This window comes from Leuresthes tenuis, unplaced genomic scaffold (assembly GCF_036924035.1).
Source record: "Leuresthes tenuis unplaced genomic scaffold, fLeuTen1.0.hap1 SCAF_18, whole genome shotgun sequence".
NCBI classification, from domain to species: domain Eukaryota; kingdom Metazoa; phylum Chordata; class Actinopteri; order Atheriniformes; family Atherinopsidae; genus Leuresthes; species Leuresthes tenuis.
Window position 1 is genome coordinate 6,485,328 of NW_027325372.1, and position 60,948 is coordinate 6,546,275.

At 39.5% G+C, this 60,948-nt stretch overlaps 3 protein-coding genes across 6 annotated transcripts; all 3 read right to left on the minus strand.

Annotated features, from left to right (window-relative positions):
- Positions 1–12,452: 12,452 nt before the first annotated feature.
- On the minus strand, positions 12,453–27,118 carry LOC140274623 (zinc fingers and homeoboxes protein 1-like). The gene is made up of 8 exons (XM_072369979.1): positions 26,799–27,118; positions 24,533–25,005; positions 23,615–24,253; positions 22,224–22,350; positions 18,406–19,620; positions 18,086–18,217; positions 16,897–17,327; positions 12,453–15,215 (listed from the first exon to the last, which is right to left on the minus strand). The coding sequence occupies exons 2-7, from the start codon at positions 24,892–24,894 to the stop codon at positions 16,905–16,907; spliced, it is 2,898 nt and encodes a 965-aa protein (XP_072226080.1). The 5' UTR covers positions 24,895–25,005; positions 26,799–27,118; the 3' UTR covers positions 12,453–15,215; positions 16,897–16,904.
- A 1,152-nt stretch (positions 27,119–28,270) lies between these two features.
- On the minus strand, positions 28,271–48,387 carry LOC140275456 (ATPase family AAA domain-containing protein 2-like). Of its 3 annotated transcripts, XM_072370925.1 has the most exons (29): positions 48,280–48,385; positions 48,015–48,199; positions 45,537–45,625; positions 44,871–44,899; positions 44,524–44,617; positions 43,545–43,617; positions 41,595–41,667; positions 41,392–41,514; positions 40,983–41,049; positions 40,128–40,202; positions 39,242–39,332; positions 38,956–39,071; positions 38,492–38,666; positions 37,830–37,918; positions 37,161–37,320; positions 36,801–36,891; positions 36,404–36,718; positions 36,200–36,317; positions 35,846–36,032; positions 34,660–34,845; positions 34,350–34,485; positions 34,038–34,234; positions 33,483–33,642; positions 32,875–32,997; positions 32,633–32,713; positions 31,417–31,860; positions 30,614–30,741; positions 28,848–28,976; positions 28,271–28,539 (listed from the first exon to the last, which is right to left on the minus strand). In XM_072370925.1, exons 2-29 carry the CDS (start codon positions 48,177–48,179, stop codon positions 28,507–28,509), a joined length of 3,747 nt encoding a protein of 1,248 aa, XP_072227026.1. In that variant the 5' UTR covers positions 48,180–48,199; positions 48,280–48,385; the 3' UTR covers positions 28,271–28,506. The 3 variants fall into 3 exon arrangements, with proteins under 3 accessions (XP_072227026.1, XP_072227027.1, XP_072227028.1); XM_072370926.1 differs by having other exon boundaries at positions 41,604–41,667; positions 48,015–48,387; XM_072370927.1 differs by lacking the exons at positions 48,015–48,199; positions 48,280–48,385 and adding an exon at positions 46,282–46,286.
- A 658-nt stretch (positions 48,388–49,045) lies between these two features.
- LOC140274577 (class I histocompatibility antigen, F10 alpha chain-like) lies at positions 49,046–60,410 on the minus strand. Of its 2 annotated transcripts, XM_072369902.1 has the most exons (17): positions 60,226–60,410; positions 58,418–58,690; positions 57,954–58,244; positions 56,968–57,252; positions 56,152–56,265; positions 55,920–55,952; positions 55,359–55,388; positions 54,973–55,011; positions 54,846–54,878; positions 54,700–54,747; positions 53,425–53,466; positions 52,474–52,503; positions 52,088–52,126; positions 51,961–51,993; positions 51,815–51,862; positions 50,540–50,581; positions 49,046–50,272 (listed from the first exon to the last, which is right to left on the minus strand). In XM_072369902.1, the coding sequence occupies exons 1-17, from the start codon at positions 60,278–60,280 to the stop codon at positions 50,214–50,216; spliced, it is 1,494 nt and encodes a 497-aa protein (XP_072226003.1). In that variant the 5' UTR covers positions 60,281–60,410; the 3' UTR covers positions 49,046–50,213. The 2 variants fall into 2 exon arrangements, with proteins under 2 accessions (XP_072226003.1, XP_072226004.1); XM_072369903.1 differs by lacking the exons at positions 54,846–54,878; positions 54,973–55,011; positions 55,359–55,388.
- Positions 60,411–60,948: the final 538 nt, after the last annotated feature.

Below are 60,948 nucleotides of genomic sequence, written 5' to 3' on the forward strand. Positions count from 1 at the left end.
TTGCAAAAAAATTAATTCCTCTGTTAATATTTTTATGGACCACCTTTAGCTTTGATCACGACATGTATTTGTTGTTTCAACAATCTTATGCAATGTCATGACATTAATTGATAAGGATTTTCCATGGTCTTTGAAGCACTCTTTCACAGTTTGAGCCTGATAAATGCTGCTATTGTAATCTTGGAATATGCCTGTGCCATCAGGGAAGACAAAAAACTATTAATGAAAGAACCTGGTCATTCAGTATATCTACATAGTCAACTTACTTTTTTTTTTGGGGGGGGGGGGGGTCACATGTACCAAATGAAGCAGCTGTTAATCTTACATCAAACACCTTGAAACACTACTGTGCAGAAATAACTTTGCAGAATACTGTGTGCATTAACAAAAAGGCTGTACTTTTTTTTTTTTTTCATCGGTGCTCAACAAACACTTTCCCCAAAGCACATAAATAAGCACTCCAAGTAAATTTTGTAAACATACAGGAGGTTATGGCTGAAATCACACCAACAGAGAATATGTTTCAGGCAAAACACAGATATGAGGGAATTGTTTTGTGTTTATATATTTTGACAAAGCAGAGGCATTTCAGTTTCCACAGCAGTACATCACAGTTGGACAGACTAAATGTTGATCTCAATTTGCAGAAGACAAAGAGAAACAGCAGATTAGGCAGCTAACATGGAACTGCAATTAAGCACACCCTATTTGTAAATACAAGCATGACAAAGACAGATGTACTGAAAGAGCCAATAAGACTTCAATTATCTCTTGTGGCAATGAGAGCAGACAAACTAAACATCTTGTCTGGTTTTTAGGATTCAGACTCGATCAGTTTGAGTAGCAGTATTATTTTTTCTTTACTGTTGCACATTATTTCATATAGTCAACAGGCACAATTCAGTTGGTTGGTGGTTGGAGTTTATGAGTTTCTACCCAAATTGCTAATGGTGAAGATTTGAGATTGGGAAATATGAAACAAAAATGTGCCATTGTATGACTTCAGAACAGATAACCCCACATAACAAAGCTCTTGGACTTTAGATGAGGTTACATTGTAATATATCGTATGTGGTCCTTTAAATATCTTTCCAAACTTTAGGAACATTTAATTCACTTTCACATTCAGATTAATAAGAAGGCTTTTTTTTTTTTAAAAAAAAAGCTTCTTGGTTGCCAGGTTGTGGAAAATATTCCTCTAATTTATACTTGCTTTATATTTATGTCTGCTCTTTGTTTAATCAGGAACTGCCTCCAAATGCAAAATGTTCTCTAAGATTACAAGACTAAAGTCCCACTGTTTAAAAATTAAATTACTTAATCATCTTATTTGCACTTATGAGAGGATAAGGAGCATTAAAGTTAATTTGAAGAAAGTTGCTGATGAATTAATTAGCTCAGACTTCAAGCTGGAGTGTTTTATTTTTAACTCGCTATTTTTTTTTTTAAATAACCTGGCGACTCAGAAATTGTCCCTAGTGATGGCTGAAGCACTTTAGTTAAAAAGTCAGCAGCCATGATGGCATGGAGGTACATCTGCACACATGTCATTGCTAACCTACATGTCCCTAAAAAACGGATCAGTGAACAATATACAGGTTTTGAATCAACATATGACATCATCCAGATGTTTTGAACAGAGACTGTCTTGACAAAAAAGGCCATGCCGAACCATAGTGACTCCTTAGATGAATGAGTTGCCTGTCGGCAGTCAGTTACATCACTTTGAAACCTATGGGATTTGGTTTCAGGTACTAAAACAATCATTAGATTCTGTTTTTATTCCTATTTCACACTGTATGCTGACATGAGAATAAAAAGGATATACTATAATATACAATACAATTTTTATACAGCGTCTGGATTGTAGCTTATTTAGCTCCAAGAATTGTGTATATTGGTAAACATTAATGGTGCCTTCACACATGCTTTTGAACTACATTTAAACTTTTTAAAATATATATATATATACATATATACATACAAACATACATATACTAGATATAGCTATATAGATGGTGTTTAGCTTTTTAAATTTTTAACTAAACTAATGTTTCAGCTTCAAAAAAATGGTACAGAAGTGAAGAACTGATCAACCATTGAAGTTAAAAATTTCATTCAGTGTACTGTGTTTCTAGAAGTATGGTCATAAGTGTGAATGCCACCTGTCAGGGTTCTTCTGAGGACACAGCAGTCCAGCCATGCGATCCGTCAGAGTTGAGGCATCCAAGACAGGCGGTCATTCAGGGACGGGTGAGTGGGGGCCGCTGGTTGGCTGGACTGACACAGCAAATGTTCTCATGTTATCACAGAACACGGGCTGTCATTTCGTTCCGTGGAAAGACCATATCTCACTGCAGAGGAATATGAACAATTCTCACTGTTTTTTATAGATTAATTGGTTAATCGAGTAATTTCTTCCGTCTAGAAGGCCATTTTCAGTTTAAATCACCTGAACTCAGTAATTATAGTAAACCTTTTATGTTGCAGCTGTTGATCTTTTTCTTCCTAATTAAAAAAAATCAGTTCAGAGTTTGCATGTAAAGGCACAGCCCTTTTCTAGTCCAGTAAGAGTACTGCAGTACATGCCACTCTAACTTATAAAGACACATTAATCCATTCATCATTCATTCATACACTCAGAGGCCTCTTTGCACCTGGGGTGGAGCCTCTATTGCTTTTGTGCTCAGGGTCAGTTCTTGAGCTGCCCTGATTAGTCCCTCTGTGCTGTCTGTCAGACCAGCCTTTTGTAGTCACTGACAGGACTTCTCGATATCAGCCACTTCCTCAGTTTGTCAGTGGTACATGCGATGCAGAGGCTTATCCTTCCATGATGGTTCCTCCTCTGCTTCCTCCCCATACCTGAAACCTGGGTTTCAGCTGCCTGAGACACTCACTTAGCAGTTCATCACTGGGTGTCATGGTTCTGATGTATTCCTGGATATTTGTTGTTTCATCCAGGATAGTGGCTCTGACGCTCATTAGGCCTTGACCTCTCTTCTTCCTCTTAGCGTACAATCTCAGGGTGCTGGACTTGAGGGGAAACTGTGAGGAGCTTTTGTGTCTTCATAGCAGTGACTTCCATCTCCTCCTTTGGCCAGGTTATCATTCCAGCAGGGTATCTGATGACTGGCAGGGCGTAGGTGTTGATGGCTCGGACTTTTTTCTTCCCATTCAGCTGACTCTTCAGGACAGGCCTTACTCTTAGCAGATACTTGGTTGTGGCTGACTTCCTTGCGGCCTCCTCATAGTTGCCATTTGCCTGTAAGGATCCCAAGGTATTTGAAGCTGTCCTCAACGTCTGTTATGGTGCCCTCTGGTAGTACAACCCCTTCGGTTATGATCACCTTTGATATCATTTCCCACACTTGTCTTGTCCAAATGATATCCTGATGTCCTTGCTGTTTATCCTAGTGAGGTGTATCAGTGAGTTGATGTTTCGATCAGTCCTGGCATACAGTTTGATGTCGACTATGTAGAAGAGGTGGCTGATGCTTGTTCCACTTCGGAACCAGTATCCATAGCCTTGTGATGATGGGGCTGAGGGGGACTCTCACTCATACTCTCACCCTATGCAGAACAGTAGTGGGGAAAGAAAATCTCCTTGGTAAATACACGGTTGATGTTAACTTGTGCAATTCAGCTTGAAATTGGCCTCCAGGGTTGTCTTCCACAGTACCATTGAATTCTTGATGAAGGCTCTTAGTGTTCTGTTGATGTTATAGAGTTCCAAGCATTCCAGTATCCATGTGTGTAGCGAGGAGTTGTAGGCTTTCTCATGTCGGAGGCATTATCAACAAAGAGCCCTGTGACAGGAGAACTGAATATCTGGACTGGGAAAAGACAAATTGGTTAGGTATATTTGTTTCCTTTATTTTAAACTGAATAAATAGCAGCACTGTGATGACTGTCAGCTGATTGTCTGCCAGTGAGTTACCATAAATGATGGCTTCACCATTAATGAGGTATCTGGTGCCTTAGAAAAGAAAAGGTAAAACTGACAGCATGAAGTGGAAAATAAATAAAGACATCTTCCACCCATTGCTGCAGATTGATAAGCAAAAAAAAGTAGAAAGGATTTGATCTGACACATTCAATCAAATAAGTGCTCATGTATGAGGGTTAACATTGGTCCTGACATACATTATGAGATATTTCATTACATAATGAGGTTAGTATATTACAGCAACAACGGAGACAGATAATGCTACACAAATGTAAGAACCTCAGGGCTTTTTAATCAGTGGCGAATATCAAAGCTTGGCAATGGGGGCAAACAGCAAATTCACAGATGCTGCTCATCCCTTCTCTTTGGCATAAGAGTGGGCTACAAGTTGAGAGTAGTGGGATTTCACTGACACAAAGACCTTTCTTGATTATGTTTCTGTGAAGTGACTGATCAGCCGAAAAGATCTCTAATTTTCTTTCCTTTTTTACACGCCAGCTCAGAGTTGGTAAATTGGACTTGGTGATGGGGTTTACTACTAGTCACCGTCTTTTATGACATTATATTAACATAACATTAACTTTCAACATGCAGTCTGAGGCAGCAGCTGCTCCTCTGAGCTGTGGATAACTGTATCCCCAATTGAGAAGTTTGTTCAAATAAAGCTTGCAAATTTAAATAGGAAAAATATCCAAATCTTCACTTCATCTGTTTTTTTTCTCAAAAAGGAGATTGTTTATAGGTTCGTTATATGATATTTTGGAACCTGAGACAGCAGAAAAAAGCTCTTTGTTCTGTGAAGCTATGATGATATTCCTACCAGAAAAGAGCAGTTTCTCTACATCTGTGAGAGCTGTTATTCCTGCGCACGAGTTCTGTGTTGTGGCAGCCTGTCCCCCATGAAATAAACCATTTTCTCTGATTAAAAAGGTTCTCAAAAAAGAATGGGAAAACCACAGTCTAACTTTCTAACACACAAATCTATCACTAAAGTTCTGACTGAAGTTTCCTTATTGTGCTCGAGGCAAAGTCCAGACCAGAAGAAAAAGGAAGGTGGAGTTTTACAAACCTCACAAACATGCATCGAGCCACAGGGAAACGAAATGTAGGCTTTGTTACATAAATGTTTACTTTGGTATTGCATTAATTTTTGTGAGGCATGCAAGAAAATACAATTCTTTAAAAACGCTTCAATGCAGCCAACACACGACTTCAGCCTGAAGTCAAATCAAATGCTTGGAAGTGCACTTCATTGTAACATAAACAAAGTATTTCACCTCCAAAAAGGATGCCACAAACCCGGAAATGTGGCTGTTTTTTTCAGTAGCAGTGTAATTCCACTACTCCTGTGACAAAGCTGAATACTAAATGTAATAAATTAATGTCTTTTGACAGATTGACAGTTATGAAGTATGCTATTAGTGTTCGGAGCTGCAGCCAGATCATGTGAGTCATCCCATGCTCAGAGTAAATAAGCGAAAGTTAGCCTTTCTGAATATGATCACTGCGTGCTCCATTGACATCCTTCCATTCAGTATGCTGCTTTTGTCCTGTATCTTGAAGAAACAAGTAGTCACATTTTCTGAAATTTGGCATTGACTCGGCACCAAAGTATGTGTCCTTGAGATGTCTCTTAAGAAGACTGAGGATTAAAAAAATGTCTCCAGAGCTGTAAAACCTTGCAGTCAGTGCAGTGTTTTCTGTGTGCTCAGCCTTTAAACTCTGTTATATCTACGACTCTTGAACCACATTTCATCATCTCACTGGTACCTGGAGCAACTATTAAATAAATCCATTAGTTGATAAGATGTTATAAAATAGTAAATGTCAGCAAGTCCATCACAGTTAAGAGTCGAAACGTATTTGATTTACTGTCTAAAGTTGAAGAAAGCAAGCTAGAACACAAAGAAAATACTCACATTTGAGAAGGGATTTTACATTGATTTTCTGTCAAGCTGTAAATTATTTTATTTTCTTGTCCTCCCTGTAACTATATGTAAAGTTTCTCTTTGAATTTACCGACTAGTAAATTTACCAACCTACTTACACTCTCCTGTGGTAATATTATATAGTCATAGGCTTGTTTCTGCCTACAGGAACTGTTATTCATGCCAATCTTTCTACATTTTTCTGAGAGTAAAATGTGTCTCTTTAGTTTAACTGATATGTTCTGACTATATGGATCTGCAGTGAGCAGCTTCATTATTCATTTGGGAATTCATCTTTTAAAATATTGCTATGATATCCACGCACAGACAGTTTTTCTGCCACAGATGCATAGATTAAATCCATCTCTCTCTTTCACATGATGAATAAGAGAGAGCATTAATAAATAAGTGGATGACTAAGCTTCCACTTTCAGAACTGCAGAAAAAAAAGCTATGCGTTGATGCCGCAGTGGGCTTTGCATGCGGCCAGTCACCCAGGCGTTTAGATATGTAGGGCAACGCACCAAGCTGGCAGAGACTGTGGCATGAGCTGCAAATGTGTGGAGGGGGGAGGTGAAGATATGAGGAACAGTATAGGAAGAGAGATGAGAGGGAGGGTATAAGCAGATGATGACGAGAACCGCAAAGATGGAGTGAAGGGATGAGGTGAAGCGAGGAGAGATGTCCTTTGAATGACCCATGCCTGCACCAGACGGCCTCGGCCTACCCCCCCCCCCCAGTCCTCGGCTCTCTTACTCTGTGTTTCCTCATGCTTGCTCTCCCTTTGCTGCGTAATCGACTGGATAAAAAAAAAAAAAAAGAAAAGCTTGGCTGGGATGCCTGCACTCTTAAAAAGCCTCTCATAAAAACGTTCAGTAAGGAACCTGACGTTCAGCCTCACAAATCAAACACATTCAAACTTTGCCCTTTCTTGTGTTCCAAACGAATTCACACAGAACTACTGCAGCTGGAGCTCAGGAGGAAGAGCAGTTGTCCATCAATCAGAAGGTCAGTGGTTCAACTCTGGCTTCCCCAGGCTACATGTCTAAGCATCCTTGGGCAAGACACTGAACCCCACGTTGCCTACTGATGTATGAATGGTTAAGACGTGCTGTATGAGTGGGTGTGAATGTGGCATGTAGTGTTAGAAGCGCTTTAAGTGGTTAGTTAGATTAGAAAAGCGCTATACAAGTACAGTCCATTTACTGGCAAAAGTGTATTTTGATTGCATTTACAGAATAATTTTGACAGCTCTTAACCAAAAATTGCTACCTTACATACTACGATATTAATTGTGATTTTTGCATTAAAGTTGCAGTCCAGCCAGTATCACATTGCTGTATCTCAATTTTGTTTTTTGTCAATACGCACTTGTTTCAGACCTTTTTTATTGGCCGCTGCCAATCAGTTTTAGGTTTTAAGTCAACAATGGCGACTCCTCAAGATGTCTGTGCAGGTGCTGCTATAGTGTCAGTAATATAAGAACTGAAGACTATTTCTTCATTGGAATAAGAGCGAAGTATGACAGCAAATGCTGAGGAGATGATTCCGCTCTTCTCCTGATTGTGTTCAAGAGATTGATTTGATTTGCTGCAAATGGGCAACTGCACTGTTGATACAGTGAAAACTTGGATTTAATTCCAATCTTTTTTTTAATGAATTTTCCATTTTGTTTCCAGTTTTAATTACTGTAGCCTAATATTCAAATTACTATTTAAGACCCAAATGTGTGGTCTGAGATGCCTTCCAAACACAGAAACTATGTTGCATTAGTTCCAAATTGAATCCAGGAAAAAGATAAATTAATTGTTAAAAAATGAACTTACTAAGGTGTCAGTGCACGCAGGTCAGAGGAGGTGATATGTTAGCAGATGAACTCAGACTGGACTTCCTAACAAGCGAGCTAAATGTAAAAAAAAGAAAGAAAACATAAAACCTCAAACAGAGGCTGAAAACTGAGCAATCAGCCTTGCTATTGTTGAACGCTTCTAACTACTTCCTGAACTGCAGCCACCACTTAGTCAAACAGTGATTCCTGGTTACCTCTGGAGCATCAGTTGTTTCCTTACAATGTAAGAAACAATTACAGCAGAGGTTCCACTGATCCAGTATAGCAAAGACAGTCCACATTGTCAGTGCTGCATCAGAAAGAGGAACACAGCGGGAGGGCTCGTCCACATCTCCAGGGGGCTTCACTTTCACTGATACTGAGCACAAAGCAGCGTCTCCACAGTGAGAGAGTCTTCGTTCATCATACCGTCATGTCTGTTTAATCAGTTTTAAAAACTGAAACTGCGCTTTGCATATCCTCCAGATGCTTGGTTCAAGAGTCCCATCACTACCAGTCATCTGTCATGCATTCCTGCAGGTGCTTGCCTTGACTTCCGATGGTTCTGTGTAACAATTCACAAGGTGGATCACGCTGCAGAACAGTTAGTAGAAAAAGCAGCAGCGGTGGTGGTTAAATGGTATTAAACTGTGAACTAGCACCATCCACTGTGTATCTTCAACCAACATGTCATATTCACATAACAGTAGTGGACTGACACAAGCATTAAATAGCTTTTTTTTTTCTTTCTTCCAGTCTGAGCCATAACAATTCAGACTGACCTGATCTAAATATTTAGTCTGTCTTTTTAAGAATGAGCGACTGGAATGGAATCAAGTTAATAACTCTGATTATCTCATTACAATGCAATGCAGCGGCCACCCCCAGCAGGACAGTGTTACATGATACACAACAGGATCTGCTCATGAACTGACCCCAGTCCATTGATCTGATTGCTCAAATGTGTGTGATGTGAGGGACAGATCCCATCACTAGTGACAGTCAGATGCAGCATCTTGAAGCGATGCTCTGTGAACAGATATATTTCCTGGAATGCAACTGTTCAAGAAGCGTTTGCATGTTTTAAAACGGTTATGTATCTACTTACTTTTTCCAAGTTACATTTGCACATTAATTCAATTGCATAGCTTTAAAAGACAATGGCAAAAAAGTTAAGAAATGTTGATGACAGTAAATTACTGAACGCCAAACATCAGAAAAGTGATTCATTATTTATCCCTCTGTCTTTGACGTGCAACTCAGGGAAGACAACAAGGTGCAGTCTAATCCGTTTTGCCCAATAACTGCAATTTGCATGAAAAATAAGGCTTAATTTCTGTCAGAATTCAATCAAATTTACAGAGTGGCATTAATCACATCTTTCTGACGTACTCTAAAGGGATGTTGCCTTGCAAGAAAATGCAGAGATCCTCTTGAAAATATGCTCTTTAAGTGCAACAGTTGCCCAAGAATCATCACAGTTTGAAGTTTTCTGCAGTGTTACAGTAATCGAGCCGGCTGCTCATACATAAGCAGGCAGATTCCCCCCGCCCCCAAAAAAAAGGCTTTTGGATGTTTCCTGCTATGAACCCTGTGAACTGTGTCTGTATTAAAACATTTATGAATGCTTATAAGTACATATGTGATGCAGAACCTACAAAGGTTCAAAACAGAGCCACTTGTTCTAAGGGTGTGCTCCCAAGATGGAGAGTGTGTGTTTTTTGGAGTGAATTAAACAAGAGGTTTAGTGCTCATCAGCCAGCTCTATAGATACAGTCACGTGTGTTTGTGTGCTTGTGGAAGTAGGTCAGTAGTAAAAGGGTTCTCGGCTGTCCTCTAACAGCCTCTGCTCGGCCTGTCTCACAGCTCGTGTCGACTCTAATTTTCTCCTCCTCATGCCTCCTCCCTCTTTGACCCTCCGTCTCCTCCTTCATCCCTTTCTCTCTGCTCTGATTAGGAGGGGAGCAGGTCCCACCCCTGGATCAGATGGGTCTTGTGCAGGTTAACTCTTCAGTCGCCACCTCTCTTTTTGCCCTCTCGTCCTTTTCTTAATCCCTAAAAAATGCAAACTTTCATCTCCTGCGAGGCTTTTCAAAGAGGCCCCTGCCAGACCATTTGCGGCATATAACTGGTGTTTTTGAGGGAGACGCGATGCCACAAAATGGGGCATAGCTCGATGTGGTGAGGAAGGACACGAATCAGCCTTTCCCCCAAATGTATCATTTACTCAGGCCAAAAAAACCCCAAAAAGGCAGACAAACTGATGTGGAAAAAAACTCACGGTGGCACTGGGTTTCTAGCCACTCAACTTCCAGGAAGGCTGGATAATTCCCAGATCTGTGAACAAATGGTGTATTACCTAACCTCGGCCAGATTTACATGATTTACAGTAGAGTTGGGAGAGGAGGATGTCCGGGCTTACACTGCCATCTGCTGGGAAAGAAGGACCCAAGAAGAATATTAAAAAACCTCATTTCACCACACAGATGAGCCAAAACACCCAACGTGGCTCCCAGAAATGCCTTTGGCAATCTCGTGCCCTAACTTGCCCCAAACCTGGGATGACCTTAACATAAAGCTCAGTCTGGTAAAGCTGAAGGTTGAGTGGAATCTGCATGGTGGAGACAAACAAGTTGCCCAGAGTGGGTGGACTGGTTTCTACGGAGCTGCTGGTTTCTATGGCACGTCACAAGGCAATGAGTACCTTGAATGATTCAGGCTGGTCAAAATAGAGCAGGGAAGCAAGACTGAAGGAGAGAAGCAGCAGCTGTTTTACAAGGCAAAGAACTGAAGTCAAAGAAAAGAGGTTTTAACGGGGTGTAGCAGATGTCATCACTCCATCAACCTGTATGAAATCAAAACAGAGCAGAGGTGGAATTATTCAGATTATTCACTGGATATAGGTTCAGTGCAGCAGTGAAAAAGCAATCCTGTGCAAACTCTAAATGTGTCAACCAAGGTTTCATTTATTTTCAAATACATTGCAACAGACTAAAAAGTTCATTCACTCTCTCAACATTGTAATCCCATTCATTCAATGTTTTATTCCTATCACTGAAGAAACACATGCATTAGACGATTTCTTCAAAACCTTTGGATCCTATTTCTTCCACCAAAGATGTACCCAAACTAAAATGTGCCCCCCCCCACCACCCATTTTGTAGGAAATAAGCACAAACTAAATTCCGTATGCCTCCACGATTATAAGATAGATCAAATTAAAATGAATCCGTCTTCTATGATTGTTCCTGGTTCTGGTTTCTTCAATGTGGAGCTGCTTTTATCAGTTTTTCCTGCTCTTTTCTTCCAGATAAAATGAACAGCAGGTCTTTTTTAAGTTATTGTAATACTATTTCCTGTTAAGCTTGAGCTTTTAAGTTCAGGGGGAGATGTGTAAAAGGAAATGACAGCAGCTGCTTTTGATTGGTTGTATTTCTACTTCATTAAACTTTTTATCATCTTTGAAAAATTCCTGTTGTTGGATCACCCGTTACCTGTTTTAGGTGTAAAGCCTTTAAACTGCTGTAACGCAGTGCTCTACTCCTGTCTCTGAACTTCATTCTGTAAAACTAGCACTCGCTTCCGTTTCTTATGCTGCGTTCAGACCACAAAGGAGCTGAAACCTGCATGTAAAGTTATTCTGAGAAGAAGAGTATCATGTGACCTGTTTTCTCCACCCTCTTCCTAACTCAAACCTCATTGGCTGAACTGCAGCAGCTGTATATTCTTTTGAAGTACCACTTTGGGGTACTTTGATTATTTCCACAGATCTAAATGATTCCCAAAAGACTTCTTTATGTCCTTGACTATAAAAGCGAAGAGCTGCATTATAGTTTCTTGTACTGTATGACATGATTTATCACAGCAGGACATGTTATTGTATTGTGTGTTATATGGTACAACTTGTTAAGAGTATGATGTGGCATCATACATCATGCCATAGTATAGTATTGGGAGATATGTTCCCAATACTATAGATATTACAGCAGTATTGTGGTTATTACTGTATTTTTGGAGTATTTGGATCTTTTATTCTGGCTTTGAGAAACAGGTAGATCTGTACTCTGATATATTATTATTGTGTTTAATCCCCTTTATTTGTTTGCCAAGGTCGTGCAATGGATTAAATCCTTCTAAAGAATTTTTAAAGCATAAAGTAGCAATGAAGAAAAAAACTTTACATACCTGACCCATTCAGACAGAAGAGATTCATTTGAAACCGTCCACTAAAACCTTTTTCTCAGCCTCTGAAAAAGAAAATTTGAGACAGAAAACACATCCAAACCATCTTTATCACTTAGTTTAGGTATTCAATGCTAAAAAGAAAGTATGTTAGGCCATTACCTTTTCCTTTTAAATATACCTTTAACATGAAGTGTCACCTCTAACAGTTGTGGAAGAAAAAAAGCATCGATTCTAATTATTACTGCCTCAAAGAAATGAAAAGGAAACATTTTTCATCAAAGGGTTTAAGTAAACCTTAAGGGGAAGAAGAATGTGTAGAAATACAGTCACATCATGTTTAAAACCAGCCTAAGATGAAAGATTATACAGCATCGCTGGGTGTAAATTCAGGCATCCACTTTCATTTGACAGTATGATGTAAATATGTTTATATGTCTTATTATGTATGATGTGATGAGTCAGAATATGATGTTCTATGTCACAGTAGCATGTTTCCACCACGGTTTTCCCCTCTGTAAATAAGAATTGAGACAACACAGAAAAAACAGGAGATTCACATCAAACGTTTTTTTTTAGTTTTTTTTTTTACTTGCAGACAAAAACAAAAACAAACAAAAAAGATATCCATGAAAATCCAGATATAATAAATAAATTAACTACTAAAAGCTGTCGGCTAACAAAGCAATTTGAAAAATGGCAGAAAAGCTCAACTTCAGCAAAGTTACAGAGCTCACATGAGGACGCCGCGTCGCAGATTAGAATGTTTACAGACAAAAAACCAGAGATGAAGGTTTTTACAGTCCACCGACCAGCTGATTGTTGTTGGCGTGCGTGTCCTTACAGAGTCCCACGTCTCCGTAAACACAGGAGGCAAAAGCAAAGAAAAGCAAAGTGAAAGCTCTTTTTTTTTTCTTTCCCCCAGATATGAAAAGTTAAAAAGTTAAAAACTGAGCCAAGTGCTTGTGGTTTACAGTCCCTAAAATATCGTCTGTAAGTCTTGAAGATAACCTGAAAGATATTGTTTACTAGTTCACCCGTATTTAAGCAAATAAATGCACTAATAACAATGCCTTTTCAGTCATTTACTTACTTTGGTGGCAAGGACGAATTAAAAAAAAAACAAAAAGCCATCTGAAAGACAAAATTGTTACGGTTTACTTGTATTTTCATGCATACAGTATTGAGTTCTGTTGTAAAAACGTCACAATCTTACTGAGTTTGTAGCTTAACTGACTGAGGTAAAGTTGCTTGTTTCCTGAAGTAGAGTCTGTGTTGTTGCTGTGTATCTTTTCTGAACATGGACACAAACAGAGTTTGGGTTAGAGTCCCTTTTTGTTTCTTTATTTTTTCTACTCCATTGATTTAGCTTACTGTTACAAAGAGGAAGCGTTTTCAGGAGCAGAACGGATGATTTGCCTCTAAACTGCTTCTGTAATCGCCTTACAAACCCACTGAGGCGACCCTGAACAGAGCTTTGTGTTTAATTGAAAGAATAATTATCTTTTATAGCAAACTTTCACATTTGCGATATTACGTAAAGGTTTAATCAGCGGTTCTGTATTTTTCTTTTCTAGTAAACCAGCATTCTTTATTTCAACAGATAACCTAAATGTTTAATCAAGAAGACATTCGGCTGAAGAACTTTTGATTGGTTGACTGATTTCTTTGTAAGACTGTTGACTTCTGATGAAATATCCTGGAAACTTTCATTAACTGTTAGTTGTTAACGGAATAAAACAGATCCATCATGAGTGTTTTTCCCTTAGTAAAAGATTGAATTGTCCTTAACCGCGTTTTTCTTTTGCACTACACTCTACAGTTTGGCTCACAAACCGTACCTTGTAATGAAAAAATGCCAACAGACAACATGCCGGCTAATTATGAAGAATATTTCCTGACAATCAGCTGCAAAATGTGGGTTTTTCCTATTGGTTCCTAAGTGTCACTGAGACACTCAGTGACTGTAGGCCATTTCACAGAGACACACCACTCTGTAAAATACAGTCTCCAGCTAAATTAATCAACCCCCCATGCAGGAGGAGTTGATTAATTTGGTCAAAAACCGCAGCACAAACTACGGCCTTAAAAGCAGAATCCATGAAAGTCAGCACAGATCTCAGCAGATAGATTCCATGAAACTGTAGCTCACAAACGTATGAGTAAGGCAATTTGGAAACATTTGTATAGCTCATCCAATTAAGTATTTATTTTTAAATCCAATTTCAGCTGAGCTGAAGAGATGTTTTGTTCTGTAATCAAATATTTGAAGTTAAAATGTTTGTTCCGATCAGCCAGTGTGTCATTACTGGACATATTTAAGACGTGCCTTTGATACCAGCTAAAAAATAAGATTTCAGCTGGTTTTGATTTGTGACGACATTATTTATGATGATTATTCAGTCAACACGTTTTTGGTTGCTTTATGGGAGTTTCGTTTTCATGTGGATTGCCATCTTTATGATCATTTTGCTCTGCTGGGCTCACAACATGTGATTCATCAACTGAAGGGATGTCACTGAAACTGAATGGACCCAAAAACCTGCAAATACGGAAATGATCACTATTTTCAATAGTTTACATGAGAGCATCATAACAGCATAATGGATTTAGCCTCCATTATCATAAAAGTTATTAGGACTGTAACAAATCCCCTGGAAAAAAATACAAAAAGGTTAACATTTATGTTGGCATTCATTCCAGTGCAGTTTCTTTTTTTCTTATTTAAAACAAACTTATAAACAGAATGGCACTAGTTTAAGTTGTCTATTCACAGAAAACGGAGGTTTCAAAAACCTTTTCCTTTAGAACAACATGTTTTGTTGGGTTTGAGCAGAGGACATTGCCTTAAGAAAAATGTCACGGCTCCTCTTATTTTGAAAAGCAGAGAGGAAACCGTGCAAAGTCTCACCTCTTCAGCAAAGTTTTGGATTTTTTTTCCTTTATACAAACATTTATTTTGTTTTTGTAGGAAAAATGACATGAAAGGCCAAAATAAGAGCCCGTTATTTGTACAGGAGCGATGCGGGAACTCGGTTCATCGGTTGTGGTGAGAGGCTTTTGTCCTGCACGTTCTGTTGGTCCTCAGAGTTCAAAAGCCAGAACAAACTGAATCCAAACATGTTTTTCTTTAACTCAGCTCCTTCATCTCAGTGATTCTCAGCTGAGTTGTGACCCAGAATTCATCTCAAAGGCACAAACTCGTCATTTAACATCACAGGACCTGTCTGAGCTTCCTGCTGCTGTCTCTGGGCCCCCACCCGCCAGCTGAGAAGCACTGACATGCATGTTTTCTTTGTGTCGTCTCCACGTTGGGGAAGTGATGTTAAATCTGTGGATATGAGAAAAAGAAAAGCATGCAGTTAACCAATTAAGACCTGAAAAAGGAAAAAAAACCAAAAAACATTCACATGTTAAATATAGATGTGAATCGAGTGCAAACCTACTGAGAGAGAAAATCAGTTATCCAATGAATTTTGAAGTTTGTGTCAACATTGAAGCCAAACTTGTGAATAAGCAAAATAGTTTTAACACAAGTGCAAACTGGACCTTGTGGATGTCTATATAAACCGTTTAAATGAATAAACAGCTTTGAGAAACTGCAGGTCAGTGTGTGAGAGGCTGTGAACTACAGGTGAACACGATGATCATTTCCACAGCAAGCATTTCCCACAGAATAACTCAACCTGTGGCCCAACTAACGTTTAGTTCGGTAAAAGGCAGCAACTGCTGAGCTGTTAGTTCAGCTACATATCCAGGACCTTAAAAAGGGTCACCCCCTGGGTTTAAATGAGCAAATGATCTGAGCTTGCTTTAGTTGGTCAGGTCTGGGTTCAACATGTGCCTAAAGTATGAGGTCAGCGGACTAATGGGCATAAAGCTGTGTGTTTTAACAAATACGAGACATTCAGAGCAGTAGATTAAAAGAAAATCTGTTTTATTTGGTGATCTCAGCTCTTTCATCACAAGCAGAACAACAGCTGCTGAATTAAAAAACAACAAGAGATCAGCTTTGTTAGTTCAGAGCAAACTGAAGAGATAAAAAGAATAACTTTGCATCATGAACCGGCAGCTAAAACGTGCGTCAGCTCACACATCAGGGCAACAGCTGGGGAACAACAGTTTCATCTCTTTTCCGAAACTGCCCCGTCAGATCAGAATGATTTCGAAACCTTTGCTTTCTTTTTAAAGTCTCGTCACACCGGAGTTATTTTAGAGCATATTGTGAAAATCGAAAAAAATCTGAAAAATGCTCTGAAAAACGGTCAGTTTTGTTATGTGTTAAAACGGTGTGGCCTCTCCCTGTTTTCACCTCGTATCAGGGTTACATGGCTATGAAAAAAGCTTGTACACACGGTCAGAAGACTGCAAAATGTGTGCACGTTAATCTTTTACAGACACCAGTTTGTGCTGGGGGAAAAAAAGGTTTTGCATGATTTTGTGTGCACGTGTCGATATGCATCGAGCTAACTTTTTTTTTTCTTCCCCGATGACAGAAAAATGTAAACACAGCAGTGTGAATTGAATTTTTAATCAGGTTCAAGCATAACCGTCTTCTCTTGAGTCCTGATTAGAAGTTGTGTGTGAGATGTTAAAGTTAGCCTTTAGCTTTCTGTTGCCTCCCTTCACGTGCACACATAAGCCTCGCTGAACAGCCATCAGTCACCTCTTTCACCAAGAACCACAACAATGATTCTAAAAGTTGAATCGGCTGAAAAATCTGACACCAATAAAGTCCGACAACGAAGACACACACCGCAACCGGCGTCCACTGAAGTCGCACACGTGCCCGAGCTGTGCGTATAAGGGCTGACCCTTAAGCTTGCTGCTGTAGATGTTACAGACTTTCAACAAACTGAAACACATAGAAAAGTTCCCAACTACCGAAGGTGTTGCTCCATCCATTCAGACACACCTTTCCATCAATATTACAGGCATGTGTGAATGAAGTTGAGAGTAAACGCTGTCTGAATATGCTTAAAGTATCTGAGGGGCAACAGGAACACACTCACCTGTCCTCTCATGTCTGCTCTTCTGCCTGCGGCTCTGATTGGCTCACACCTTCAGATTCCTCCTGGACTGCTTCATCATCCTCATCTTCAGGGCCCTCCTTCTTTTCATCCTTGATGCAGTCCTCGTCTGATGCCTCCTCCCCCTGTTCCCTCACCTCCATCTCTCCTTCACTGTCCACACAATCTGCTGTCGCCACCCCCTCCACCTCCTCCTCCTCCTCCTCCTCTTCCTCGTCTTCCTCCTCGCCCTCTGCCTCCTCCTCACTGAAGGGCTCCTTGCCCTCCTCTACCCTCCTGGCAGTCTCGGAGAACCAGTCTCTTACCTGTTCGTAGCTCATGCTGGACTTTGTCACCAAATCATCCAGGTCTTTCTCGCTCAGAGCTCTGTGCTTGAGGTAGTAGTCCTTCAGAAACGTCTTTCCCGACTTAACCTGGAGGACGGAAACAGTTAAATAGTTAGGATATATTGTGAGATGTTTAAGATTTGGCTTTCCTTTTAATATCTCCAACTGCGCTGAGGTCAGTTTTCAACGAGCAGGACTGAATTGATTACTTAGACCCACATGTCATACTAAAAAGGAACAATTAAGTAAACTTCTAGCTTCCTCCAAAAAAACAAAGACCCAATATGTTAACCAACAGCTGCCTTATTTACAACATCTGTTGTATTCAGCAAAACATTCATGATTCATTCATATTTGGTCGAGTATGGAAACGTGCAAAAGATGTCTCAAAGCGTCTTTCTCTAACACACGTGAAAATACACAAGACCGGAATGTAAAAAATATACTCCAGGAATGTGTTAGAGGAGTTCATTAGAAAGTGTAAAGATACGATTTAAGGAAGAGGAACTATAAAAAGGAATGTTTTTGTTTTTTATGTTATTTTATTTCTCCAGTGCTTGAAATATACAATTCAGCTTGCACTGTTTGTGAGAAGTTTCAGAAAACCATCTGGTCCTCAGGGTTGAGGTGGAGGAGTTCACCTGGACAGCAGACTGAACTGGAAAAAGGCACAGAGCAGACTAGTTCATGAAGAAGCTTAAGTTTTTCAGTGTTTGCAGTAGGATGCTGCATTTCTTCTATCAGTCTGCAGTGGAGAGTCATCTGTTGGGGCAGCAGCAGCAGAACCAGTGACTGCTAAAGAAGACCGACTCTGTGCTGTGCTTTAGTTAAATGCACCCACACACCTTGATGACGCCAACGCCCCCCTCTGGTGAGCGTTTGCAGGGATATGGTCGGCGCGTCCTCCTGGACCATCCACGGAAACGCTTCCTGGACTTCTTCTGGACCTTTGCCCCACCGTTCAGCGCCTCATCCACCTTAAAGCCAGTAGAAATGTTAAGTAACTGCAAGTCAAAGTGCTTTCAAAAAGACTTCTGGATTTGTTAATGCTGTACATTTAAAGAGAATATCCCACGGTGCCCCTCTGTCATCACAAAATGAGAGTTCTTTATAGACATTAGCTCAACTTATTTTGACTTGTGGTAATGATAGAAAGCGTGAGCACCTTTCCTCTCTGGTAGAGGTAGTACCACTTCAGGTTGCTGTTTTTACAGGCGTAGCGTGTGTCACCGAACCAGTTGACAATGTACGTCCTCGGCAGGCCGCTCTCCTCTGCCATCTGATCGTACTCCTCCGCTGTCGGCCATTGAGTGCGGACAAAGGCCTTCTTCAAAATGTGGAGCTGCTCTGGTGTCTTCTTCATGGCCTTTCTGCCAACAGGTGGAGTGGTCTGTTGCTCCTGAGCAGAGGCTGGCGGTGTACTTGCTGGTTTCACCTTCTCCCCATCCCCCTCAGTGTCACTGTCTTTTGAAGGCATTTTCCGCCTCTCTGTGAACCAAGCGTCCACCTCCCGTCTCGTTAGCTTTGTCTCTGCACGCAGCCGGCTCAGCTCCTCGTCTGAGGGCCTGTCTGATTTCTGGAAGCTGGCCTCCAGAATAAACAGCTGCTCTGGAGTCTTTTCCTTAAACTTCTGTGGCGTGAAGTCGGGAAAGGCATGGCGGAATTTGACACGTGGGCCACTCATGGACCCAGACGAGCCTGGAGTGATGCCAGAGGTCGGGGAGGAGTCACTGGCGTCATCGCTGGAGTCGATAATGATGGTTGGGGCGGCGTCGCTGCAGATGCTTTCGTTAAGGCTGGTGATGCTGCTCCTTCCCCCTCGGCCTGCTCCAGACACAGCTGCTCTGCTGGAAGAAGTATCACTCAGAAGCAAGCTTTGATGATCCTTTGAGTTTCTCTGGTTGTAGCGGGTGTCACTGAACCATTTCTTTATTGCTCGTTTGGAGAGTTTAGTGACCTGCATGAGCCGTGATATCTCTGCCTCTGTGGCAAATTGCCTCCTGCTGTAGCTCGCCTTCAGCTCTGCCAACTGCTCTTTTGACTTCTTGGGTTTCGTTGTTGTTGCATCCAAACTGAGTGACGTGCTGGTTGATGAAGCAGAGATCTCAGTGTTTGACTCAGATGATGAAGGTTCTGCGGCTTTGGGCTGGTTGCCGGGGACTCCTGCGACTGTCAGAGTGATTGGAGAGGCCACTGGCACCGTGCTGCCATTACCAGCCACCTGAGTGAGGACGAGACCCGGCTGTCCGACAATCTGACAGGTCTGAAAGATGGACTGCAGGCCATTAGCGGCTGCAGCGATGTTGGCAGGGATGACGGTGATGGTCTGAGGGACGGTCTGCACTGTGCCGTTAAACTTCTTCCTTCTCGCCTCCTCCACCTGCAGACAGGAGCAGTCAGCACATTAAAGCATGATTTCACTCATTTCTAACACTCAAAAACAGGTAATAGAGAGGAAGCATTACTTGTTTTCCTCTCAGTTGCAAGCACAAAAAAGGCAGGGTGAAGCTTGTCCAATAGCAGAAGCTTGAGATGCAATCATAACAAATGCAATTTACATACACACACACCTTACCTGGAAAAAGGCAAAGAATCTCTTGCACAAATAGAAAAGATTCCATTTAGTTCTGTGCTGCAAGAGAGCCTCTGATTGGCTGATCGAGGTTGGCTGTTTCTATGAATTGTGTTTGAAACCATGTTTGATTAAGGAGAGTGATGAAAGATTGGTCTCTGGTCTCTTTCCAAGGAAGACAATAAAACAGTACCTGGATTCCTTTAAGTGTAATAAGGTGACAGTAGAGTCTCTTACATGTGTTGGCTGCTGATGAAGGTTATGCAAAAATATGATGGAAAGTTTCAGAAAGCTTAGAATGTGCCATGTGCTGATGTTTCCAAAGAAATATATTTCAAAAAGCAAAAAAAAATGAGACATCTAAAAATATCTAAATGAGAGCAGTTAACGAGTCCCTCAGTAAACTGAACTACAAACAGCAAAACCAAAATGCTACCACCATCATTTTCAAAAGCCGGATGAAGAGGAGCTAAAATGCATTGAAAATCAGGCACCACTTCAACAAGGTCACATAATCAGTAAAGATGGCTGCACTGCAGCAAGTCCACAAAACTGAATTTTATGACATGATTTGACAAACGGCTCAGTCTGCCCGCACGAGGCAGATCGTTCCAAAGTGCAGGACTTCATAAAACCCCGACTGCTTGTTTTTAGATCGACAATGAAAACCAAAAAACTCAAAGCCTTTGCTTTGATGTGCGTGACTCTGATGTAGATCTGATCTTTTTGGAAGAACAATCAACATTCTTTCAGCATGCACTTCAGCTCAGTGCTAAAATGAGCCAGCCAGGATCAAATCAAGCAAACAGTAAAACTTTATACAGTTTCTGCTTCACTGTCACACTGGAAAAAAGCTTAAAAGCAGGATGAGAGAATTTTCAGCACTTCCTGGCACAGTGATGTCATTCAGGAAGTAAAACAACAGAAAAGTAGTGATGGATGCCAGATTAAGTCAAATGTGTTGGAAAATGGTTAATTTATTAAGTTTGAATGATTTATAGAGCCATCAGCTTTGATTATTTTTGTGTATATTTTCTACACCTGTAATTATCTAAAAGAAATGTGATAATTACTACAATCAATACAAACCAAATCAAATCAAATATTTTACAACTTTTTCCATCTCATAAACTACCAATAAACAACCCATATCACGAGATCGAAGCAAAACCGCCGTCATGGACCATCTATCACGTGATTTCTGGGAGAATGACGCATGCCTTGAATAGGGGCTTCATCACAAGTTGCCCCTACTTCTTGCTGCATGCATCAAAGCTTCCATTCATGCGTCACATCATTACAGAAAAGTAATCAGGAAGTCCACTGATAATCAATTCATTGTAAAAACACAAGATGTTTTGACGTCTCAGCTTCTTTCTAAACTCTCAGCTCTTTAAACGGGCTGTAAGACAGCTGCGGTACATCCAGAATGCTGCTGCTCGAGTCCTGACTAGAACCAGGAAATACGACCATATTAGTCAGTGCTTAGGTCACTGCACTGGCTTCCTGTCGCTCAGAGATTAGACTTTAAAACAGTTCTACTCGTGTACAAGTCTCTTCATGGTCTGGCACCAAAGTACATCTCTGACATGTTAGAGCCATAAGAACCAACTCAGACTGAGAACCTCAGGGAGGGGCCTCCTGCTGGTGCCCAGAGTCAGGACTAAACAAGGTGAGGCTGCGTTTCAGTTTTATGCCCCTAAAATCTGGAACAGTCTTCCAGAAGATGTGAGACAGGCCTCAACTCTGACAATGTTTAAATCCAGGCTGAAAACAGTTCTATTTAGCTGTGCACATGACAACTGAAAGTAGTTTATCTGCACTCGTCGCTTTGAACTTAATTCATTAATTATTATTTTTTATGTTTTTGGAAGGATTTTATTTGCCCTCTTGTGATTTTATATAGCTGTAAAGCACTTTGAATTGTGCTCTACAAATAAACTTGCCTTGCCTTCTTTTCACGTCAGGATCTGAAGATGTTCTTTCCAATAAATGAGAGTGAAGTGAATCTCTTTGGGTGCTGGACCACTGGCCGAATAAAAGAAGCTGTTGTGACTACGTCACTTAGGTTGAGGGACATTTAAATCAACGTTTGTCACCTTTTTGTGAAATTATTGTGCAGGTTGATTGATCATAAAAAATAAGCTGAGCAGAATATTCAGAAGACGATGGATTCGTGTAGATTTTTGCTGGAATCAACACCTGCTTGTTCTGAGTTTATGGACCTCCAACTCACCTTTCTGCATGTTTCACTGAGCCATATCCTCCATCTCAGAAAAACTAAACTAAGTTACTCAAATAACCAGATCAACTACGCATCTTTATCTGGATCTTCAGTAAAAAAAAGAAAATGTTGGGACACTTTCAGAGTGCAACTTGTGGAAATAAAGCTTTTATTTTTTGGCACCAACCTCTTCAGGTGTCCAGCTGACTCCATGCTTCAGCCTCTGTGCAGAAAACCACACCTTGATTTGCTCCTCGCTGAACTTAGTCTGTGATGACAAGCCCACGATCTCAGACACTGAGGGGTATGGAAACCTGCGATAACAAGCAAAAAGCAGAAACCACAGCAGAATGAAGTTTTTGTTGAGTCTGACGGAGAAAAAAAAAGAGACACAAGTAGTCTGGATGAAACAAAACAGGAAGCAAAGATTATGATATGTAGGCCGTACATACACTGCCTGATCCAAATAAAGTCTGATTAATATTTTGGACCACAATTAGCTTAAATCACAGCATACATTGATCATGGCATAGTTTCAATAAAATGTAATGTCACAACATTAACGTTGTCTCAAAGTCTCCTCCAACACATCCCAAATATTCTCAATGGGCTTAAAGTTACTTCAGAGAATTAAACTGGCTCTGTCTGCACTTCTGGGATGTAAAACCACCGTCATAAAAACAAATCTCAGTGTGAACAGTACAGCCACACACAACATTTTTGTGTTGTCACATAAAAAGAGACCAAAAAGACGTCATCGAAATTCCACAAAGATGTCAAGCGACCGTAAAGCAGAACAGTGTGATGCAACTATGGGCATATCAAAAGTCAGTGTACTTCAGAATCAATCAGAAGCACGTAGCTTTAAGGTTCACAAACTTATCTAGTGTTGCTTTAAGGTTTGTGTTTCATGCCTCCTGAACTTCCCTTTCACAGCTGAGTCACATGAATGCTGGCATCTTTATCTTAGAATATGTCCGTGCCATCAGGAAAGAAAAAAAACATCTACTGATGGGAAAAACTTGGTCATTCGGATCATTGTTGGAAAAAATCTGACCATGTTGAATGATTGTACTGTTTTAATCAGTCAAAATTAAATTCTATCACATTAAAAATGAACACAAACAAAATGTAAGAAGAACTCTGCAGGTGTGCCTTGTTTCCCTAAACTGAACCAGGGTATAGGTGCTGAAAATCCTTAAATCTTTTAATGCCAATGTGGTGTTTTAAAGGTTTGAAAAGTGCTTGAATTTTTGACAAAGTGCTTGAAACTGTAATTATACTCATAATAAGTTGCTGTCTGATTCAATAGTTTGTTATTTAGATGTAGACAGAATAGAGCCTGATCGGTTTGCCTCAAGCAGAACTACTTGTGACTGATACCGAATTAATTTTTGGCTGGGGTCATCTGATGGACTGGCGACCTGTCCAAGGTGTACCCCGCCCTGCGCTGGATTAAGCAAGTATAGAAAAACATGGATGGATATAAAGAACAGGTCTCACTATGCCATTTGTGATTAGTGAGTTATCCAAAAAACACTTAGTAGAACAGAAAAACTTAACTCCAGACGCAGTTACCTGTTGTAGGCACTGGCCAGCAGGACATTGTTGTCCATGGCGCTGTTATAGGTGGGGATGCTGCTGATGGGGATCAGGAGCTGTGTCTGAGTGCTGCTCTGCTGGTTCTGCAGGGCTGACAAAACCTGGGCCAGTGTCCCTGAGGGCAGGATGGCGCCGCTGCCACCAGAGCCGCCTTTGATCTGCAGCATGTTGGCGTTGTTCACCACAATGCTTTGTGGGACAGCCTGAACTTGCACCGACGTGGAGACAGGAATAAGACATGGGGCAGAAGCGGCGGCGGCGGCAGGGGTCATCGGGGCGGGCGACAGCGTGGGCGGCTCTTTGTTCTCGTCGTCATCATCATCATCATCACTTTCCACTTTGATGACATCATCGACAGCCATTCTGTGCGCGGTGGCAAACTTCTTGTGTTCTGTTCTGCTCTTAATCTTCATGATGGGGGTCTTACTGAGGGGGATGGCTTTGCGCGACGTGTCCTCCGCCTCTTCATCCTCCACTTTGACGAAGCTGCCGTCAAAAGTCAGGTCATTGACCGTCTGCTGGAAGATGGTCTCGTTGTTTCGTTTCACCATCGTACGTGTGAAATTGTCCTCACCCGGATGCAAACGAGCATTGTGGGCCAGAAGTGAGTCATAACTAAACACAGAGAATCATGGGTAAAACATTAAACATAATAAAACAAAATAACATAATATTGTCAAGTAACAGTAGAAAAGTTCACTTTAAAAACTGAAGGTTCAGATAACAGTCTACCCTATTAACATGTACGAGGGATGCAAAATTGGAATAAATTCAACCTTGATAATACAAATTTTACCATTCTGACAATTAAAAAAAAATAAAGTAAAACTTTTTGATGCATTACAGGCCTAAAGTGAATTTCTGATAAAGACTCATGCAGTGCGAGTGTTTTACCTTTTGGTGTGATAGTCACACTCCATGCAAACATAGGAGGCGTTAATGACGACGTCAGGATGCTCCGTGTCCACATGCATGGTGAACAGGTTGAGCTCTGACGTCTGGAAGCTGCAGTATTTGCACTCATAGCCTCCCTCCGCCATGTTCAGATCCAGGTATTGGTCAGTCACCACGTCCTGTCTGGAGTCAGTGTCATCGCCTCGCTCCTCCAACAGAGCAGACACCTCAGAGGAACTCGCCACTCCATTGCTATCCTCAGGATCAGCTGTGCCCATGAAGTCCTCTATCTCCTGATCCGAGTCTACAGTTTCTCGTGGAGGAACCATGCAGGGGACGGTGGATTTCCTCCTGCTTGCCATCCTGAGATTCAGTAAGCTTACAGGAGTATCAAGTTAGTTCAAGCCCTCTGTTTGCGCTTCCATAAAGAAGGGTGCAGTCAGTCAAAATCTTTCATCTGTTATCCTTAAATCCTGGGAGGAAAGAAAGTAACAATTGATGAGTGTTAGTGTCGATGTCTTGATCTAGAGCTTCTTTACTCCTAAAACTATAACCATTGCAGTATAAATTCTTCTGATAACTCTCAAGAGCTGCAAAATGTAATTCTTCTGCTATACGTCTCCCTGAGATGAATACAACACATGTTAATTCTACAATCTATGAAAAAAGCTATTGCAAAACAATCATTTGAGAATTGTTTCCAGATTTAGAGAACAGCACAGCATACAAACAAATTAAACATCCTTGATTGTGTCTTTTGTAAAATTTTTTCATTTTTGCTGATGTAAACCAGCACACATATTACATATTACACACATATTAGTAAATGGAGTTCCACCAGTTCTGTGTTAGGACCTATACTTTTCACCTTCTTCAGAAAATTATGAAGAAACACATTGCTGTATAGTTGAGACTCTAATACATTTATCTGTAAATTTGTCAAAACTTTCATCCAATCCAATTTCAAACAACACTGAGGTTACTGTATTCATATACTGTTTTTCATTGTTTTGGTTGGACTGAACAAAGTCAAAGGTGCCACCAGTTAAATTGCAACAGGAATTATCATCTACTGTCAATTAAAATATTAACAAAAAAAAAAGGAAGTGGATAATTAATAACAAGAATGATGGCCGTTAATAGTGATGCGGTATCTCTAATAGCATCTTAACATTATTGTTGCAAGTAAAGACACAGCAAGCTTCAACCTTTGTCTTCTAACAAGGATTCTCTGACCACTGAATGGTTGTGTCTTGGCATGCACCAACTTTAAGTTTATCAGGTCATCTACAAAGTTTTCACTCGACAATCCAAGAGGCCAAATGCAGGAAAAGGCTGGCAAAGCACCTAAACTTAGCAATAATGTACCTCTTATTATTCTGTTTGCTCTAGATCGCTCTTTGCTAATTTGTGTTTGTAAAGTAAAGCACTTTGTAAATTTTGTTTAAAGTCATTGCTTACTTTTTAATGGCACTGTCAACTACAAAAGATTCATTGAAAAGATGACTTACAAGCTTCTTGAGTTCACCTTGTCGTTTTTCTCTCTCAATAGGTGATGTTATTAAAATCCTGAGCAGAGATGAGCATTTTTATTTGTTTACTTATTTTCATTTTCCTGTTAGTGAAAGAATAAAAAATTGCCAGAATAGTTTCAGCAGCATCTAAGATAAAAGTCTCAAGAATGTCCATGTCTATTTATACCTCTGCTGCCCCACATCTCTGAGGTAAATAGTGTATTTCTACTGAATCTTATTTATTGAGGGTTATTTTCAATAAGTGGTGTAATACAACTAAGGGTACCAATAATAAAGTTCCCAAGATTGGAGAAAGATGTATTTTCTTAGACTTATTAGACTCCTCAGATTTATCTGGTCACCCCTCAGAGGCCACAGCTTCTAGGTTGGGAAACAAGTGGATCAAACTAATAATACATCACAGGGACATCTGACTGCAGGGTTAGTATTTCAATAATTGATATTTTGAGCTGCTAACAGAAAACTGATTTTTTTAACTTGCAATGGTGGTGACATCTCTTCTGAATATGTACACCCTATCCACCACAAGCAGAAAACGGAGGCGTGCTCAAATGTCCCGTGTCACCACAGCTAGCTTGCTGTCTGAGAAATACCCAGAAGGAACAACATCCTCCAGGCTAATGTTAGCTAGCCCAAGTATTGACAACGAGCCAAGTGTACACGAGTGGCAGTGGGTAGTAAGCGTGTACAGGCACCGCTAACACTCTGCTGTCATTTTCGCGTGGGTTTACCTGTCCAATCGGCTCATTGGAATAAACAGTTAGCTGGCTAGCGGTTGTAGCTGTGTAGCATCTCTGGGTCGGTCTGTTGATACGCAGTCTTCCGCCTTTTACCCAATTTCACCGAGGATCCCATCTGCCTTAACCGGACAGAAAGGAACTCTAACGGCCGGACATGAGTTGACTACCGCCCGTTAGCTCTGGATTCTGTTAGCTCCGCTTCGACTTGCATCGTTTACGCTGTTGCTTGGCTTAAGAAAAAGACAGCTTCCTTAAAAAAAAGGCACCGATAGTTCTCCGAATCCAACGATGGCCATTTTTGGTGCCACCGTTAGAAGTTAGCAACGGCTAAGAAGTACGTTCGGTTTCGGCGTTTCAAAATAAAAGTTCTCACAAACGTCTATAAATTACATTCATTCAAGCTTAAAACGGGAATAAAAAAGAAAAAGACACAATCCCAAAGTAAAACAGCCAATATAACAACGTAAAAATACTATATTAGTTCAAAGAACCAAGCATTAACTAGAATAATCCTAAACACATTTCCTTAAAGTAACAATCCTATGACATACTATTTCATATGAAACCTATAGACGAAATGCTTATAATGTGCACCTACGTAAACCACACAATCTTCAAATAATGTTTATATTATTATATGCTTGTGAATCAATTGTAAGATCCCCAACTACCACTTTTGCATATAGTGTTTAAAGGTATATAACTGAAATATAAATGTAACATAAGGAATTACAGTTCAAGGGTTCCTACTTGACAGTGATAATTAATCATGATATTTTGGGTCGCTTATATTGTTGTTATACGATACACTTTGCTTGTTCTCCATAAACAAAACAAGCAACCAAAAATGCATAAGCGAGTTCTACAGCTGGTTTCACGTACTTTACATGCTTTTATTTTGAATGCAGCGGTGTAAGGCGGAAACGTTGGTGAGCGTTGTGCAGTAAATTTGTCGCATTTATTTGTTGTTTTTTTTCCTCTACGTCAGCGTCAGGGCAGAGGGTTCATGTGAGTCCTTGAGACAGGCTGACAACAAGAGCGTGCGGCGCTCAAACCGTGTAGAGTCGTGTAAAAGTAGGCCAACAGACGGCGTCCCAATGGAGCTAAACAGCCTGCCAGTTATAGACTCAACCAAAAACCTAACCTATGATAACGACTAATGAATGAAGTAATCAAATCCAAAGAAAGAACTATAACAATCCTTTTTTCATCTTCCAGCCTTTGCAAAAAAAAATAAAAAATCTAATTCATACAAAGTGCATGATTAAGCTCATCATTAAGAATACTGTACTGGAATGAATTAGCATCAAAGTACTTGAACCATCACACAACACCAATCATTTTACTTCAGTAAATAATATGAAGCTTAATTATCTGAACAAGGTGTTAAAGGAAAAAGTTAAATGTGGGGAGGTTAAATCAGTGCGTTAAAATTTAACACACAATAAACACACAGTCAGTGATTTCAGTTAACCCTTCAGAACACTTTTATTAAAGCTTACATCATGATTAAATTAATTAATTAACACTGCATGGTCATAAATACTTCACACAAGAATAAATATAATAAATAGCATCTGACAGAATAAATACTGAGGTATTTTGGAGTTTCGATATGTTTCGTGAACGTACCTTAATGTAAAAACAAGAGCGTTAAACAACATTACATTTAAATAAAGTGAGGTTTTATTTAAATAGCTCAGGAGAAGCTGTCGACTTCTGTCTTCATTTCCTAGAAAACACAAGGAGAAGAAGAAAAAAGAGAGTATGTAAACCAGATAGAAAGCTCTTACTCAAAGCAGCACAGATATTCTAATTACAAGCCTCCTAATCAACCTGTTACAGAAAACTTTATAAAACTGGTTTATAAACTTAACGGAGCAGCTTACAGCATCATTTAGTTGGAATAAAGAAGTCGGATAAAGACTTAAATCAAACAACAGCATCATATTGTCTTACTTGCCATCTGCCCTCTGTCAAATGTGACATCTCTTTCAAAAGTATAGTGCAGAAAAGACGAGCTTTGTGTAGTGGATGTACCTTAATGAGCTCCGTCTTGTTGCCGGTGTTTCTGTGTCTGTAGATGCACTGAGCCAGCAGAGCATAAAGCTTCTCCAATGGCTCCACCTCAGCGCCCTCTGTTTTAGCCACAGCTCTGCTCAGCAGATCCTGAAAAACACCAATAAGACGAGTGGAAACCATATCTACACTTCTTTAATCATTTCCAATTTGATTTCTTTGGTACTTTAAGTTTTCTAACACATTGTTTGTTAATAACATGCAACATATTCAATTTGCACAATCCATGGAATGTAAATCTGTATATTTAGAGCTGCAGTGACTCGGTTGTTTCCCGTCTGTGGGAAGCTTTTTTCACTGTAAGTGCTGCAGTATGACCAGCTGTCGACTTCAGACATGCACAGTCACATAAGTTCAGTCAATCAGTTTCCTCCATTCAGTATTTTCAGTAAAGAAAAACAGGCATCAAAGGTTCACTGATGAGACTAATGATGGAGTCAAAGACTCGACACTACAGCTGCTTAAAAAAATGAGCGTGATGAATGTTGACTGAGACCAGAGGACAGCTCTTATTTTAAAAATTTCAAACATTTCCTTGTATATTTATCCATGAATTTTCAATGGTTTTACTTTCTTGTATATACATTTATTTCTATTGTACTTTGTCTGATTTCTTATCGACTTTTATTCATTAATTCATCTTAATTTCATTGTTTTACAAACTGGGATATCGTTCTATATTTTATTCTATTGTTATTTTTGTCCCACTGTACCCTTTAGGATTTTAGAAATTAACTGTTTCATCAGGCTGTTGTGTTTCCTCGGTTCAGCAGTTCATAGCTGGAGGCCTTGGGTCGCTCAATAACCGGAAGGTTGGCGATCCACACTCAGCTGACAGCTGGAGGGGTCTCAGTCCACCTCCTTGCCCTTGAGCAAGGCACCGTACCCCTATGCTCCCCAGGCGCTGTGATTGGCTGCCCACTGCTTTAGTGTATGGCATCTGTCTCTATGAATGTGTGACACTGTGCATGTGCAAGTTCAACAGGTGCCAACCTGGATGGGTTAAAAGTGGAGGACAAATTTTGTGCATTTCCTGTACATGACAAATAAGCCTGATCTTAATCTTAATATTGAATGTTATTCAGAACATGATTCTTTCGTTGTTTGATCAAGTGATTGATTGAAGGCTCAGGCCTCCTGATTAAATCAAGGCGAGAGGTGTGAGGTCTCCAGCCAGTGAAGCAGATATGAAATGTATTAGTTTCAATTATTCTGCGATTACTTTTTGAAGTAGTCAGGCTCAATATTAGGCAGCCTGCAGATGTTTCGGTCAGATACCTGAATTTTATTTTTATTTTAAAATTGTGTAGACATGAAATACTGAAATCCAATTTGAAAAAATGTCTCTGGTACGTGTTTTCTTGGATGCGACACCTGCAGATATTTTCCCCACCTGACGGAGGGGCAGCTGGTGTTCACACCGATGGCTTTGACCAAGGTTGGAATATGACAGAGCCAATCAGAGGACACGGTGTGATGTTCAGAATTAAAAACTTCTCTTCCATTACCAGAGCCAGTAAAACATTCCAGCGTGTGAGCTGACAAATGTTAAGCTAACATTGCTACATGGCTCAAATGAAGTAAAATAACTACTGCTTCGTCTGTTTCTTTATTTCTCTACAAACAGTTCATCACCATCTCCACATCACAAACAGAAGGTAGCAGCTGTTGTGGAAATACACCTATTTATGCACAAAACAGCTCTAAACAGAACCTCTGTGACTCACCTTCAGTTTGTTATGATCCACAACCAGCTTTCCACCACTAAGGACCTCCACAGATCTGTCCGTGCTGAACAGCTGCATTTGCTCCAAATTGGCCTTTTTGGCTCTTGTTTCTTGCTTTCCGGACCCCTCTGAACACGAAGACACGGAGAAGTTTTTTAATCCTCTGTTTAGTACTTAAACATGGGAGAGTCGGTTTATCAGGGCCTCTTTAACGTTCACACAATAAGCTAGCAGGGACAAAAGTCATACACTACCATATCAAATCAGAGGTGAGTAACTTTTAACAAAATAATAAAAAAATAATAATTCCTTAGAATTCAGGAAAACGTATGCGTGTGTCATATGAAAAGAATGAATGTGTAACCAGTTAAAAATGATTAATCCATTTCAGTTAATTCATTAAAACTTAAAAAACAAACAAAAAGAAACAGTGCTACCTAAACATCCTCCCATGTAAACATTTTCCCTCAGAACCAAAAGACACTCTTCTTTAAGTATCTGAAGGGTACATTTCTGTGATGAGATATCTGAAAGCTTGTGTTCTCGACTCAGTTTTGTGTCAGCTTGGCTTGATGCCCAAAGTTCTGTCTCTGAGTGCGAAGCATTGCACTGTTAAAGCTTGTTCAGCAGCAGCAGCAGCAGCAGCAGCAGCAGCAGCAGCGCTCTAATTTCACAACCTCTTTAACACACTATTCCTCTGCTTTGAAGCTCAGCTGCAGTCAGGCGAAGACCAGTTAGTAGGGCAAGGTTCTCTCACTGCCTAAGTCCAGCTCCCGCTCCAAATCTTTGTTAGACATACAGACCTAATTTGTTCAAACGAGTTCCCTTCATCTTCAGTCGGGCTGGAGCAGATTTTGAAGTTCGGGTTTGCTGCCTGAGGTTCAGCCTCCGTTTGGGGACCCTGCCAGTAAGCAGCTTGTTCCGGTGGTGCCCGTTCAAGAGGAAATTTCTGGTTCCAGTGACAGCATTTAGGCTGCAGCGGTACCTGTTTATGGTAGCTGTGAGATGGGTCTCCTCCCCATCGCTGCTCTCTGACCAGCTGGATGAGCTTGGACCAGCAAAACCATTGGTCACTATGGTTTCAACAGCTCCGTTTTCATCTGTGCTTGAATCAGAATTGGCTTTACTCGACATGGAGGAGCAGGAAGTCGAGGTTTGGACAGGTGGCTTCTTTTTCTTAGGTTTCGGAATGACACCGGTGCTCCACTTGGATTTTCGAGACTTTTTGTAACGCTTTTTCTTACATGCTGGAAAGAGAAAGGATGTTGGGGTTGAAGGTAGAAAGAGAAGAGGAAGCTTTCGTCATACAGAGTGAAACGGAGGACTGAGTGCCTTTGAACCTCCATTTCTTTCCACTTGATTTTCTCGTCTGCTCATGACTTTTCCATTTCATCTGCCTCTTGTTAACTTTTCTCCTCTCTGTCAGCACAGATGACAGAGCTGCCGTTCCCTCTTCTGTGTTTAAAGACTCATTGCTTCCTGTCCTTGCAGCTTGATCTTTTCGTTTTGCGATAGCAGTCAAACGAAACTCTTCATCATCTGTTCAAAAACTATACATTTACCAATGTAATCAGGCCTAGGGAAATATATTCTAAAAGTAGAAAATACCATAACCCTGTAATTTAGAGGAAGCCTAAAGTAATCTCTAACATTTTCTTTTATACTATGATGTTGAATATATTATCATTTTCATTCATTTAAAATTCTAGTGGGTTAAAAATGCAATGTTATCAAAGACTGAATTTCTTTTGTAATAATTAGAGTTATAAAGCTCTGTCCTTAATGACAATAAACTGTGCATTTTGTGTTTTGCTTTAACTGTTAAACAAGTGACGTTCGTAAAGTTACAGCTCTGGCAGATTCATCACTTCTATAACATTTCATACTTTTTCTAAAAAAATCTGTGAAACAAATGGTAAAACTGAAATAATTAACAACAAAAAGGAAAACACTAACTTCAGATGAATTCCTTGGTAGGAAAATAACTGAACAGACAACATGCCGTTTCTGTTAACTCACGTTGAGATCCAGGACTGTTTCTGGACAACGCTGATCTACAGACACCATTGGCCTCTTGTCGGCTGGTCCCACTTGATAACGCTGCCATCAAAAATGAATGTTGCAGTTTGTGGTTAGTTTTTTCCTTGACAGTGATTTTCTGATAAACACCCTGTGTTGGGTGCTGAACCGCTGCTACACTCCCACACCAAAATGACAAACAGGAGGGTAAGAAGAGTAATTTAAGGAGAGGCAGGTTTCACCTCTGCTGATATGAGACTCTCTGATCTCCTCACAGACTCTCTCAAAGTCTTCATCCAGCTCGTCTTTGATGATGGCTCGAATGGTGTCTTTCAGGGCGCACGCACGGTGACGAATGTGCCGGTCTGACACAGTGTTAAAATACATCAAATCTGAGGTTACATTTTTAATTGCATCACACTGAACAGACTAGACCACTTGTGGCCCTTCCATGTTGAAACAGATGATAACTTTCTACCTCCTGAATACTAAAAAATGGTAGTAGGCGAGTGACTAATGTTGAAAATCAGTCACTCACCTACCTGTAGTTTAGAATTTCAAATATCTTCTCCACTATGCAAAAGTGAATTTGCTCGATAAGAGGAATTTAAAAGAATAAAATATGATTGTCTGCTGCTTCGAAGCTGAGAAAGTTTTCTGATCATGGCCGTTTTATTATTTATCTTCATCACTGAAACTGTAAACTGTCAAAAACCGTAGCCAGATGGAAAATTAACTAAAGTCTTTAAAACTCACAGGAAATGGCAGGCTGTTCTACACAGGGCTGTTAATTAGGTGTGCATGTGCTGTTAATCCCTCTGGCTCTTTAGGATGTTCACGATTGTCTTACCCATTGGGTCGCTGTCCGGGTTGTACTCAAGAGCATTCTGCCAGATGAGATCTGCGTCTGAAATGAACTCCCTCACTGTGACATACTTGTGCTCGTCAATGTTGGTCAGCACTGTGGACAGATCCATGGGCCTCTTGATCACCATGAGGTAGTCTGGGACCTGAAGGAGATGCAGGACAGGAGATGATGGATTTCTGAAGACGGCTTCAAATCTTTGAGACACTTCCCAAAAAAATATTCTTAAACCTGCATTAATTGAGGTTTTACTCACAGAAACAATCAAGGGGAAAAACATTGTCCTGTTTAATCTATTCACTTTATTTTAGTTTTATTCTAATGTCTTTCAACTCCTGTGAGAAATATCTGGCTCTGAAGTTGATAAATGCTCCATTACAGCATGTTCACCAGCCTGTCTGCGTCTGCTGTTTGCTGCTGAGCAGGTATTTTAGAGATTATTCAGTGAAAACACTTGTATACATGTTGGCTTGAATCATTTTTATTCTCACAGAAATGCTCTCTTTGGTGGTTTCAGATGAATGAATAAGATCTACTAACCTCCTCTATGTCGACTGGTTTGGTGAAGGCCTTGAAGCGGCGGTCCAGCATTAGACGCTCTGTGACATTGCGGAGAAAGAGGCGAAGCTCTCTGAGTACATCCTCCTCCTGCTCCTCCAGACGAAGGAGCTCCTGCTCTGACAGCTGACGAGGGGGAGGCAGTGGGGCCAGAGGAAGAATCTCCATGGCCTGAGTCCCTGAGGGAGGAGTAAGGTGTAAAAAAAGAAAAAAAAGACAATTTAAATGCTTCAAACTGGTCCATTTAATCATTTTTTTAGCATAATAAAAGCATATTTGAACACTGTCACATACGTGCTTTGTTCGTGGAGGGTGGAGCCTCAGCCGCCTGGTTCAGAATTAGATCCTGGAAGAAGCTGGTTCTCTCCTGCCAGGTGGGAACACTGATGGTGTAAACCTCCCCGTACTCCTCCCGAAAAAGACATTGAATCTAAACAAGACAAACACAGAAGCACTTTGTTAAAGTTTATCTCTTAGTTTGGTGTTGTCAAACGCCAAAGGTCTTTAACGGTCTGTCTACCCATGGAGGAAAACAGATGATGTGGGGAGGAAAAGGTTTCCAAACACATTCTGTCTTCTTTCTGAGCCCAAATTTGCTCCTCACCTCTGGGTCCAGTTCCTGATGGGGGATGCTGCAGGTGGCGAGGAGAAGAATGGGGGAGAAAGAGGGGATGCTGCCCAGCAAGCTGAGGAAAGAAGCCTTGAGTGCCGGCCCTGCCGTCTCCCACCACTGCTGCATGTGGGGGATGTAGAGGATGCTGGGAGACGTCCGTTTGGCCTCGCAAAACACCTGATCAGGAGAGAGATCAACCTCCATTAAACCTTACTCCTGAACAAAAAGAAATCATTTCGTTCATGCTGCAGTTTCCAATTCATCCCCACCTGATTTAAAAGAAGTCAAGCTTTCCAAATGTTGAACTGTGTATTTAATCTACATTCTAAGTTTATGTATAAAACTAAGCTCAAATTCACATGATTAAAACAAAAAATAAAGAAAAAAGAAAAAGGTCACAAAAACTTCATCATAAGTTATTTCTGTTCCCTTTTGACTGAAAGAATCTTAAAACACGACCCACGGTCATGCAGAAGTGATGATAAAACGAGTGCTTAGCACAGTTGGATTTGCCTCCTGACAAAACCATGGAACAGAATTGAGTTGTCATAAAAATAAGTGATGAATGGTTAAATTATTCCTCAAGAGGAAAAAAAATGTTAGAAATGTTCTGCTTTCAGCTTTTTAATTAGAAATATTTGTTATTTTCCTCTTTTTCTTTAACTCGCACTTTCTGAAATGTTTGACTGTCAGACAGAAGAGGAATGTAAAACACCATCTTAGGCTTTCGGGAAAAATGATGGGGATATTTCAGTGATCTCTGGCATTTTTCATAGTTATTTTCTTTAGTAATGGTTGATTATTTCATCAGATGTATCAATAATAAAATCAGCTTGCTTGAATGATGAATTTAGGCCTTTATGTCCTTGGTTTTCAACAGCGAGTATCACAGAAAATCTACTATAAATACATTTTATTACTACAGTAATAACATTGGACTTTGAGTCCTTCAACAAGACTTGGACCACTCTGACTTCGTTCCTGCTCTTCAAAGATCCAAATTTCAAACAAATGTGTGCCTGATTAAACTAAGCAGACAGACACAGGGTAGAATAAACCTTTGGCTTTTGTGGCTGCTGGGGGTCTGCAGTGCAACGCTGTTTTTGCTCAAGTATTGTGGAATGAAACAAAGTCAACTGAAGTCAGTAAAGAATCTATTTGGGATCTAAGGGATCACCTGTGCACAGGCTTCTTCTGGAGAGGTGCAGCTGACTCCAAACAACACAGCAGAATCCAGGCTGTGGACGGTGAAACGTTCTAAAACGTGCAGAACAGCCGGGGCCAGATGGGAGGTCTGGCCAGAGTCAGGGCGACCTACCAGGAGCATCCGAGGGCGGTAAGAAGTCGGGTTTTTGACTGCACTCCTGCAGGAAGCAACACAGCGGTGAGAGGTGTGACTATAAGGTTATTTAAAGTATCAAGTCTTTGGCCAGCACACTTCAAAGTACATACAGATTTCTGAGTTGAGCTGCTTATTGTTTTTATATGTTACCAGGTGGTCTGGTCTTCAACTAATGTTAAGGATACTCGCCTAGCAAAGTGCAGGAAGTTTCTTCTCTGAGAGATGGAGGGTGCTGAGATGCTGGAGGTCGTGGAGCCCTCATCTCCTCCGCACTGGAGACCATCATCAAGGACACCAGAGGTCAGATCTGACATGTAGAAAAGATAATATTTGTGAACAACATGTAATTTGTTAACCCGGCAGTAGAGCCTCCAGCCCTGAGCGTTGACTTACTTGGCTCTCTCTTCCTCTTCATCCCCTGCTCAGCATGTGGAAACAGCCTCTGCAGGACCTCCAGGATGTGCTGCAAGGCGGCGCCCAGCAGCGGGTGAACCACAGGTGACAGGGGTTTGGCGGGGGAGGCAGCAGAGCGGTGTGAGGCGGGTGACATCTTCCTCATGGCTGCCACAAAGTCACAGCTGCTGACGGAGATGGAGGAAACATCCAACAGGAGTTTCTGAGAGGTGCCGTATATCTGTGGGTAGCGACGACGCAGAGCACACAACGCCGCCTCGGTGCACACTGCCCTGATGTCTGCACCACAGTAACCTGAAAGGTGGGGATATTTAGGAGATTAATTAAGCAGAAAAATCCAATGAAAACTAAATACTACCATTGCAGTCTCTCTTACCAACACATTTCTCAGCCAGTTCGTCCAGAAAATCTTCAGATGGAGGAGGTTTCCACTGACGGGTGTGGATTTTCAGGATCTCTCTACGAGACTAAAACACAAAGAGTCACACAAATGGATGATTCTGTTTAAATTTATTCACAAATCAACATACACAGAATAAAAAAGTAAAAGGAGAGGTTAATATGCATTGTTGATTAGACCAAGATTAATCTCAACAAACCTAAGAAAAAAACTAATGAGTGGTAGCAAACACAATCTTTTAAAGTCAAACCATAAGAAAAAACAACATTCTTAAAATGATGGGGAAAAAAGATTACAGTGTAAAATAACGGCAAGTGAAATAAGAATAAATGTCACCTCTCTATCAGGCAGGCCAAAGAGGAACTCCCTGTCGAAGCGTCCAGGACGCCGCAGTGCTGGATCGATGGAGTCCAACCTGTTCGTGGCTCCAATCACCACGACTTCCCCTCGATTGTCCAGCCCGTCCATTAGAGCCAGGAGCGTCGACACAATGGAGCTGTAAATATTTAAAAGCATGTCAGTGAGTCTTTGTAGTTAAAAAGCTACTGATGGAATTTGGAGTAAATAAGTCATCTATGCCAAACTGTACCAATCACTAAACAGAGGAGGCAGTCTCTTACAACACCTATCAGTTTCTTCCAATGCAGTCTTAAAATTCCTTCCTGGACAACCGAACATCCATTCACACCTTAAATAAAATTAACCTAATGACTCCCGTGATTGTCAGGTCGGTCACAGACATGTGACCTCACCTGCTCTCAGGTACTAGCAACCAGAGACTCCATTTCAACCCACACTGAAGAAGCCCATCTGATGAGAACTGAATTGTCTTCAAGACTTTCAAACAAGTCCAGTTGCCTTAGTTTTAGCACCAAGATAGACCAACGAAAATTCTTCACAGACACAGTTTTGCTCTGGAATCAGAGTCAATTGGCTCATGCCAAAAGTATCTTAATGTATTGTGAGAGGAATGCTGATAAAAAGTAAAATATTCTGTAAAAAGACCTGTGTATCTGATCCTGCCTGCTGGACCGAACAGGAGCCAAGCCATCAATCTCATCAAAGAAGATGATGGACGGACGCTTCAGATATGCCTGATGAACAGATGAATGGGAAAAACGGTTATCAATATCTTTATATGTCTGACTTTCTCTTTTTCTTCTAAGGTAGTTTTAATGGTGCTTAAACCATCTAAGCTACAGCGCCCCTGCAACCCTGAACTGGATTAAGCGGGTATAGAGAATGGATGGCTAGCTGGCTGGATGGATGATATCTAAAAGGAAAATTAATGCTCAAATTCTTTTGCGCTTTTCAGGACCGCCGGACACCCTTCACCAAAAACTGAAATATTTTTTTCATTTTCCTATTAAACATCAGTTTATCATAAATGACTGTCTTGTCAGAATTAAGCTGGTGATGTTTGAAAACACTCAAAAGTAGCTATGCTAAATGTGATGGAAAATAATTGCAGCATAATAAAATTTTGCATCACTTTTAGCCATGGTGACTTTTTGATTTGAGCTGCCTGAGGGGTGCTACCCTCAGAAAGTGGTGAAAAGTGTTCAAAGAGCCGAGGTGCTTAATGGTATAAACTCAAATTTGATAAACCCTTGGTCCTGATCTGGTCAGTAGGGGGCAGCACAGTGGCAAAACAAGTTTAGAGTTACCTGCTCAAAAATCAGCCGCAGCTGTCTCTCTGACTCTCCCACCCATTTGCTGAGGCAGTCGGCTCCTTTCCTCATGTAGAAAGATACTTTCCTGTTGTCATGGCTACACTCATTGGCCAACGCCCGAGCAACCAGTGTTTTCCCAGTCCCAGGAGGGCCATAAAACAGACAGCCTCTGGAGAGACACAGACAGATGAATATGGGTGTAACTTTTTCATGAATTTGAAATTAAAGCCACCCTGATGCCTTCGGTCTGTCTTTGCTCAGCATGTTATGCAAAAAAAATGTTGTTTCTCTATTTCAGCTCTATTCACCAACTGCAAACATCATCTGGTTATAAGGAGAATGCAGAAATGTTTGATTTTTTCACAGCCTCGGGCAGATTTGCAAACTGAAGACATTTTTTCCAGTGTTTTCTTCATCTAAAGACCGCTCTAAACATGTGAATCCAGTGTCTTTGTCACCTGGGAGGCTGAATCTTGAAGTTATCAAAGACCTCTGGATAGAGAAGTGGGAAGACAACCATCTCCTTTAGGGCTGAAATGTGACCCGACAAACCTCCGATACTGTCGAAACCCACCTGTAAAGGGACAAGTCGAAAAGAAACAAGTAGCAAGGATGCAAGAGTTGATAGGACATTTTGGGATGGGCTATGCCGTTACTGATGATGGAACCACCATGAACTGGCAGGTAGGCAGGCTGCTCACTGGCAGTTTTAAAAGTTGAATTTCATGATCAGTTTGAACTCACCGACTGATCAATGGCCATGGGATCAATGTCAGCTAGACCTGCTCCTGCGGCCATCTTGTCTCTGCGAGTGCGCAGACTGAGTGGGTGAGAGCTATAAACGGTTAAAAAACGGCAGATCATCAGTGACATGAGGAGTAACACAAACACATCTAATCAAAACACAAAGTATATTCATTTATGTGAACATATGCATTTAAAAAAGCCAGGTCTAACTGAAAAACGCAGAAACCATGTCATCTGTCTGCTAGGGGAATTGCACTACAGACGAAAACTGTAGGCGCCTTTACTAATTGGAAAAAAGGTCAGTTCTGTAGTAGGCAGAAGGATTCTGTTTTTGGAGAACAATAAACATCCTCTCCACAGCATCCTGGCAGGACAGAGGAGTTGCTCTGTCTGAAAACTCTAAAATGAAAGCTTGAGACATGCACCAAACTATTTCTTGCTAGGAGTACTGGTTTTTCAATGCTCTGCTCTCTGTAACAGCTTCAGGCCAAGAAACTATCCATATAAGCCCCAATTAAACTACAGTCTGCTATTTGGTGGATTTCGTTAGCTCTGAATGGAGTAAAGCTAGCCGTTTCCAGCCTTTCTGACAGGGTAAGCACTTATTAGTAACTTCATAATGTAGAAGCTTTCATTTAATCCTGATAAGTATCCACTTGGTAACACTTACGGCCGGCCCAAAAAAAACCTAAACTGTACCTCTGTAGTTCATAATCTTTTACAGATTATTAGAAATCCTCTTTTTATTCGTGATATTTTACCGTTTGAAAACCTGAAGCACAGGCCAGTGACACATCAGGAAGTTGTTCTTCAGTCTACTCAAGAGCAGAGCTGACAAAATTCATGTCACGGTCCTCAGTGAAAAGATGAACGGCCTACTGACCTGCTAGAGGCCTTTTCCTCTTCATCATCAGAGTCGTCTTCATCAGACTGATTGGACCACGCAGTCTGAGTGGATCTGGTGGAGCAAATAAAAATATGAGTGACACAGGAAGAGGAAAAGGTTGTGTATCTGCGTGAGTGCAAACTGGTGGAAACGGTTAATAATGATCAACATCAAATGATGGAGAATCACGATTTTGTCTCCATCGATTTAGTAGTCAAGTTATTTTTTTATTTGCTTTGAATTCAATCTAAATTAAAATTGCAGAATAAGATATAACACCTCTGAGAATAACTGATCAAATATAATGAAATGTTAAGGAAAATTCCTTACAAAATTGACAAAACAGTATCAGATGGGGGTTTAAAAAAAATGACGCAGTCATCTTCCAACAGGTTTCCTCAATTTTGGGGGTTTATTTTTGTAAAATAGTCTAATGTGTATGAGGCTACTACAGTGGCTCTAAAACCCTTTTCTTCTATGCCCCCTTAAGAAGCCAGTGAAGTTAATTATCCCAGTACTGCAGAATTTGCATCAATCATGTCCAATCATGGAGGAACAAACTGAAAAAGTGGTGAATGGCAAGCATGAGAGTAGCTTCAGACACTTGTTCATTTTCTCTACACAAATCAGATTCATCAGCTTAGTTTCACATATTTTTCCAGCAGTCATCTGCTCCTCTCCCTGCTGCAGCGTTGTGCCATCAGAGGGGGCGCCAGCACTAGTTTGAGAACTACTGAATTAACTTAAGCTTGATTACTAGATTGTTCTAAAGTTGTAACCGGTTCTAACATCCAACACTGGCTCCACAGCACAGATGACAATGCATCATTTAAGTTGTGTCCACAATCTGACCTGAAGGCTCTTCTGCGAGGCGTGTTTGCTCCTGAGGCACTGATCCGGAAGGTTCCTTTCAGAAACTCTATCAGGGAAAACAAAACCATCAAAGCTGGAAATTTTCTATTCCCTGCATCTCTGACACGTTAAATAAATCTCAAATCCTTTCCAGCCTTGGATTATCATTCCTTCTCATATCATAAGAATACTCTAAGGGTGCTGCAATGACACTCATATACCATGTTATTCTGCTAAGCAGAGACACATCAGCAGATCAAATGTGGGAAACATATCACGCATCACTTTGAATTAGTCTCATAATAACCCTAAAGGAACTGTGGTTAACATGTACAGATTTAGATTTAGCATTCGTTGTGTTGATATTGAAACGCAGTCCTCTAATATCAGCCCTTTGTGGGGTACCAACCACTGCTGGGCCCCTGATAGAGTGACGACGCTCGGCTCAGTTTGGCATCAAAGTTCTGGTTGACACTGCAGTTACTGTCTTCATCTGCAGTCGCTCCATGCCCACTGTCCTCGTCAACTGCACCTGAAAATACCAGAGAAGAAGAAAATAAGCACACGTTCCTTCCTTTTATTCTTCTACTCTGCTACATCCTTCTCACAAACCGTTGTCACCCTCACTGTCACTGAGCTCTGGTGGTACTGGCGTTCTCCTCTTCTGGGCTTTAGAGTAGATCTTCTGGAAAAAAAGAGTAACAAACATGTGATTTTACACAACTAAATCCAATACATTTATCTTATCATTATCTTATGATCACTCATTTATTTTCAGATTTCAAGCCCAAATGTGACAATTTTTGAGGTTTTACTGATTTTTTTTTTTCTGAATAAAGGATGTAAAATTATACTTCACAATTTAAAAGTGATTTTAAAGTAACTACAAATATAAAGGTAAGTTTATGGGTGCCGTTCTTAACCCCTTGAATGGCAGCACACACCAAAATTGAAAACTGCATGCCGGATGCTTTGGTATCCCTTCCGCTCAAGGGAACAGAGTGCTAACAGGTCCATTTTCAAAATGCCACAAGGCAAAATTTTGGTATGGCTACATAAACATGAAATGCTGCTTAACAGTTAAAGAGAAAACAACGTGGTTATTGTTGTGTATGTGTGAGGTACGTCCTGTATGACTCACTGTAGCGCCATTTGTGTGATTTGCATTAGAAAATGTGAATAAAGCAGCAGATGTGCTGGTTTTACCTGTCAGAATTAGCTAAATAAATAATTGGCCATTCAAAAGAAAAATAATCCTTTCTACCCATTACTCGTTTTTAAGCTAAAACGTTTTTTTTCTGTTAACAATGTCATGATTTGCTTTTCAGAGACAACTATTGATCTGATTTATCCATTTTGACATCTCAGTGACAAATCAAGAAAAGCATTTTATCCTTTAAGGTAAAAATGCATTGCAGCCCTACAGATGAGTCCAGTACAGCAACTGAAAACCCTCATCTCACTCACGTGTGTTCTCAGGACATAAAACTGCTATATTTACATTCCACAGCCATGGCTTTGTCAAATATCAAGATGGGACCTTTGATTACAACAATCAACCTACATTTACCTCTAACATTTACCTCTAACTTCCCTCTAACTTTCCATCAATTAAACCAGACTGACTGACTGAAATAAATTCACATTTTGTCAAGAGGAAAACAACTGCAGACCAACATCTTAAACTCTTAAACTTCAAGTGACATAAACACATGACGACAAAAACATGGGCTGGTGCTCCTCGTGCTTTCAGCTGCCCCCCAATGTGGTAGCAGCTGATAGAGGGTTCGGCCCCCCATCATGAGCTGCGAGCACACGGGAGGCAAGGTGCATCTGGGTGCACCACCCTCGCAGTGAGCTGATAAGAGAGGCAGTGCCCACCCTGACTGCGTGTTTGAGCACAGTTTGGTCTGTGGTTTTGAGGCTGCCCCAGAACGTAAACACAAAGTCTGAACATACAGTTAAAACATCAGCGGCTTCAACAGTTCTGCCTAAAACTGCTGCTCCCAGAGGAAGCTTAAATACACAAATACATTAAATAAAATAGAATACAATAAGTGTAGCTTGATGTGTGTGGCAGAAAGCATGTATTTAATGAAACCAACAATTGTTGCATGGTTATTTTTTTTTCAACATATGCTCATACTGATTTGATCCTTGTTAACATAAAATAACACTGGGTCAGGGTCATACTTGGAGATATATTCAGCACTGTGTTGCATCACCTCTTCTTACACTGTTACATCACAAAACTCTGAAGGTATTTGAAAAATGAAAACGTTTTGGAATAAAATATTCCACTCTTGCTTCATAGAGGATGTCAGTTGCTTAGCAGTTTGGGACAGATTTTGTCAGATCATTTCCTTCTTTTTTCAAGGTTTTCAAGTAGGCCAGCAGCAGCTGGCAGGATGTGGTATGACATGCCTTGCAGAAATAAGGATGATCTTTCTTTCAAATTTCTTCTGACCAAATAAAAAAAACTAAGAGAGACTTTCAGATTAGAGCTAAACATGTAAATAGAGACTAAGAAAACATGCAGATCACCAAAACTGCGTTACTTACTCCTTCTTTATTGTTACTGAGCAGCCTCTTGGTCTTCATGTTGTCCACCCTCTTTACAACAGACCCTGTCATACTTCACAGAAAACAGTGGAATTAAATCATGTACCATACTGTCACATTCACACAAATCTCTATTTCCCGAAATAAGGAAAAACTGAAGAGATTACTAAGGTTAAGCACTATCGGAGACATAGCCTCACTGCAGATGTCACATTTCTTCTATCAAACTGTCAAACTTTCATATCACACAGTTTTATTTCATAATACTTTTCAGTGCCAATTTTAAACACAACCTGGATCTAGATAAATGAAAACTGATGGATTAACTAAATTCAATAATAATAATGATAATAATAACAACACATTTGAAGTTTCTGGAACAGTAACGCTTCAGATTTTCTATCTATTCAATTTGATATTAGAAGTAGGATAGTATAACACCTTGATCTTTAGCAGAAAAATACAATAGGTTTTGATATATTTAAAGATTGATAAGACCTGCGGATGCTCTTTCATTTATAGATTAAGTAAAACACCTTTAAACAGATCTTCCAAAACAACTCAAAAGAGTCGTTGTGATCTCGTTTCTGTCAAAGCCTGTGTTGTTTAGCGGCAGGATAAAGTGACTGCAACAGCAGGTTGTGACAAATTAATCTCCAGTTCATTTTTTCAAATACTAATTGATAATTGATGAACGTCTGAAAATTGTGAAAAAAAGGCTTCTTAGGATTTCTTATGAAGAGCACAGCTCAAAAGTGTTTTAAAAAACACGATGCAATGAGGACTTTTGTGGCTGAAGTATGAAGAAAGTAAAAGTGTTCAAAACCACCAACATTTTCTGCATAGAATCTGTTTTTTGTAAACCATCAGCATTATGATGGTGCCGAACTCTGCAAAAACCCATCAAGTCCAAACTGGCTGACAGTTTCAGCTCTAGCAACATCACATTAACTGTGTTTTTCTATACCACCGATCTTACTTGGTGTCGATGCCATCAATTTTCTTGGAGGCCTGATAACTGCTGGTCTGTTTGGTCGGTCTGGTGCTTCTCCTCGGCTCACTTGTCCTGCCACCTGTTACATGTTAAACATTTGAATGTTTATTATAACAGTTTGATAAGTCTGTCTTCAGGATGATCTTGCTTATTTTGGAAAGATTCTGCAGATAACATCATTGCTATAAAGTAAATGAGACTGATTGTGAAAGTAGACAGCTTGCAGTCCAGACTTTAACACACTATAACAAAAAAAGAGGAGGCTCAGGACCCCAAAGTTTCCAAAACTTTGTAACTCAGAACTCGCCGACTATAAATGTCGCCATCCTTACCTGAAGGGTTCAGCAGCCTCGGGGATCTCCTGTCACACGAAACAAACCTCTTCATGAGAAACGTGAAAGTAGCTGCTGCAGAATGATTTCTGTCACATTACTCACTCAAGCACAACAGTTATGTCCAGGTGTTTCAAACCATCTATACTTCTCTGTGCACTTCCCTAAAATATCACCTCTGTGCTACATTTTTCTGATTTTGTTAGTTTTTAGATGTAAATTATTGCATGCAATTCGTTGTGCTACATCGAGGACATGTGTGCTATTCGTCTCGCATGCTTCCATTGATCCTATCATGGCCCACGGCACCTGAATTAACCACTGAAATATTGTTGATACTGACATATCTGTATTAACAGGATAATGTGGGATCATTTATCTGTCAGACAGTTTTCATTTATTTAGCTTTATTCTTATTTTAAAGGGCTGGAGGAATACACTTAAAAGCTAGACTTGCAGGTTCAAGATTTTTCAAATAAAGCAGTCATTTCACACTGTGATATTGATACTTTTAGTGGCTTTGTATAGATGTACATTTGTCACCAGGAGGGTAGTTTCTTGAATGAAACGATACATTAAAATGTCTAAAAGAAATGCACAACACTGAAGATTTTCAAACCGATTATGTCACCCCACTAAACTAAGAGAATTTTTGTTATTTCTGACCTGATGACGGTTCTTGCTGGTTTCACATGCCGTACTTCATGTGTTTCTGAATCAGTGTGATCCCGTTCTTCATCCTCAGTAGGAAATCCCTGAAGAGTAATTTAAATGTTAGTCTTCAAGCAGTAAAGTGCTGTCTATTCATGAATCATTAATCACAACTGGACTGTGACTTAACTGTGAAACGCAAAAGGTTTTTAAATCTTTTAACTAATAATTATTTGTCAAATCTGTATTTCATATCTTGAAATACCTTTTTCTTTAGAGGCAGTCTCTTGGAATTTTATCAAATCAAGAAGAGTAATTAGATTCAGTCCAGGCCAAAATAGAAGGATAGTTACATAAAAACACACCTTTTTCATCTATTATTACATAAAAGCACAACAAAAAATCCTTTATATTTACCAGGACAAATTAAAACCCCTTCTCCAAGCACTAGAGAAGATATTAGGCTAAGTTAAAAATGTTTCTTAATGTAGAACATCTTAAAAGCATTATTCTTTTTTCCATTTTTATGTCCTAACTAGATATATTCCGTTTGCTCCCACGACAGCGACCCTGCCGACACTGATAAATGCATAAAAACTAACAACAGTTTGAGTACTGCTGTTACAAGATAAATATATTACTTTGCCTACTAAGACATGTTTCCACAACAGCTATTAGCAATTTCAGTTTCAAATTCATTTCTAATATACAGTTGAGGCAGAAGTTAGGAACTATATATTAAAAAGATATTTAGATTTACTCCGTGCTCTGTGACAGTCGGCTAACTTCACACGTAGTTTGCTACTGATAGTTTTGTGCAACATGGCAGGATATTTATCAGATTTTGACGACGTGGACGACAACTTTGAGTACGATGGACGTCCTTACCGGAGTGAATGAGCAGTGCTGCTGCGGCGGGCGTCAATGACGTCATCCCAGTAGACGAGTGCGTAGAAAGCCCTCTATAAGCTCCCCGATAGCCGCCAATAATAACGTTGCAGCTATGAACTAACAGAGCAATAGTACGCGCTCATTCATTCATTCGTCTTAAAGTATTATATACTTTTGTCTCATCTGTCCAAAGGATATTGTTCCAGAAGTCTTGTGGTTTGTTCAGATGCAGCTTTGAAAACCCAAGCTGTGCTGCCATGTTTTTTTGAGAAGTGGCTTTCTCTTCAAACCTCTCAAAACAAGCCATACCTGTTCAGTCTTTTTTTCTAATTTTACTGTCATGAAGTCCAACATTGAACACATAGCTCTTGGGTTTTGGCAGTTTCTCTGAGCATTGCATGCTCTGACCTTGGGATGAACTCTCATCCACTCCTGGAAAGATTGGGAAATGTCTTGAGTGATTCCACTTTTTCTGGAATAATGGACTCCAAATAGTTTGGAAATGGCCTTATATCCCTTCCAAGATTGATATCTAGCAACAATTGCTTCTTTAAGATCATTGCTGATGTTTCTCGTCCTTGGCCTTGTGTTAACACACTCCTGAATGCTCCAGACCAGCAAACAAACAAAACTTCTGCCTTTGCTGCTCACACTCACTGATGATCAATCAATTGCGTGCATTTGATTAGCAACACCTGGCTGATACTTAGCCCAGGAAGAACCAGCAGTCTTTAGTTTTTCACACACTGCTTCTTCACTTCGTATTAGTTTTTGTTAAATGAATAATGACACAGTGCATTAAGATAAGTTTTGTTCATCTGAGATTGTATATATCTAATGATTTCTAACTATGTTTTATAAAACCTCAGAACTCAAAAGGGTATAGTTTACACAGTTTTGAAAAGTTAAGCAACAACCTAAACAACTATAAACAACTTTAGGTCAATGTTACTGGTGTTTATTTGCTACAAATAAAGGTCTTAATCTTAATATCTTTCATATGCTATATTTTGAAATCATCTCAAAGCTACTGTTGAAATAACTGTTTCCTACTTTACATACCTTTAGGTAGTTTGAAATTTAGCACTGCATGAAACTCTATTAACCGGTCATGTTGTGTGCATGGCTAACAAAAAAACTATCTGTGTGGCTATTAACTTTAACTTGCAGTGAAGTGAAAGCAGCATTGACATCAAAATATCAACAGTACATGAGTCTGAATATTTGTGATTACTTACCTTCCACTTCTGATGACAAAAGTTGAAATACTATGACTTAATATTTATCAATGCATTAGATAGTGGGTACCCTTGGCCGGATAACTAGGGTACTGGAAATGCCTGGATGAAAATAGGGGCTGTTTATAGGACTTTATTTTAATTTAGCTTTAATAATCTAATTAAATATATTATTCTAATAAGTTTCAGGAAGATATACATTTCCTCTCCACATTTGACTCTAATTGACTTGATATGCGTCTGCTCGTTGGCTACAACTTGGGTCAAACATAATGTCTCGAATTAAAACTCAAATGATGCAGCAAATGATGCAGCGAAGTCTGCTCATGGAGGCCAACGATATTCCAAACGCAGACAGACTCACATTGGACAGTCCACGCTCCTTTAACCGGGTCACTGGACTCTTCCTCCGGCCCTTTGAGGGTGTTCGCGGCGGGGTCTTGGGGCTCTTGACCGGTCTATGCTTCCGCTGTGATCGCCCGCTGCTCTGATCCGCATTCCCTATGCCTCTGCCGCGTGCCGTCACCATGGTAACAACAAACTGTCAAGCTAACATGGGATATGGTTAATGTTAGCTTACATGTTATTTAACACCGAAAGCGAATTGGAGCAAAGGCCATCATAATCACCTCAAAGTGCTTAAGGTTGTTTTGCTGAGATGAACTGCCGTCTGCTCTGTGTGCCGAGAGAGAGAGCTAAAACTCAAACACACCCAAACAGTTTGATAAGCTGACGGAGCGCAGTGGAAATACTGTGTCGATTCGAAACGCGGAGTTCTGCCGCCGACTAGTGACGTCACGGCGTGTTTAAGTTTAAATGATGATCCTGGTAACAACATAAGCAATAAAGGCCCAACAATGCCCCCTAATATTTCTTTATGTTATTATATTATTTTTGTTCCCATACAACTAACGTGTTCTTGATCAAAGCAATGGATTAGAGTAATACTTAATCCATACTAAAGGAAAAATATATTGTTGCAGTCTTTTTCTAAACAGTCATTAAAGGTGATTGTTTTTAAAGAGAATACATTTTTGTAAGCCATAATCAACTTCTAGCTTCTCCTGTAGTGTTTTAACTGATCTTTTTCCTTTCTTACCTGTCACGTGCAAATTAAATACAATGCTTGTGGATACCAGTCAGATGGTTGGACCGGTCAACAACTCAAATTACACCTCAGTAGGCACTTCCTTTGTCTCGTTAACCTTATCTTACTGTTTCCATGACAGAGGTTGATCATTTTTGGAGTAAAAAAAATACTTACTTACTTTATATTAAAGCTCAAAGAGATATTTCACTCTACGCACTCAGTAAATTGTTTCCTTGCCTAAAAACTATTAAAAGAAAAGAAAAAAACACTGCTAAAATTATTGAGAAAGAAAGCATGGATCACCCTTTTTTTTTAATCTGAAAGTGCTTAATTTATTTTCCAATTCCCCATTGTTAAAGATTCCAATCAAGCAAAAGAATGAAAACATTTTAATAGGTAAAGAGGAAGTACTTTAAAAACATACTATATAAAATATCCACATGGGTTGTTAGCCAATTGTAGTTTCGGGATTTAAAACATTTTAGACCAAAGCCGTAAAAAATTCCCATTCAACTGTCACACAAAGCTTGGTTGGAAGACTTCAGAAAACACAGAAGAAGCAAAAAACAGAAAACACAGAAAAAATACAGCAGAAATATTTCAACAATTTCGTTAGGACGAGATCAAAAGTACAACTCATCATATTAAACCCATCAACTGGTTTAAAGCTCAATAGAATAAACCAAAAATACAAGCATAGAATACAAATCTAGAATATAATCCATTTGGGGGAAAATCATACATCAAATACATTAAAGTTTCTTGTGCTGCAAAGTAACTCTATGAGCTCACTAATTAAGAATGTAAATACAGCAGTACTAATAATGAAAGTACTAATAAATCAATGCAGATCTTTTTTTGTATTTTTATAGCAATTAGTTTTATTAAGTGTCCAAAATGAACACTCCTCTTAATTATTACTTTACTTATCTTACTTACTTATTCTTGATGCAGTCTCATTCTACATTCTCTTAATACCTTATCTCTTTTTTTTAAAGTTATCTTTACTTACAACTTTCAAACTCTGACGTGTTTCACCTTAAAGGTTTCCAAAGCGTAATGTCAAATAAAAACATTTTCAGTTTGTTGGCCAATTTCTCCTCAGTTCTCACTTTCTTGCCGAGTCCAGAATTTCAGAGTCGGGTTCTGAATGAAACCACTAATCATTTCTAAAATAAACACACATTGTCCCATTCATCAGGACTTTCAAAGCTTTGAATTGAGGAATTAACATCTTTACATTTTTATTACAGCTGGCACTGAGAAAAACATTGAAAATACACCAGATTATTTCTATCATATTATATCTATAATTTCCTATATTTGACTGTAAGGTTCAACTTTTAGAGACACGGGAACACAAAATAAAATAAGCCTGTTTTTATTCATTGTTCATATTCTTTAGTTCCCACACCTTGCTGTAAATACATTTGCTTTACTGATAAATCTGGTTCAAGACTCTTCACCTCCTGGTCAGACCACATTGTCGGGAGAATCCGTTCTACTTGATGCAGAACCCTGGTTTTCGTTGCCTGCGGATTTAACAACAATGTTATTTCATATTTACAACATGAATACAAGCGGAAAAGCTTTTCGGCTCTGACTTGTTCATCAATATCCTTGCATTAAACTTAACACAAATTACAAAATAATACAAAGCAAGGTCTACGTGTAGATTTCATTCGATTATTTTACATACTCATTTACATGATTATTGATTATTATTTGATATTTCCAGGTTCTGACATACTAAAGCAACAATATGTGGAAAGCAGTAATAAGGCTTAAAAGGTACTTACTGGAGACACCAGAATCGTCACTGTTGACAGATGGATTTGACCCTGTGAAAGAATGAGTTAGTTTAGCTTTTGTGTGTTAAAATGTATACGCAGCCTGTGCTTCTTGCAAAGCTTCAAGTTTATTTAACAATAGGCATACCAGGGCCCTGCACTGAGAAGCTGGTTCAACACATCCAGGGTATGCAGATATCTGGCTTCGTCAACCCTTACAATGGAGCTCCCGCTAAGCTTTAAAATTATGCTAATTATCAACAGTAATTCAGCACAGGTTTTCTGACTCTGGATTTGTGTGTGTTCACGCAAAACAAGAGGAGTGGGCAACAATTGAACAATCACAATCAAAGAGCAGGCTGTAAAGCAACACAACTGCTGCAGTCAAAGCAGTAAAGTTAAGTGACAAATAAAAGAAAAAGAATGGCAACTACGTGAATGTTTAAATTCAAAAGCTGATCGATATCACTGCCGCGTCACTAAGATTCGAGTGAAACTGATGATGAACAACTGTGCATTGTGCAGAAGGGATATTCATCTGGCATATGAGCAACTTTCAGTTTTTAATGTGTTGTATCCTGTCAGATACAACACTCTTCTATGTGCATTTAGGACCACAGTGATTACATAAAGTGTAACTTATCCACTCAAACATGTCAAATCACAATGGTTTTGTAGTTGTCCGGTGATTTCAATGACGTTTTAAAGCATGTTACAGACATCATTTGATACAATAAGGAGAATCAAATATGCAATAAATAAATGGTGAGCCAATCTTTTAATTTCCAGGCACAGTTTTTAAAATAAAAAAATACTGTTACTTCCAAATCTTTAAAAGTCACCAGGAACAAGCTTTAGACTAATCTGTTTTAGGCTACATAAGCACTCCCTTCTGCTGACACTCTCTTATGAGCACACCTCTTGGTCAGACTCAGTGTCCATGTATCAAAGTCCGGAGCGGGTGGTTTTATATGCGTTAATCTCTTATCTGAAAGGTTTCCAGCATTTACTCACATTCTGATCCACCCAGATAAGAAGTTTACCTGCTTTGTGATACTGAAAACCAAAAGTTGAACCAGAAGAGTTCTCTCTAAGCCACTAATCCTGCTTCATACTACAGGATTCAAAGTGTATCATCACACTCAGTTTGTCTACAGATCAATAACAACGCCTTGAAAAATTAAATGAAGCAACTTTTTATATGTCACTGCTCCACAAAATAAAACTGTACCACATAGTTTAACTTGCAGCATCATTGTGAAATCTTCAGAGGAAAACACTTACCAGTTTTAAGGGGTACAGTCGGATCATTAGTGTCGATGGAGCTATTACCTACACACAAACACACAAAGGCAATATTTCTGTCCATCTGCTTCTACCTGTTTTAGTGTTTACATTCATATATATCCAACCAGTTGAAAAATACTTACTGCCGTTGCTCTGTGAGTTCCCAGAGCCAGGGCCTGCACACACCAAAAGACACTTGTTAATATAGTTATCTGCTACAACTAGATAATATAAGTTAATTGACATGAATGGAGCGTGAGAAAGAATTACCGCTAATGAGAGGTGTGGTCACCATGCTGGTAATACCCCCTGCACACAGAGAAATATTAAGATTAATTGTTGCAACTTGTTTTGTTTTTCATGCACTTTCTGTACATTTTTGTACTCACTTTTCCCCACACGATTATTTTTACACTGTATACTCCCACAAAACTTTTCTTTCCTATTAACACTGGATTTAGAGCTGCAGTATAAGTCGCACAGTAAACCAATTGCCTAATCATTTTTGCAAAAGCGTGTGTTCACAGGACTGCATAAAAACTGCTCGTAAGAAGTCGTTGTTTTTATTATAGAATGTGAATATCTATAATGCACCCAGAATCAGTGAAATTCTTTGTAGCTTCACGAAATCCTTAGCAGATAAATAAAATACTCACCAGAGGAAATGACTTTAGTAAGAGGGGCAGCTGTAAAGAAGGCAAAGGTAAAACAAAGTAATCTGAAGTTATAGTCTGAAGTTTACTGTAGAAATGTTACTGAATGGGCAGAAGTGTCTTTAAAGATGACAATCAGCTTTTTCTGTTATGAGTAAAGAAAGAAAACACTTGAAATTTATGAGATCTAACATAAGGTTCAGTTCATCTGTGACTCCAGTAAAACCACCTCCAGTCTGTGCAAAAACTACTCAGAGAAAGATCATTTGAAAAGTTGCAGCAGCTACTGACTAAAATTACAAGCTTCTATCTTCTAAGTTATTAAGAAGTTGATTTAATTTATCTTATGGGAAACAAAAATACAGCAATCCAATAACTGTTACACAAAGTTACTTGCAAAATGCAAAAAAATAGTTAACAGTTGTTATAATAATAGGTTAGGTCAGTAAGGCTGTCTGAACAATTTTGGTGTGTTAACACTTTTGTGGGGTACAGTGAACCGATGTTTGTCTTGAAGCCAGCTGCAGGACAGCAGCACTAACAGACTGAGGTGTCAGGAACACAGCGCTGTGAAATGATGGCAGAAGCTACATTCGATACATCTTTTTTACCCAATGTTGTTTTTGGCCTTGTAACAGGATTCAGTGGGAGTATGAAAATATATATATATACATATATGGTTTTCGTTGCCTGCGGATTTAACAACGTTATTTCATATTTACAACATGAATACAAGCGGAAAAGCTTTTCGGCTCTGACTTGTTCATCAATCTCCTTGCATTAAACTTAACACAAATTACAAAATAATACAAAGCAAGGTCTATGTGTAGATTTCATTCGATTATTTTACATACTCATTTACATGATTATTGATTATTATTTGATATTTCCAGGTTCTGACATACTAAAGCAACAATCAGTGGAAAGCAGTAATAAGGCTTAAAAGGTACTTACTGGAGACACCAGAATCGTCACTGTTGACAGATGGATTTGACCCTGTGAAAGAATGAGTTAGTTTAGCTTTTGTGTGTTAAAATGTATACGCAGCCTGTGCTTCTTGCAAAGCTTCAAGTTTATTTAACAATAGGCATACCAGGGCCCTGCACTGAGAAGCTGGTTCAACACATCCAGGGTATGCAGATATCTGGCTTCGTCAACCCTTACAATGGAGCTCCCGCTAAGCTTTCAAATTATGCTAATTATCAACAGTAATTCAGCACAGGTTTTCTGACTCTGGATTTGTGTGTGTTCATGCAAAACAAGAAGAGTGGGCAACAATTGAACAATCACAATCAAAGAGCAGGCTGTAAAGCAACACAACTGCTGCAGTCAAAGCAGTAAAGTTAAGTGACAAATAAAAGAAAAAGAATGGCAACTACGTGAATGTTTAAATTCAAAAGCTGATCGATATCACTGCCGCGTCACTAAGATTCGAGTGAAACTGATGATGAACAACTGTGCATTGTGCAGAAGGGATATTCATCTGGCATATGAGCAACTTTCAGTTTTTAATGTGTTGTATCCTGTCAGATACAACACTCTTCTATGTGCATTTAGGACCACAGTGATTACATAAAGTGTAACTTATCCACTCAAACATGTCAAATCACAATGGTTTTGTAGTTGTCCGGTGATTTCAATGACGTTTTAAAGCATGTTACAGACATCATTTGATACAATAAGGAGAATCAAATATGCAATAAATAAATGGTGAGCCAATCTTTTAATTTCCAGGCACAGTTTTTAAAATAAAAAAATACTGTTACTTCCAAATCTTTAAAAGTCACCAGGAACAAGCTTTAGACTAATCTGTTTTAGGCTACATAAGCACTCCCTTCTGCTGACACTCTCTTATGAGCACACCTCTTGGTCAGACTCAGTGTCCATGTATCAAAGTCCGGAGCTGGTGGTTTTATATGCGTTAATCTCTTATCTGAAAGGTTTCCAGCATTTACTCACATTCTGATCCACCCAGATAAGAAGTTTACCTGCTTTGTGATACTGAAAACCAAAAGTTGAACCAGAAGAGTTCTCTCTAAGCCACTAATCCTGCTTCATACTACAGGATTCAAAGTGTATCATCACACTCAGTTTGTCTACAGATCAATAACAACGCCTTGAAAAATTAAATGAAGCAACTTTTTATATGTCACTGCTCCACAAAATAAAACTGTACCACATAGTTTAACTTGCAGCATCATTGTGAAATCTTCAGAGGAAAACACTTACCAGTTTTAAGGGGTACAGTCGGATCATTAGTGTCGATGGAGCTATTACCTACACACAAACACACAAAGGCAATATTTCTGTCCATCTGCTTCTACCTGTTTTAGTGTTTACATTCATATATATCCAACCAGTTGAAAAATACTTACTGCCGTTGCTCTGTGAGTTCCCAGAGCCAGGGCCTGCACACACCAAAAGACACTTGTTAATATAGTTATCTGCTACAACTAGTTAATATAAGTTAATTGACATGAATGGAGCGTGAGAAAGAATTACCGCTAATGAGAGGTGTGGTCACCATGCTGGTAATACCCCCTGCACACAGAGAAATATTAAGATTAATTGTTGCAACTTGTTTTGTTTTTCATGCACTTTCTGTACATTTTTGTACTCACTTTTCCCCACACGATTATTTTTACACTGTATACTCCCACAAAACTTTTCTTTCCTATTAACACTGGATTTAGAGCTGCAGTATAAGTCGCACAGTAAACCAATTGCCTAATCATTTTTGCAAAAGCTTGTGTTCACAGGACTGCATAAAGACTGCTCGTAAGAAGTCGTTGTTTTTATTATAGAATGTGAATATCTATAATGCACCCAGAATCAGTGAAATTCTTTGTAGCTTCACGAAATCCTTAGCAGATAAATAAAATACTCACCAGAGGAAATGACTTTAGTAAGAGGGGCAGCTGTAAAGAAGGCAAAGGTAAAACAAAGTAATCTGAAGTTATAGTCTGAAGTTTACTGTAGAAATGTTACTGAATGGGCAGAAGTGTCTTTAAAGATGACAATCAGCTTTTTCTGTTATGAGTAAATTACAAATAGCATTTAGTATTACATATCTACCACAGAAGTTGGGGTAAAATATCCCAAATTATGCAGCCGCACAAAGCCCCACCAAAATATAGCACGCACACATTAACACTGAAGGCGCATTATTTGTGCACTTGAAAATTGTTTGAATACTGCAGTTTTAGGAATCTCTTGGTGTCTTTATGTTATAAAAGAAATTATCACAGACAGACAAAACAGTGTGCTGAGCTGTCGGAACAACGATGATGTTAGCTGCATCGTTATATCCTCATTTGTAAGTCGCTTTGGATAAAAGCGTCTGCCAAATGCATACACATAAACACACAAAGGAAATATTTCTGCCCATCTGCTTCTACCTGTTTTAGTGTTTACATTCATATATATCCAACCAGTTGAAAAATACTTACTGCTGTTGCTCAGTGAGTTCCCAGAGCCAGGGCCTGCACACACCAAAAGACACTTGTTAATATAGTTATCTGCTACAACTAGTTAATACACAGCGCTGTGAAATGATGACAGAAGCTACATTCGATACATCTTTTTTACCCAATGTTGTTTTTGGCCTTGTAACAGGATTCAGTGGAAGTATGAAAATATATATATGTATATATATACATATTTTTTTTTTTTCCCACTTACCTAGTTTGCCTACTTTCCACAGGACTAACAGCACAACACAGACGCCGACAACAAGGACTATGGCTCCGACAGCACCCCCGATAATTCCCCCTGAACCATCAGGAAGTCTGTGATCTAAAACACAGAGAAAACTCTAATTAGCTTATGTTCACTTCATTTTCAGGACATCTGCCTGAAAATGCACAGTAATTCCCATGTCTATATGCTCTGAAGTCATAATGTTCATTTGTGCAGGTGAAAAGCACGATCTTTGGCTTGGTTTCTTTCCTTTAGTTTGTCACCAGGCTGGTTAAAATCTCAATGACATTCTTATTCAAATTACTTGGACATAATCACAACAAGGTATAGCGATGTGTTTTGAACCACAGAGATCGGACACTTTAAAGCTTTTACTGCATCATGCATAATGAGTAGCTAACAGTAGTTGTGGGTACCGGACACAGCGCTGGACTGTAGCCCAAACCACCACCCAATGTAGTTCCAGTGACTCCATATCAATGCATCAGCAACACTTCCTGCTGCTTCTGCATGACGAGAATGAAAGGCTGTGCACTAGTGTGAACAAGGACTAAATACTTTGCTCAAGTTATCGTCAGGCTTTACACAAGGATTTTCTTAGGGTCTTTTTTTCATACAAAACAAACAATGGAACCAAAAACACTGTTAGTAGCACTGACACGTTACATACCGACTCTACATTCTGGGACTGGAAAAAAACCCTTCCCACCTCCAGACTGAGATCAATAAACTAGAGAAGCAGGTATCTGATGGACAAAGGGCATGCACACTGCTCAGATTACATTAAAAATGTCTTACCCCATTTATTCTCCACTTGCAATTTGGAGGCTTTGTGAATAACCTCACAGGTGTAAGTGGACGGGTCTGTCTTCAAAATCTCCACGTGGTCTTTTCTCTGAAAGGTGTCGTCTTCATTTGGAAGAACTTGACCGACATGGAGTCCGTCCAACGGAGTCAGGATGCGGCCATCTCTTTTGATCCGCATGATGATGTCTTTTGGATAGAAGCCTGTGGCCAGGCACGTCAATACAATGTTGGAGTTCACTTTGGCATTCTTAGCATACAGATACACTTCAGGTTTTTCTGAAAAGAGAAAATATAAAATAATAAGGGCAGGGAAGCTTTTCAGCAATATGTTACAGAACAGCACTAAAGTACCCTTGAATTTAGTGAGTTTTTCGTGAGATGCCATTTGGGTCTACTTTGATCAACCTTGTGCTTTGGGTCTGGAAGTTTTATGATAAGAGAATCCTGATGAAACATTGAGTCAGTTTGATTCATGACTTGTCTTAGTTTCAGTTATCTTTTTTAATTCAATAAGAAGTAGTTATAGCTTACAGATCTTCACATATACATGTACACGTCTTTCTAGCCTACTCTTGTGCAAACGCTCCAGTTATAAAAGATTCCTTTCATAACTGGATTTTCTGGTTTTTCTGTCCACTTTAAAACTCTTTTCGGATCACTTATGAAGATAATAGACTTTACTGAATTTAATTGAGCTTTAACTGAGTCTGTTTCAAACTAACTTTGCTCTCCTCTCACTAGAGCATTAGAAAAAACTGGATTTGCCAACTTAATCCCACTTTTTGACCTGAACACATCCAGACTGATGATTATCTGGGAAAAAGGGCCAGGCTATCATGCACTTAATGCACGTAATTATTTTGGTCAACATAAACCAGATAAATGTTGCAGATTTTTTTTAAGCTGCTGAGGAACTATTCATTTATTACTGAATCTACATTCTGAAGCTGAGAATAAAATACAGGGATTTTACATACTTGCTGTCTCTAGCTGTTTTTGCCCAAATTTCATGAACTTGCTCATCCAGTCAACGCACTCCTTCTCCAGGTAACCTTTGGTGTAATCTTTCAGGACTGTGACTAAGTCCCACTTCCTCTTAGTTTCCTTTGCTGCATCAATCGGAGCAACCCAAACTTGGTGTTCATCGTCAAAGGACAAGAAGTCGTTTCCATCATAACTGTACATGTCCACGCCACGGACAAACTTCATTTTGCCGTTAGGTTGAACTTCACCTTCGCAGCCATGCATCCACTGAAGAACATGGGTATCTGCAGGAGAAGACATGATTTGAACACTCCAATGAAAACGCATTCACTGTAGTAAATAATCAGAAACTGTTTCCGAGGCAAGAAAATAATCATTTTAGATTTATTTAGGATCAATTTATTGATTCCATGCTCTTATATATCATTATAAGTTCTTCGTATTCCTTTGGGTTTACCTGAATCATTCTGTCTCAATCGCTCCTTCAGGATGTCAATGTTGACCTTGAACCACTGCTGCTTGCTCAGCCGGGACTCTGTGCCTTTGTCCCAATAGTCTTGCTCAAGTTCATCTTTCATCCATTGCTGTTTGGGAACTTTCTTCTGTGTCTTACTGTCGAAGTAGTCGATCATCCTGCTGTCCAGCAGACCCATGGCAGTGAACTCATTGATGCCCGGGAGTCCGATGTCTTTGGATAAGGCCGTGTAGATGTAGGTCAGGGAGTGTTTCTCTACAAAAAAACAATAAGAAATACAGATAGAGAAACAGACTTTCATTTCCCAATAACTGCAGAAGGCTGTGTAATCACAGGAAATGATAACACCAGAAATATCACCAGAAATATCACCAGAAATATCACCAGAAATATCAGGGCATATTAAAAGACAAAGCAAGATACATGAAAAAGATGTTTTTCTCAGTTAGGCTAATACGCCGCTCTCCTTTGTAGAAAATGTAAATGTTAAATCTGTGATATTTCTCTGAGTCAAACCAAATGTTTGAGTATCTGTCATGTTCCCAGCAAACCTCCAAAGACTGCATCAAAAGCTAAACTTCACACCACTTCTTTGGGGTTTAAACCCCTTCAATTATCTAGTATGAAAGACAAATAAAATCTGTAAATCTACCTAGAAAAGATGCTGGAACTCATGAGTGTTTACGCTGTTTGCTTAAGAAATTAAACATTTATTCTCTCGTTTTAAAAGCTACAGATAATTAGGCTGCGATGCACAAGTGTGACATAAGATGTTACACTTCATGTGAAATAAGAGCCACATGAAATAAAATGATAATGTTTGTTTTCCTGTCACAGTCACATAATGCAAATAACAAGGCTGCAATATCTCCTTAAAAGACATATGGTTTAAGAAATCTATCTGTAACAATGTATGAATAATCATTACTTTTAATGATCGTGAAAAGGAAATTATATTAGCTACAGTATCATCGGAGGAATTTTTAAACTCTCAACTGTGTGAACGTATCTGCCTACAGACTCAGGAAATAATGAAGTTTTACAGTCAGTGTTTGCTCACGGCAGCACTGATCATAGAAGAAATATGCTAGAAATGTCGTCCGTCCACATAACACACCATCCACCATTTTCTGTTTACTGAAACGTCTCTGTAAATGAGTTTCTTAATTCATATCAGGGCATTAAATGTAGTTCAGAGAACTGGATGTAAATTGAATAGATTCTTTAAAACTATGTCAAAGTTAGATATGGAATAAAAATAACTTAAACTACCACAACCCCGGCTAATCTACATTTATTACACATTTTTCTATTTTATCAAGGCAATCTGATGTTTTTCACATATTAATCATTTGCTCCATTAATCAACTAGAAATGTCTTTGAAAACGTTGTTGAGACATAAAATACAAACACTGGAGCTCAACAGCGAGTATCTGCTTCTTTGATTGTCTTTTAAGATTAACCTAAATATATTTCATCAACATGTTTAGATGCCTGCCATTACTTTCTACACTTCAATGTTTTAAAACTGATTAATCAGCCATATTTGAGTTTTTCTGCATTATTTGTCAGGCTTATGTATCAGACCTTAAAAACAACCCAGCAGTTTATATTTCACTTTCACTTTAGGGTGTCCACGTGTATTTTTATTAATAATCCAACATGGAATAAGTGAACGTTTATGAACACATAAACATATTGTACAGAAGTATTAATTTTAACGACGTCACAATCTTACTTTCGCTTTTAGTCTGACTCAAGTCAACGTAACAAAAATACGGTAACTTACCGCAATTCACCATAAGTCCTGTCCCTAAAAGGACAAAAACCGGGAGGATGAACATTGTGAACCTAAATCAGAGCGTCTTTTCTTCTTAAATCCCGTTTTATCCAGCTGTTTGAACAGTGTTCTTTCACCGTGCCAGCCCGCAACGAAGAGCGTCGACAGCAGGCTGTCTTCTACTTCCTTCTATAGAAGATGCATTCAGGTTTACTCGTACACTACAAGGACCCGGTGTGTTTTTGCTACGGTCCACCTAGGTGCTTTTTTTTATGCCACTTACACCTCTGCCATGAACAAATTCGAGAATTAAATTAAATGTAAAAAAAAAAATTCATATAACTGCTGATCTTGAAATGGATTTTTTCTTTCGTTGTTATTTATACGTGAGAAATTATTTAGTATTTTCAGTCTTGCCAAAATCTTGCATAAGTGGGGACAAAACAGAAAGTGTAGGCACGAATTAGCTTAATTTCACCATCATCTCTTGTTTTATGCCACTGCTGTAGCGTTTCAGTCAATTACAATTTCCTTAAAATGTAATTAAAAATAATAATAATGAGCTCATCATTACTTCTTCTGCAAACAGTTTTAATATTTTTACATATTCTAAAAGCATATTACGTATTTGATGTATTCTAAAAACAATAAGTACCTGTATGTATATAAACTTTTCTGAATAAAATACTTTAATCTTTTCAGACGACATAAAATTGTGGACCTTTTATAGTA

Bases quoted from the DNA above. Each gene is read 5' to 3' on its own strand.
- LOC140274623 (XM_072369979.1), bottom strand. From the start codon at position 24,894: ATGGCAAGCAGGAGGAAATCCACCGTCCCCTGCATGGTTCCTCCACGA. The intron at 22,351-23,614 runs GTAACTGCGTCT...TTGTTATCGCAG, and splicing joins CTGGCCAGTGCCTACAACAG to GTTTCCATACCCCTCAGTGT. The intron at 19,621-22,223 runs GTTGGTGCCAAA...TCCTGTCTGCAG, and splicing joins TCAGCTGGACACCTGAAGAG to GTGGAGGAGGCGAGAAGGAA.
- LOC140275456 (XM_072370925.1), bottom strand. From the start codon at position 48,179: ATGGTGACGGCACGCGGCAGAGGCATAGGGAATGCGGATCAGAGCAGC. The intron at 44,900-45,536 runs GTCAGAAATAAC...TTCGTGTGACAG, and splicing joins CCAGCAAGAACCGTCATCAG to GAGATCCCCGAGGCTGCTGA. The intron at 31,861-32,632 runs GTGAGTTAACAG...TTCTCTTTCCAG, and splicing joins AAACAGTCCTGGATCTCAAC to CATGTAAGAAAAAGCGTTAC.
- LOC140274577 (XM_072369902.1), bottom strand. From the start codon at position 60,280: ATGTTCATCCTCCCGGTTTTTGTCCTTTTAGGGACAGGACTTATGGTG. The intron at 54,879-54,972 runs GTAATTCTTTCT...TGGTGTGTGCAG, and splicing joins GACCACACCTCTCATTAGCG to GCCCTGGCTCTGGGAACTCA. The intron at 54,748-54,845 runs GTAAGTATTTTT...GTTTGTGTGTAG, and splicing joins GAACTCACAGAGCAACGGCA to GTAATAGCTCCATCGACACT.